General features: G+C 39.1%; 2 protein-coding genes and 3 pseudogenes across 2 annotated transcripts; 4 read left to right on the top strand and 1 right to left on the bottom strand.

Annotated features, from left to right (window-relative positions):
* Positions 1 to 24,874: 24,874 nt before the first annotated feature.
* Positions 24,875 to 31,481, top strand: LOC140694404 (tectonic-like complex member MKS1). The gene is made up of 5 exons (XM_072957666.1): positions 24,875 to 25,006; positions 26,772 to 26,842; positions 28,901 to 28,998; positions 29,183 to 29,311; positions 31,169 to 31,481. Exons 3-5 carry the CDS (start codon positions 28,913 to 28,915, stop codon positions 31,317 to 31,319), a joined length of 366 nt encoding a protein of 121 aa, XP_072813767.1. The 5' UTR covers positions 24,875 to 25,006; positions 26,772 to 26,842; positions 28,901 to 28,912; the 3' UTR covers positions 31,320 to 31,481.
* Positions 31,482 to 35,721: 4,240 nt separating this feature from the next.
* On the top strand, positions 35,722 to 36,677 carry LOC140694515 (olfactory receptor 8K1-like; annotated as a pseudogene).
* Positions 36,678 to 52,630: 15,953 nt separating this feature from the next.
* LOC140694550 (olfactory receptor 8U9-like) lies at positions 52,631 to 53,591 on the top strand (annotated as a pseudogene).
* Positions 53,592 to 58,198: 4,607 nt separating this feature from the next.
* On the top strand, positions 58,199 to 59,194 carry LOC140694368 (olfactory receptor 5AL1-like). The gene has a single exon (XM_072957632.1). The coding sequence runs from the start codon at positions 58,199 to 58,201 to the stop codon at positions 59,192 to 59,194; it is 996 nt and encodes a 331-aa protein (XP_072813733.1).
* Positions 59,195 to 62,497: 3,303 nt separating this feature from the next.
* On the bottom strand, positions 62,498 to 63,449 carry LOC102535390 (olfactory receptor 8U3-like; annotated as a pseudogene).
* Positions 63,450 to 72,089: the final 8,640 nt, after the last annotated feature.

Raw genomic sequence — 72,089 nt, 5'->3', positions numbered from 1 at the left:
GTGTGTGTGTGTGTGTGTGTGTGTAACTTACTCAGCCTGAGGACATTTCAGAAACCCTGATCTGCCCCTCCTCCCATCAGCAGATTTCCGTGGAAACTTCTGCTCTTCTGTAAAAGAGGGGTTTTGGCAACTGGATTCCCTTTAGTTCTTAGATTCTATGGAATAACTGATATCCAGCACGTGTTGGGTGTGATAGGGTGTGTGTGTGTGTAAAGCAGACTGGGCAAAGACCATTGTGAAAACTTCTTTTTGCTTTAGTTCTCTCTCTCTCTTCCCCACCAGCGAAGAGAGTGAGGGAGTCACAGCACACCGTGAGTCATGGTCCATCCATGGACACCTTCCACCCAGACTTTATTCTTTCAGCCTTTTCCTCTTCATTGATCACCATGAGCACAATCCTTTCTGGACCAAGGCACCCACTCAGATGTGTTTTTTAAATGTCCTTGGATGCAAATGTATCCTTGAAAGACATACAGTATAAACGTGACCTTAAACCACACAAATCATTTTGTGCTGCAGACCCCGTTTTGTTTTTCCACTCAATGCTGTGTTTTCGAGATCTCTCCACATTGTTAAATTTTGCTTCTCACAGTGGCATCAAATGCAAACATACATTTTCATCAAGTGTACTTATCTGGTCACCTAGGGATGGGCACCTGGGTTTCTTCCAACCCCTCCTATCACAAATGGCACCACGCATCTTTCCATGCGGACCAGCATGAGCTTCTCTGAACAGAGTATATAAGTGCTTATCTTTCATAGAAGCCACAGATGCTCTCCAGGGTGAATGAACCTGATTCCTCTCCCAACAAGGACAGAGGGTACCCATTTCCTATTTTATAACCAGTTGAAGGAAGATGGACCATATGTGGACCATGCAGTAGCAGTGAGAGTGGTGAGAAAAAAGATTCTGGATGTGTTTTCAAAGTAGACCCTGGAGTTTCCTAATGGAGTCATTGTGGGATGTGAAAGGAAAAGGGAAGTTAAGGAGACTCCAAGGAACGGAAACTGAGTGCCTTGTATTGACGTCAACCAAGATGGGAAAGACTGGAGGACTAGACTGGGGAGTAAGAAGGAAAAGTCAGGAGCCGGTCTTGAGTATGCGGAGTTTAGGTGTTTAATTAGAGACCCACATGGAAGCAGGGAGCAGGCAACTGGACATCCAGTTTGAACTTCACGGGAGAGCTCTGTGCCAGAGATAGAGGTTTGGGAGTCATCAGCACACAGATGGTGCTCAAAACCGTAACGTCAGATGAAATCCCCCAGGGAGTGTGTGTGGCCATAGAGGGGGAAGGCACAAATCCTGAGTCCGAGCCTGTGCATGTTCTAAATGGATGAGGCTGGGAACAGGAGAAGAAACAGCAAAGGAGCACCCAAAGGGATAGAAGAAAACCAATGGAGCATGCCGTCCTGCAAGACAGAAGATCTACCAAGGAGGGGGAGGAATACATTTGTTAAATCCACCTGGAAGGCTCACCCCCCACAAGAGCATGATTGACAGCTGGACTTGCTAGGCGGGCGTCGGTGACCTAAGGAGGGGAGTTGCGAGGTGAAGAAAGCATCGATCTTGGGTTGGGTGTGAGTAAAAGTGAGAGTGAATACAGATCACATTTTTGAAGAATTTTGCTTTTATAGAGAAGTCTATAGGGACAGAGAGATCACAGGTTTTTGTTTGTTTTTTATGATAGGAGAACTCATAACCTGTTGATGTTGGAATTGGTCCAGGAATGGGAAAAATTGGTGATGTAGGAGGGAGGAGAGAATGGCTGGGCAATACCTTGGAGACCCCAGTGCACAGATGGGGAGCTTGACCTCGGAGAGAGTGAGCAGTTCATCTGTGGTAACAGGTAGGATGGCAGAGTACTTCCTCACAGACTTCTCGGAACGTGGGTAGAAGCAGTTAATGCAAATTTATTAACTTCAAGGCTGAGAGTGAGGAAGGGACATTTGTTGGGGCTTTAGGAGGGAGGGGAAAGTGTGAAACAGTCAACTAGGTGACCCTGAACTTCTGAGGCTCCCCTTTGCAGAAAAGAGCTGTTCTTGAGAGTTTGAACTCACAAGAAAGAGTGTGAGTTTTTCCTTTGCTTGGAGAAATCTGATTATAATTTAAATTTCCTTAATGGTTATCTGCGTACTCAGTTTTCCTGTTACTTCTGAGCCTTTATAACATTTTATAATTTTTCCCAGAAATATATCCTTTCAATTAGTTTTAAAATGCGTTATAATTGTTATTAAGATTCTTTTCATTTTTTAAATCAGTAAGATCTGTTCTTTCCTTTTTCTTTCAATATTATTTTAAAATTTTCTTTGGCCAAAGTTTGTCTTTTTACTAACATTTCAGAGAAGCAAATTTTGCTATTATTCCTGTTGTCAGACTTGTTCTTTTTTTTTTTTTTGATCTTGTACATTTTTGTATTTTTCTTCCCATTTGTCTTTGCTTACTCTTTTTTTTTTCTAGATTTCTGCTTTGGATGTTGATTTCTCTGCTTTGTTTTTTGCTTTTTTTCCCCCTAGTTTCTAATAAATGTGGTCCCTCCTGAGCGTGTTAGCAGCTGCCCACAAAATTTGGGATGTGGTGCCCTGACTGCTCCTTAGTTCCAAGTATTTCTTTTTTAACACAAGGGTTATTTAATATATTTCTGTTTATTTCTTAACATACAGAATTTTTAAATTATTCTTTTGCATGGAGTCACAGTTCTACTGGGTTATGGATGGAGAACCCTTCCGTGTTGTCATTTTCTCCCTGGGCGAATCTGCCCTGCGTGTTCTCGGCCTCATCCTTCCAGCGTCTCTACCAAGGGACATGCTGTCTTGTTGACATCGAGCAAAACTCACCCTTGTAAAGGTCGGAAGTCCCAAATGTGTCCGCATCTGCAGGGCTGGGCCCTCCAGGAGGCTCCAGGGCAGGGCTGCCGGCTTCCGGAGGCTGCTGTGTTCTGACTCCTGGCGCCTCCCCCCTCTCCCCAGCCTGGGGTGGGCGGTCGGCTGTCTTCCACGTTGCATCCCTGAGACGCTGAATCTCCTGGCTCCCTCCTTCCTTGTGAGGACCCTCGTGGTCCCACTGAGCCCAAGCAGATGACCCAGGATCGTCTCCCCATCTTAAGATCCTGGGCCAGGCACAGGGCACGAGTCCCTCCTGCCTAGTAAGGGGACGTATCCACAGGTTCTGGGGACCTGGGCTGTTCTGTTCTGGGGAGTGGGGAGGAGGGCATGGTTCCGCCCGCCACCGGCGAGTGCAGAGGCAGAAGCTGTAACCACCAGGTCCCCGGGAGCCACAGTGAGCGGAATCTGACAGACAGGGCCCACCGGGGGCGCGAGTCTTCTCAGCGTCCTAGAGAAACAACACAACAGCAACACAAACAGCAACAACTCCAAAGCTTCCGGAGCAGCAGCACCGAGAGGAGGAGCCTGGGCGGGGCTCGGGGACGCGGGGCAGCGGCCCGCGCAGGCGCAGTGAGCCGCCCGCGCCCGCGTGTGGACAAGCGCCGAGCGCAGCGCTGGGAAAGGTCACCTGTGAACATTCAGGGACTGATTATACTCGAGAAGGAACTGAACAGGCCGTGCTGGAAAAAAGTCGTTGCTTCATATTGCCAGGCGCTTTCCGCCCCAGCGGAGCTCAAAACTCCTTTGCCTTTTCCTCTTCTGCTGTGCTTCGGCCTGAGTCTGGGCTGGCGGGAAAGGCGTCCGGCCGCGGGGCACCCGGCCCCGGCCCCCGCGGCGGCCCGGACGTGCGTCTCAGAGAATCCTGGGCCGGCCGGGCCGGGCTGCTGGCCCCCGAGAGCTGGAGCCCAGGCGGGTGTGAGGGGCGTCCCAGCCCGCCCAGGGAACGCGGTCAGGACGGAACCCGCGTGGTCCCCAGAGGCTCGCGTGCACCCGGGGAGCACATCCCTGGGTGCGGGACTCTCGCCGCGACGTCCCCTGGTACCTCTCAGGCTCCTTCTTCTGGGCGGGTCAGAGTCCTCCAAGTCTGTTTCTTGTCAAAACAGCCCCGGGCGCCCTCTCTCCAGGAGCCTCCTCAGTTCTACAAACTATTCTCCCTCTTCTGTCACGTGGTTTGCAAAAGAGCCTGGAAAAATTTTTTTCAATTTTATCTAGTTATAAATTGCCTGTTTTGGGGAGACGCAAATGGCTGCTGAAAGTGATTGAGTAAATAAAATGCAAAAGGGGTACCGACCTACAACAAATGCTAACAGGCCCTTCAGGAATGCAGCTGGGATGTTAGCTTTAAGTGAGAAAATTACGTTATGGGATAAAAACATCCCAAAGCAAAACAGGAGGGGGAAAAAAAGAGATTTTGAGCGAGATTCTGGAGTGACGCACTTAGCATTATCAGTAATGATAAAATAATAGTGTGTGTGAACTCTCCTCTGAGAACTCCTCTTCTTTTCCGTTACAGTTTATTACAGGATGTTGAATACGGTTCCCTGTGCTGTGCGGCAGGGCCTTGATGTTAACCTCATCTGCATGTGGTAGTTTGTATCTGCAAATGCCAGGCTCCCAGTTTATCCCTCCCCTGAGAACTCGCTATGTACTATGTCATTTGATGGTAATAACCTGTGCGTAGAGGTGGATTATTTCCATCTACACGAGATGAAATGGGAGCACAGAGATGCTGAATAACTTTTCCAAGGGCACGCTTGTTAATAAGTGATTGATTTCAGAACATACATTGACACTTCAATGTCCTCTGTCTTCGCATGGCTTAAACAGCGAATCGCACTTAGAAATGGAAACTTCCTGGGAATTTTGAAGCTGGCATAATGTCTTTTTTCTCCTCACCAATAGGAACAGGTTGGAGGAACTTGAAATATTTGCACGACTGACTTCTTGGTACCCTTTACAGACTAAGTCTCTGAAAGCATTTTCAGTCATTATAAGAAAATTACTTATAATGTCACTTTTGCCTTTACTGTTCAGTGCAGTTTCTCTTTGATTCAGAGGAACGCTTTACAAGACTCAGGTCAGATTTTCCTTGTACTCACTGGGAGATGTATTAGTGTCTTAGGACTACTGCCACAAAGTGACACAAATTGGGTGGTTTATATTGAATAAAGTTCCCTGTGTTATACAATAGAAACTTGTGGTTTATCTATTTTATATATAGTAGCTAGCATCTGCAAATCTCAAACTCCTACTTTATCCCTCCCTACCCACTTCTGCATAACCCCTGTAAGTTTGTTTTCTATGTTTGTGAGTCTGTTTCTGTTTTGTAAATAAGTTCATTTGTGTATTTTTTTTTAGATTCCACATATGAGTGACATCATATGATATTTTTCTTTCTTTTTCTGACTTACTTCACTTAGAATGATGATCTCCAGTTCCATCCAGGCTGCTGCAAAAGACATTATTTTATTCTTTTTTATGGCTGAATAGTATTCTATTGTATAAACATACCACAGCTTCTTTTTCTGTTGATGGACATTTAGGTAGTTTCCATGTCTTGGCTATTGTAAACAGTGCTGCTATGAACATTGGGGTGCAGGTGTCTTTTTGAATTAGAGTTCCCTCTGGATATATGGCCAAGGGTGGTGGGATTGCTAGATCATATGGTAAGTCTACTTTTAGTCTTTTAAGGAATCTCCATACTGTTTTCCACAGTGGCTGCACAAACTGCATTCCCACCAACACTGTAGGAGGCTTCCCTTTTCTCCACACCCCCTCCAGCATTTATCATTTGTAGTCTTTTTTTTTTTTTTTTTTTTTTTTTTTTTTAGTGGTTGAGTGTTATAATGAATCAAAAGTGATCTTTTTAATGATGGCCATTCTGCTGGTGTGAGGTGATACCACATTGAAGTTTTAAATTGCATTTCTCTGATAATTAGTGATATGGAGCCAGGCCAGGAATCATTAAATGACACAAAGCTAACACTTGATAGCAGCATGGTGACTCTTTGCCTTATTTACAAAAAGGCCGGTGTGGACATCACATTCTACATCATAATGGCAGGATAGCGAAGGTGACAACCAGACCCTCTGTCACACCTCTGTGGACGCATACAGAAACAGACCAGGGTCACAGGGTGTCATGGTGCCAGATGCTGGACATGAAGCCAAGCGTCCCCCCTCCTGGCTGCTCTCTCCTCCCCACCACAGTGTGGTCCAGGTTGACGACCTGGTGGAATGAAGCTCAGTTGCCTTAATTTGGCTGCTCAGCCTGGTTACTGCCTATCTGTCCCACAAGACAACCTCCTCATGCAGGGAAATCCAACACGAACCTCAACCATCCTGGGCTCTGCTCCCTGTCAACAAGCCAGGAGTCATCCTTGAGGTGGCATGTGTCCACCTGGAATGTGGGTGACAGGTCGATCCCACCCACCCCATGCCCAGTCTTTTCACCTCCCACCGCTGAGTCACTGTCACGCTCGCCTCCCCACAGTGTCACCTCTGTTCTCCCAGCGTGAATCATCGCAACTCGATTCAAGCATCTCTCTTTCACACAAGCTCCATCCTGCATCCATGTGGCTTCAGGGTTGTTACAATGGCTGCCAGTCAGTGGAACACACCTACAGTGACCAAATTGTCCCCAAATCCCCCTCAGGGAAAAAAGCATGGTACCCCTCAGGCCAACTTCCATGGCTCCCCACTTGAGTCCCCAAAACATTTCTAATTCCTGTGGTACAATGAGCGTAGAAGACTTTCACCTCCTTGTCCTCTTTAAAAGCATCTTCACTCATCTCTGCCTTAACTTTCCTTCTCTGTGTGAGGATGAGTAGGCACTGGACAGAAATACCGCCGGCTGCAGACCATGGTGAGAGACGTGCAGGGCAACAACAGCCAAAACCAAAAGCCTCGCATCTGATTTTCAAGCAGTCTTGGAGCTGGTTGATATTTGGAACGTCTATGACATCTTATTTCCGGGTTATATTCGCTTTTTCAAATGTATGATTTCTCTCTTTTCACGTGTACCTTGAAACACCTTAACCGAATAATATTCACGCCGCTCCCTCTCCTTCCTCCTCCCTCCTCGCCGTCCTGCCTCCTTTGCGTGTTCCCAGGTAGGAGTTCTGCATTTCTCTGTTTTTAGATCCAGTGGCTCATGATTGGAGTTTACTTTTTTGTCTACATAAAATCTGAGAGTATTTTACCTTTTAATAATATATTTCAAACCACTCCCATTAATTTTGGGGGAGGTAATTAGGTTAATGTACTTTATTTATTTTCTGATGGAAGTACTGGGGATTGAACGCAGGACCATGTGCATGCTAAGCACATGCTCTACCATTGAGCTATTCCCCTCACTCCTCCCATTAATTTTTATAAAAGGAATAACACCAACGTGTCAATTATCTTGTTCTCTGTTCCCTTCCCGAATGTCTCCGTGCTGTTTATTCACGTTCTCCCCACCCCTGCGTTGTCCTGCGTAGTGGAATTCTTTCACCTCCATCAACGTGACACACTCCTTCACACCCTCTGCCTGCCATGCTCCCCTCCCGCGTCTTCCATCGCCACCTCGGCTTGGCGAACACTTACTCAATATGAAGTCTCATCTCAAATGATTCTGCCCTGGAAGAGCCTCCTTCGCCCTCTGCCCTCTTCGCCCTCTGCCCTCTGGCAACCTGCATCTCCCGGTCTTATATGATTACATGTTCTGTCGAGCTGCTTTGCAAGAGTGAAAACTCCGTAAGGTTAGAGATGATTCTGCAACCGAGCACACAGCATGGTTCCTGGGACAAAGTGACTCAATAAATATTTGTAATAGCTGAATGCGTAGTTAGTGAGTTAGAGAGCCCAGCTAGCCAACAGATTTTTGAAGATTCCAGGGAAGAGTGGCCGCATCTGCTGAGGGAGCCTCCGCTTTGTTTGTCCTCGGCTCCCTGTTGTGCCCGAAATCAGCTGGTGGTCAGCTTCCCCTCCCATCTCAGGCCGGCCCCCGGCAGTGCCGGCCAGCTATTTCAGGGCTTCATCTTTGCAGCTGTGGGACAGGCTGGGAGCTCTGTCAGCGTCTCCAAACCCTTATGTACTGGCTCTGAGTTCAGCAGTGTGGGTTCCCCTCTGGCCCCCAATTTCTCATGCACCAGGTGAAGAGGGACAGGCGATGACCCCCCTGGACCCACCTCCCTGAGCTGTCGGGGAATCTGCAGCTTTGGTTTCCCACTCAAATCAAGCCACACCGTCTGAGGGCTCTCCACCTGGACCACACGGCTTTGGCTTTTCCCAGAACTGCATTGATGGACATTTTCAGAACCACCCTCCTAAAACTTATTATTCAAGCTATTTATTGTGCAAACCCCCATAATGTCACACATGCCACTTTGGAGGACCCATAAGAGAAATTCCACTTGCATGTAAATATCAGAAGATGCGCCCCACCAGCCTGGGCATTTGCTTTTTGACGTTCATTCTTATCACACTGCGAACCACGTGCTCACCAGTGACCTGGCTGCTAGGAATCTTGCAGCAAAATGCGCTTTCCCACCCCCCACCTAGATGGCCTTGTTACTTCTCACCGATTCCCCACGTGCAAACTGTGCTCTCCTCCCTCCTTAATAAAAATAGCAAATAACCTTCTCATGGGTCATCGAGGCTCAGGAGGAAATTTCACATCTTTGACAAACACAATAATGCCCTAAGGGTGTTATTACCACACTCACTTTTTCACAGGAGAAAATGGAAATTCAAATGGGAAGAGCATGGGTCTGAGATGTTGTTTAACTTGTCCAAGGTCTTGCAGGTGGCACGGGGCGATCCAGTACCCGGATGGACAGCATTGTCTCCAGACTTGGGTAGGACCAGGCTCAGATTGCAGCTCCTGTATCTTCTCTGTATGGCAGTCTCCATGGCCTCTTTTCCTGCATTCCATTATATTAAATATGGATCATGTGTGAATCTGCTTTAGGGGGTGCTAGGAAGTTAAATGAGATGATAAATGTAGAAGGCGAGCTTTAAGCTTCTAAGACAACATAAGCTCTCACTAGACCTTTATTTAAGAGACTAATATATTCACTGGATTTGAATCTAGGACTTTGGGTTCCAGATCTCAGTTTCTCTTCTCATTAAGCCATGTTCTCAGTCCAGAGATGGTGGAGAGAGATTTGGGAGCCAGGTGGAGAAGGCCTGAAGGCGAGTGACAAGGTGTGAAGCCAGAAGCCACTTCGGTTGAACCCATCTGCATCCACGGACTGAGCAGTGCTTTTTGTGACTTGTCCTGAGAGCAGCAGCTAAAACACATTCTCATGGAGATACTGCCTTCCTTCTGGGGGGAACCGCCTTCAGTTCGGTATCACAGAAGCAAACGGGACAATTAACATGCAGACAGATGATGCCAAGTTGTGGAAAAGTGTAGACCTGAGTCTCACTGTCTACGTAGCACACATCAGTCCAGCAAGAAAGGTCTGAAAAGGTTTCATAACAGCCTGAACCTTCAAGGGAGAGTGGAATAGACCAGCCTAGACCAGACCAGCCCAGTCCAGTCCACAGTTACCCAGGAGCAAGACTTACTGACTTTGAGAAAGTATGTCTGAGATGGCAGCGCAGCTTCTTGTGTCAGCAGCCAGTGGTGCTGTGTCTTAAGTACCAAGTCTTAAGAAACTTTTTGTTGCTGTTTTTGCAACATAGTCAGTGTAACTGTGACAGTCCCAGCACTGGCGTGATCACATTCTTAAGCTGCATGTGAGCAGAATGGAAAGGCTTTCGCCCATCAGTGACATCCGCCCGGAGCCCAGACTGGGGGAAATGTCAGAACATGTGTCACCATCTTTGGCCTGGAGATTACATTTTCCCACCATCGTCTCGCCAACTGAGTCACCTCAGTAACTAGACAGAGAAGCGTGTCCTTCCTCTGCGCCCTCCCATAGACAGCAGAGCGCAGCACAGTAGAAGTCCCGGATCAGCGAGACCACACTGCATTTCTGGATGTCGTTTGATCACTGCAGCTTTTCTAATAACTCACGGACCTGAGCTCTGCAAAACCACACTCACTGGAAAGAAAACATTTGTTTCAGGAGGCTTAAAGGTAGGGGTAAAACAATTGGTATTCATTTAAAACATAATGTCATCTATAATTAATGGGAAAACTCTGGTCAGTAGAGCTTGAAACTACAATATACATTGGAAGCTGGATTTCTAGTTTCCGAGATGAGAAAGACATTCACCCTTAAGCTTTTATTTTGTTTTGTTTTGTTTTTTCATGGAAAAAAAATGATTTCCAGTGATGCAACATTTGGTATCTTTTTAGTATGTTTTTGACGAGTACTGTGTGCTCTCACGTTGTAGAGCAAGGCTCCTCTGCTTTTAAACCGTGGCCCTGAAACTGCAGGTGTCAACTTGGAAACCACGAATTCTTCTGATGCCTGCCCTCCGAGCCAACATTTGAACTCCTGACATAGTTTTTTAAAAGAAGGTTTAAAAAAAGACAATTTAAAGGCTTTTTTTCTATCTTGATATACATTCAAAAAATAAAGGCTTCCATTTTGTAAGACAATGTTGAGAAAAAAGCTGTGACTCATTGTAATATTATTGAAATCTACTCCTCAATAAATGTCCATCTAAATGCGCGACGCACAACCATGCAGAATGACGCCTGCACCCTCCTGAGAGAGTCACGCCCCCACAGAAGTCTCACTGAGCCTATGGACAGGGAACTGTCCCAGGGAACACGGCGGGGGCCATTGCCTCATTCATTTCATCAGTCTGGATTTCAAAACCTTGTCAGTTTTCCCGTATGTAAGGGGTCTTCATGCTTCAGTCTCATTCATTTACAGAATCAGACCTAGAAAAGCACCCTGAATAATTCCAACACAATTAAGACTTAAAAACAATACAAGTACACTGATGAACTTGTTTACCAAACAGAAGCAGACTTGTGGACATAGTCAACAGACTTACGGTTACCGGGGGAAAGAGGGTGGGAAGGGGTAAACTGGGAGTTCGAGATTTGGAAACATTAACCACTATATATAAAATGGGTAAAAAAACAAACAAATTTCTTCTGACCAGCACAGGGGACTACACTCAACGTCTTACTGTAACCTACAAAGAAAACGAATATGACAATGAATGTATGTGTGCATATGCGTGACTGAAACATGATGCTGGACACCAGAAAGTGACACACTGTAACCGACTATACTTCAATTAAAATATATATATATATATATATATATATATATATATATATATATATATATGTACAAATATCAGCACTAAATGTTCAGAAGGACAGGGATTCAGAAAATTCCCCAGAAGAGGTTGGCGCTTGTGTTGAGGTTGACAGGGAGGTAAAACTGTAACAGACACAGATGAGAAGAGAAAAGGCCCTCCAGGTGGGCAAGGTGGTTGGAAGAAAAGTACGAAGAGGAGATGACCTAAGATAATCAGCCAAGTGTCCTTTATTCACCCGACATGGAGTCCAAATCATGGCGTCCATCAGCGACGGCAGTAATGCAATTTGAGACTGAGTCGCAGGGGCTCTTGAAAGGCTCACAAAAAAGGCTGAAATTTACCACTGACATCACCAATCTATAGCTTTTGTTTGTTTGTTTGTTTTTGAGCTGGAAATGTTCTGATTAAAGCTGTGATTGGTAACAGTGATTTGATAGAGGTGAGAACTCTGGAGGAAGCATGAGCTGCTGGAAACAAGATGAAGATCCGAGAGCCCTGGGTCAGGGAACCCTTTAAAACACTGCAGACTTTTCCCTATAGTTCGGTGGTCGCATCATATCACACCAGTCTCAAGAACACCATGTGTCATTCTGTGACTAATTTCCCCCAACTTTCTGTGTGACCTGGACCCATGATCTCTCTGAAGCCTCAGTTCCCAACAGGATGGATGAGAGATCTATGGTACCTTCTAGCCCTAAGAGTTTATGATTCTATGACTCAGTTTTCAGACTCAGAAATGCCTCCTTATCCAACAAAGGGATTCAATCACATTCTCCCTTACACAAAATGGGGATGACCTGCCAGGGTGGCAGCCAGAGCTGGCAACAGAAAATGCCTGATGAAGACAAGTCCAAATCCAGTACCAAGCTTTCTGAGAAGTCTTTAGGAAATTTCATCATCAACTGCACAGAAACCAGGAAAGATTAAAATTAATGACTCTTACCTGCCAAGGGCCTTGGCCTCCTGTGGCAGCCAGGTGTGTTTCTCTGCTTGAAGGAGTTGGTTTTTATACCGTCTATCATAATTTATTTCTGGGAGAGGCCCAGAAGGAAAGATTTTGAGGGGCTGATGTGGCTTGGAGGAGACGCTTAGGTTCAGCGGGAAACACCCTGTGACTCTAAGGCAGACGCATGAGGAAACTGCAGAATGGCAGGGACTGGTTGATACAGTATCACTGACTCTGGGTGAAGCAAAATCCTCTTCTTCCCATGTTCCAGGTCAAATACGGAGTCCTGCTGCAGTCATGGAAGGCAAACCTTCAATCTCTGAGCAGGCTTGTCCCTTTTATGCCCTTAATGGGATCTGAATAGCTCTCAAAATTAGGAACAATTAAATAAATGGCTCTCTTCTCCATTCATTTATTCACTATCCTTTGATTCCTCCCTTACCTTTCACCCAATCCATTGTGGAAGCCAACAGAGATTTAAAATGATTTCTATTTTTTAATTTTTATTTTTTGAGCGAGGTAATTAAGTTTATATGTTTATTTATTTAAATGGAGGTACTGAGTGTTGGACCCAGGACCTCGCGCATGCCAAGCACACACTCTATCGCTGTGCTATTACCCTGCCCCCTAAAATGATTTTTATGTTGACTTTTTCTGGCCCAAGTTTTAAAATACTGCCCTTTCTTGGCCACCAGAGAAGTGAGAAGAGCCCTGGACTTGTCCCCACCTCTGTCCCTGTGTGGCTGTGGACAAGTCATTCACCTTCTGGTGCCTGATACACTTTAGTTGCAAAATTGATGGCTGGTTTAGATGATTACTAACGTGCTATGACTTCATACCTTCTATGGGGCAATCATTAAAAAACACCAATATCTGGGAATTTAATAATTTAAAGCCCAAGTATAATGTTATATACCATCAAGTTCATTAAATCCATACAGGAAGGAAACAGGAAGGTTCAATGAAAATGAAATTTCATAAAAGTGTATTTTACAGACTGACAACACATTAGCCTTTTTATGAAATTATACTTTGGGGTGAAGATACTCTGGAGGACTATCAGAAACTCATCATCCAAAAACCAACCCCCTGAATTTACCTTCCAAAAAGTGATATTCCTTTGCTCTGGCTGATGGAATGGAGTTAGAAGCTGCTTCTCTTGTGGTGAATCCAGGCAAATGAGCTGGGCATCTCGAAAGAAGGCAGCTGTCCAGGAAAGGTAGTGAGAGACTTCAGGCTCTTCTTGTTTTCTTTGAAAGACATTTCTGCTTCTCAGCCAAGTTTTTCTTTGTCTGATCCTTCCCTGAACTTTGAAGCACGTGTCTCAAGGCTCTCGCCTCTGGGTTTCGAGACTTATGATTTAATGAAGGTGTGTCTTTAGATGGATTTTGACCTAGTTGGTTCTGAATGATTTCAAAATGAAACTTCCTTCTGGAAGAGCATATAGGATAACGCTGTCTTCCTGTGTGCAATATATAGTGAGCTACTGGAGTCAAGGTAAGAGCAAAATGCAGATCTGACTGTCCCTGGGTGTTGATCGTGTTATGAGATGATATGATGTCTTAGGTTCGATCTTTTTGGAATGGGCAGGGGTGGGGCAGTGTCAGCTCCAGACGAGGGTGGTCCTTCCTTTGTTCTGGGCATGAGGCATACCTGGAGGCAGTCACAGTGGATGTGTAACTGTCCTGTGGCTAATCTGTATTTTCAGAGCTTTGCTGACATGTAATGATGTGTTCCTGGACTTACTCAATCTAGTTAACTCTGTTTAGCATAGTTAGATGTCTCCCCATTAGAAAATGGCAAATTGGCCCATAAGAAATGGAGATTGGAAGACAGGAAGTCCAGTAGAAGGCTAAGAAGGCCAACAGCTTCTCATGTATGGGGGCAGAGATTCCAAGAGATTTTAGTAACAGCAGCAGAAGTGGCAGGAAATACCCAGTGAAGATCACGGGCACATGGTAGTGTGCGCACACACCACACATTTTCCAGGAATTCGGTTTATAGATGAGGCTGACCTTGGACATGGTTGGTTCTCCTCTTCTACTTTAAGAGGTAGAATTCTGCGTGCTGTACATACACTGCATGCTGATTAAAGGGACATCCATGGTCAGTGACAAAGTGATCTCTCTGTATGAGGTGACTTAAGTTCTTACACTGGCCTTCTCGCCATCTCCACCATTTTGGATGATACCTTCCTTGGAAACCCAGCTGGTCCCTTCCTCAGCTGTCTGTTTTCACCCATCTTCTGCTGGCTTGGCTGTCAATCACAGCTGGACAGCTTATTTTTTTCTTTCCTGGCTAAAATGCATTTCCTCTTGTTGGTTCTCAGAACACCAAACTAATGGACTTCTTGTCCCCCAATGGTTACCCTCTCTGAGACTCACCCACTTTTCACCCCAGGAAAGGGAGGAACCCAGGTGCTCTGGTGTAAGACATCCTGGCCTTAGGAGAGGCGTGGAGATGGCAAAGGTTCTCTGAATGGTGACCCTGGCAGCCAGAGGCCCTTGGAAAGGATGGGAACACTGCCAGGCAGCCCCTTTCAGAGTGAAGAGGGATTTATGGAAGAGAAAAATGTCTGGGATGGTTTGTGTATCTCCCTCAGCAGACAGAAAGAGGCCCCACTGTCTTCTCTAACTATTTTTTAGTGGGAGGATTCATTAGATGCTTGGTGGCTTCTGAAATTGCCGTAACACAAGGGTTCTGAGTGGCAAACTCAGTATCAATGAGTTTCTCCAATTAGCCACAGAATGTTGGACCCAACTCTAGTAGAGTTGGCAGAGGGGGTTCCCAAGAACTTCTCTGCTGGAGTGGGCAGAATGCTGTTCCTTCCTTTTCTCCATTAATCAAAAATCCTCTTTTTGGTCAAGGCCATTCTCCTATTTCCCATTGGTATTCTGTCTCCCTGTCCTTTCATTTCTCCCTCATAGGTATTCATTGAGCACCTGATATTATGTGCTTCTGGTCTTTTTCCTCTCCTTATTCCCAATCTTCCTCCTTCTCAATTAACATACAGATGATGAGGTTGGAAACCAGCGAGTTATCCCAAGTGCTTCTACTCTTCTTTTTTCTCTTCCTCTTCCATCCTCCCATCTCCCATCTCAGTCACCAATTCCTGTCCACTTGTCCTTCATAAATCTTTTGCATCTGTCCTCTTCTAGCCTTCCCTACATTCTGGTTCTGCTCTGACTCACCACAGTTTTGCTTCAAGACCACATCCTTCTCAGTGGCCTCCCTGCCACCAATCCTCTCCACCCCTTCCTTTGCTCCAGGGCTCTCTGCTACCTGCAGGACAAAATCTCAAGCTTTAGCCATGGTTCTATCTTGCCTACCCCTCTATCTCTCCCAGTCCATCACACATCACTCCTCTGCCCAAGCTCTTCGTTCCACCCAAACTAACCCATTAACATTTTTCCCCAACATGCCCCGCACATTCCTGCTCTGCCTCTTTTTCTCTGCCATCCTCCATTCCTGGCTTGCTCTCTCCCTTCTTGTCCGAGCCCAATATCTAGCTCAAGCCCTATCTTCTTCATGAAGCCTCCCCTATCTGCCGAGCCCCAGGGAGCATCGTATATTGCTTCTCTATCTCTCTCCTTTGCTTTTCCTATTTATTATCTCTTTATGCCTCTTTCCTGTTGCCCAGATTAGCTCCTAAACTCCTCAAGAGCTCTAAATTATACTGGGCAATCAGTAATATTTATTTTGATGATAAAGATGATGACCTTGGTGCAAACGTGACCTTGGCTTAACTTCATCATTCAAGCCTAAGTTCTTGACCGTCAGCTCTAAAACTTGTTTCTGGAAACCATTTCTGACTTGACTGAAATACTGTGGCTGTTCAAAGTGTAGCTAGAGGGTATGGTTTCTGAATTTTTCTCTTCTCTCTTTCATCTTCCCCAGGGTACAGCCCCACTGTCCATCCTGAGCTGTACAAAAACAGACAGGCCAGGACATGGTGAGGAGCATCTGGATCTTGGTCCTTTCACAGTTGGGTGAAAACAGCAGCTCAAGTCTGTTTTTCAGCCTGAAGGGGGAACTTCAACGCCTGTTTCCCAGATGGCGGAAGAAGCTTTCGGAAGCAACAGAACCCACGCACCCTAGTCTTGTAAGGTTCCATCCTTAGGTCTGTTTGCCAGAAGCAGGCTGGAGTTCTGCATGGACGTCGCTGAGAAGACACCCCGCTCCACTGCTGGCTAGCCCAGCACGAGTAGGTGGTGCTCACTGGGTGCCAGGGAGCACCCTCTGGGACTTACGCTAAATGGCAGATCTCACTGCTTCTTCCCGGGGCTCCACCCAGATGATCTGGGGCGGGGGTGCAGCTCTGGGAGACTGTGATGGAGGCTGGATGGGGTGAGGTGCTGTAACAGAAGCCCTTCTGCTCTACTGGGAGCCCGGGGAGGGCAAAGCGGTTATTTGCCTCTCACTCTTCTCACAGCGCTAAGAAGGGGGCAGAGGCCAGGGGAGGGGAGAGAAAGAGGCTTTACTGTCCTGCTTTCTTGTTCTTCCCTTTGGAAATACAGGGCTTTCAAGACTCTATAGAATGTCCCTCTACTCTGCAAACAGTAGGGCATGGGTAACGCTTTTTAACTATGGCTTCTGCTAGGCCTTTAACAAAAGAGGAGTATGACCAGGTACTCCAGGAGGAAACAGACTCTGCAGCTTCTTCGATAGCTCATACCTTTTAAAATAAAATTTTTATTTAAGAACAGTTTTAGATTTACAGTATTATTGCAAAAGTAGTACAGAGAGTTCCCATATACCCAGTCTCAGTTTCCACTGTTGTTAACCTTCTACATCACCGTGGTACATTCGTCACAATTAATGAACCGATATTGTTACGTTATTATCAGCTCAGATTCGACATCTCACATTTTAACTTAGGAAAGTCACACTTCTGTGTGCTCCTCCAGAACTCATCTGTGTCTGTTTTATGATGTAAAAATTTAAATTTACTTAACATCAAGCTAAAATGGACACCCCCAGGGACCATGAGCCGTGCTTAGCCTGTGCTCTGGGTTCTCTGAGTTACTCCGGCTATCCCGGGGAGGCATCCAGCCAGCTTAGGTAGCATGTGCTGTGGAGAGTGAGCCTGGAGTGAGGTCAGAAGATCTATCTCCCTGGGTCCCGACAACTCTGCTCAGTAGATGTGTGACCCCAGGCAGTCACTCCGTCTCTGAACCTCGCCTTCCTCCTCTGGCCATTGGGAACAATAGTGCCAGCCTGTATCACGAGGCGCTGTGACAGCCAACTGCCACCATGGATGCAGACACGGAAAGCATGATTCATGGGTAAGCGATGAATATGGAGATGAGTTCTTAGTCATGAATTTCCCCCCTGAATCCCAGCCCAGTGCCTGGGGCACTGCTACTCCTGATAATTTAATTCAGTCTAGGACAATTTAAATAATAATAATAGTGAGCAGCTACTTCAGCATAAACTTGTTCTTGAGGCATGCTGTCTTTTCGCTGCCTCATCTGAATCCCCAGTTACTGAGGAGGCCAGAAGCTAAACCTAAGACCCACGTCCTCTCTGCTGGGTTGCATTTCACAGGCTCGGGGGTAGTGGGGAGGAATGGAAAGTTTCCTTTCTTTTCTTTTCTTTTTTGGCTTCTGCTGCTGGACTTCCGGTTGGTCCTGGTGACGATGAGGGTCCCTCCCACCATGGGCTGCTTCTGATGAGGAGAAAGAAAGAGTTCATAGGGACTGTAGGCTCTACCCTATCTCCCCAGCAAAGCTAGGCAGCTCTCGTTTTTCCATCTGGGGGTGGTGTGGATGTGCAAAACACTGTCTCCAGCCTAAGGACAGCAGCTGCCCACACAGGATTTCTTCTCTTGAACTCGGCCACTCAGGCTAGATGCTGCCACTTCTCAGAAGTCCCCATGGGCCTGGCTACTGCCCAGGGGTGATGCCTGTCTCCCGGAACATAGCCTAGCGGGGTTTCCTAGCCTCACATCCTAAAACCAGCCTGCAGTGCTGACAGTTACTCACGTTTTCTCTTTTCCCTTCTGGTTGCAAACTCTAGGAGGCTCACCTTAATCCAAGTACCTGGGCCCCCTGAGTCAATGACCTCACTCTTAGCTTCCCCTGGCCAAAGCCTAGAATTTCCCCTCTGAATCCCAGCCCAGTGCCTGGGGCACTGCTACTCCTGATAATTTAATTCAGTCCAGGACAATTCAAATAATTCTGCATTGAGCAATCGTTTGGGTGCCCCGAAGACACAAAGATAAATCGAGCCTGGTTCTTCCTCTTAATAAGCTCACTGATCAGTGGGGCAGAAAAATATAGAAAAAGGTAATTGTTCACTTATTGAGCAAGTGTCTATCATGTACGTGCCAGGCACTGATGTTCTGAGATGTCTTGGGACTCAAGATAGATCTGACTTCTGCCTCTGTGGAGCTTAGAGTTGACAATAATTTTTTTAAATAACATTTTTAATTGTATGACTGCAAAGTGTGAGAGTGTAACCTGTCTTTGATTCAGCCTTCCTGGAACTTATAAAATCTACAAAAATAAAATAGAAGCCTACAGTCTCAGATTAGGGATCTGCGAATTTTTGGCTCATCGCTGCATCTGGAGCAAGAGATCATGGCTCCAACAAGTTTAGCTCTGATCATTCCCCTTTGTGGGATATTTTCAGTGTTCACATAACCCTGGATTTCCTTTGCTATTTTTGTCTTTTAAAATTCTCCAAGAAATCTAATGTAGAAGTTCCTCTTCTTAATACAATTAAGCTGTATCACCATGGGCTGATGGGCTAAAAGAAGTTGCTGACAATCCTACACCCTGAAATTTCCCCATCCTCCTAATGCAACAGCATGCGTTGTACAAGAACCCTCTTTCAGGACACATCAGTTTAACTCCTTGCTATGCAGAGTGTGGTCCATGGGTCAGCAGTGTTCGCATCACCTGGGAGCCTGTCAGAAGTGCAGACTCAGTTCCCTCCCTAGACCTACTGATCGGAATCCTCATTTGAACAAGATCCCCAGGCGATTTTTTGCATATTAAACTTCAAGAGGCAGACAAGCCAATTATTTCACGACCACCTAAAGAGGATTGCTAACCTTCCAAGCCAGGATCAAGCCCTATCTCTCCAGGTCGGCCCATTCCATCAAGTTTCAGATCTGTTCATTACAGCATTCCTACTTACTGGCACCAAATGCTGCAACACTTAGCATGCATTTGCTGGGTCCAAGTCACCAAAAACTCAACTCAAATTGGCTTAGCTACTAGGGAAATGTTCAAGGTGGATGCGGGATACGATAATGGGTGGTCATTATCCTATGTTTCCATATTTTTGTTGTCATTTTTGTTATTTTTCTTTTGTAAAAAATTGTGGTAAAATACACACAACATAAAATTTACCATCTTAACAATTTTAAGTTCAGTACTAAGTATATTCACATTGTTGTGCAGTCAATCTCTGTTCCACATTTTTGATCATCTGAAATATAAAAATGGTAGTATCTACAAATCCCAGATTCCCAATTTATCCCTCCCCACCTCCTTTCCCCCTCTGATAACCATAAGTTTGTCTTTGAATATAGACTTTTAAAAGATCATCGCTAATTTGGGAAAAGTCAATGGATTTTAATGAGATTAAACTTGAAATAATCTTAGAGTTGGCAGAAAGTCCTGCCATTTATTAGAATGTATTGAAGAGATTAATTTCTTTATATTTCCAGGAGAATACCAAGAGGAGAAACATGGAAGGTAAATTTTTAAGTCCCTGTGTTTCCAAAAATTGAAACCTCTTCTTAAAGGGGGAGAGGCCATAGGAACCAACGTTCTCAGAGTTCTGCCATTTAGAACACTCCTGTTGCTCCACGTCTTGACATGCCACTGAAGACCTGCGCTAACTTGTTGGGACGCACTGTAGAGAAAATGGGGCTGCCCACGATAAAGCAATTAATTGTCAAAAGCTGAGCATGTTTCTTAAGAAAAGGCATTTGAGATCTGGCTAGGACTTACAAATGAACTGTTTCAGAGGCTGAGATTCTGGGTCCTGCTGACCTATTTTATTCTCCTCTGATTCGGGTAATGTCCATGTGGTAATAATACCTGCGCAGTCCCACCTGTTCTGCCTGTTGACACACTGCCTGGAAGGGGCTGGGGAAAGGTGAGGATGCGCACTCTCTTGGTGCCCTGAATAAGCTGGCCCGTAAGTAACACTCCCACACCAGACTTTTCTGGGATTAACCTCTCCAAAGCATACTTGTAGCAGATATTGTTAGTGCCCTGCCCAGGTTCCCTTGACCAGATGCTGAACATAACAGCTCATCCCGGACTGCCCTTGGCTGATGGAAGCTATCTAGCCCAACAGTATGAGTTCCCATGAGGTTCCATTCCATTTCTTCCAGGAAATCAATCATTTCTCCAAGGAGCCCTGATTCCTTCTGATGGAGAATGATATTTAGAAACCAAGTCTGGGTACTGGGAATGCTCATTTCTGCTGAAGAGTAACTGCTTCTGGACTCTGTCAGTGGGCAGAGCTAGGTACCGTGTGGATGGGTAGTACTCATACATACTTAAAATTCATATTTCATGTCTGACTCTGTCTTTATACATATCTTTTAAAATACCCAGGGGTTTTATTGCTAACTCTGATTAGGCACCACAGGGTTCATTCTTACCTTTACTTCCTTTCCTTGCTTGTAATTTCTTTCTCAGACAGTCAGAAACATGGCTCTTGTTATGTCCAGTAGTTTATTATTTGTTCAACCCTAGTATACATAGAAAATGGTTTCAGAATTGAAACTCATACCCCTTTGAGAAAGAAATTTGCCAACTTGAGTAGGGCGTTTGTGGACAGTTTTTTGTCTTTAGCCTTCAGTTTCCATTAAAACACTGCTTTCCAGAGTTATTTCGGTTGGCTCCTTTCTTTCCCACTCCCTTCAGTGTGGTTATGTAAGTATTTTGTAACACAGTTACAGTTGGATTCCGTTGTCATAGCCTGCATTCCAATTTGAGTCCTTCTCATAACTTGGTTAATAGTTTAAATGTTACATACAGTGACATCCACTCATTGTGACCCACAATTCTGTAGATTTTTAATAAATGCCTAGTTCCATACAGGATAGCTCCCTTACCTCCTAAATTCTCTTATTCTGCCTCTTTATAGTCAAACCCTATTCCCAGATCCAACCCCAGGTGACCACTGATCTGTGTTCCATCTTTATAGTTTTCCTTTTTTCTAGAACATCATATAAAAGAAACCACATGGTATGTAGCCTTCTGTGTCCAGCTGCTTTCTTCCGCTTGGCATAATGATTTTTGAGATTCATCCTAGTGGTTTTCTGTAGCAGTATTTACCTCATTTTTATTGTGGAGTAGTATCCCATTGAATAGATATTATACAATTGTCGATATCATACAATTTGTTTAAATATTTACATGTTGGTGGACGTTTGCACTCCTTCCCATCTTTACTAGTATGAATAAATTGCTATGCATATTTACATCTGGGTCTTTGTATGGACATGTGTCGTTACTGCTCTTGAGTAAATAATTAAGAGTGGGAGTGCTAGATCTTAAGGTAGGTAAATGTTTCACTTTCTAAGAAATGTCCATTTTTCCAAAGCAGCTGTACTATTTTGTATTCTGACCAGCAATTTCACGAGTCCGAGTTGCTTCACATCTTCACCAGCATCTGGTATTGTCTACCATTAAATTTTAGCATTCTAAGAGGTATAATAGGTGTGTAGTGGTATCTTATTATGGTTTTAATATGCATTTCATTGATAACTAATGATGTTGAACATCTTTTCACAGACTTATTGCCAATCATGTACCTTTGGTGAAATGCCTGTTCAAATCTTTTGACCATTTAAAAGTAAGATTGTTTGTTTGATGATTACCAAGTTGTAAAGGTACTTTTTTTTTTTCCTGGATATAAGTCCTTTATCAGATATACGTTTTGTAAAGTTTTTTTCCAGTCTGTTTCTTGTCTTTTTCTTAACAAGTGTTCTCTAAGAATAAAAGTTTTTCATTTTGATGAAGAGTAATTTATTAATTTTTTCTTTGATATTTTGTATATTTTGAGTCCTATCTAAAAAAATATTTACCTAACTCAGAGCAAATATTTTCTCTTGTATTTTTGTCTGGTAGTTTTGTAACTGTATTTCTTACTTTTAGCTCTATGATCCATTTTGCTTTAACTTACTAAATTGTGTAAGGTAAAGAATTAAATTTTTTTGTTTTTGTATTTTACAAATGGATATAAAGTTCTACCATATTTGTTGAGAATATTATCCTTTCTCCATTGAATTATTTTTAGAATTCTGTCAAAGATCGATTGTATATATTTTGGACTCTCTGTCTCATTGATCTATATGTCTATTTTTATGCCAATAGAACAATTTAGTGATTATTATATTTTTGTATTGTCTAGAAATTAAATATAAGTCCTCAACTTTGTTTTTCTTTGTCACTTTTTTTTTTTTGGCTATCTAAGTCTTTTGCATTTCCATGTAAACTTTAGAATCAGCTTGTCAATTCCACAAAAAAACCTGGTGGATCCCTCATACCATACACAAAAATAAACTCAAAATGGCTTAAAGACTTAAACATAAGACAAGACACTATAAACTTCCTAGAAGAAAACACAGGCAAAATATTTTCTGACATAAATCTCAGCAATGTTCTTCTAGGGCAGTCTACCCAGGCAATAGAAATAAAAGCAAAAATAAACAAATGGACTTAAACATAAGCTTTTGCACAGCAAAGGAAATCATAAGCAAAACAAAAAGACAACCTACAGAATGGGAGAAAATATGTGCAAATGATATGACTGACAAGGGCCTAATTTCCAGAATATACAAACAACTCATATAACTCAATAACAAAAAAACAAACAACCCAGTTCAAAAATGGGCAGAAGACCTAAACAAGCAATTCTCGAGTGAAGACATACAAACGGACAACAGACACATGAAAAAATGCTCAATATCACTAATTATCAAAGAAATGCAAATCAAAACTACAATGAGATATCACCTCACACCAGTCAGAATGGCCATCATTCAAAAGTCCACAAACAATAAATGCTGGAGAGGCTGTGGAGAAAAGGGAACCCTTTACACTGTTGGTAGGAATGTAGTTTGGTGCAACTATTATGGAAAACAGTATGGAGATTCCTCCAAAAACTAAAAATAGATTTACCATATGACCCAGCAATCCCACTCCTGGGCATATATCCAGAAAGAAGTCTAATTTGAAAAGATACGTGCACCCCAGTGTTCATAGTAGCACTGAATACAATAGCCAAGATATGGAAATAAACTAAATGTCCATTAACAGATGACTGGATAAAGAAGTCATGGTATATTTATACGATGGAATTCTACTCAGCCATAAAAAAGAATAAAATAATGTCACTTGCCGCAACATGGATGGACCTGGAGATTGTCATTCTAAGTGAAGTAAGCCAGAAAGAGAAAGAAAAATACCATATGATACCACTCTATGTGGAATCTAAAAAGAAAAGAAAAAAAGAAGACACAAATGAACTTATCTACAAAACAGAAACAGACTCACAGACATAATAAATAAACTATGGTTAGCAAGGGGGAAAGGGGGTGAGAAGAGATAAATTGGGAGTTTGAGATTTACAAATACTAACTACTATATATAAAATAGATAAACAAGTTTCTTCTGTATAGCATAGGAAACTATATTCAGTATCTTGCAGTAACCTATAATGAAAATGAATACATGTATGTATATGTATGACTGAAATATTATGCTGTACATCAGAAATTGATACATTGTAAACTGACTATAAAAAAAGATAAAATCTTAAAAAAAAAACCAAACCCAAACCAAACCAAACCAAAAGAACACAATACTTACTTAAAGGGTTTCTAGGAGGACTGGGGACAATGGAAACAGAGTGCCCAGGCTGTAGAAGATCTTAAATAAATAGGGTTATTGTTATGGTGAGTCCTTGGTGTTAAACAACAGTAGCATTGTTGCTTAGGGCTCCCAACGCCATATAATCAAACTGACATTATATTCTTGAGTTCAGGGGACAATTGCTTACTCTGTTGGAGGAGCAGTAAATGTCAAAGGCTGGTAACTGTTGACATCCCCAAGGTGCCAGAGAGCCAGACTCGAGGTTACAGTGTGTCCTGCCTTTGACAGGCCAATGAAGCACGTCTTCGGAATGGCATTTTGTTGGCTATTCCTGAGGTGGCTTAGGTGGCCATCTAAGGTGGCTTAAAAATCCGGAAATAACACACGCAGGGGAAAAACCAGTGCAATAATAACACATTTTCCTTCCTTACTGTTAGCTTCCTTGTTTTTTCTTTCTCTGATTCAGTGAATGCCAACACAAGGATTATTAAATCTCCTGACATTTTCGTTTTCTTCCAAGAATGTATCTTCATGTCTGAGTAATTGTCATCACCTCCCCTGGTGAGGGGGGAAGAATGGGTACATTCTGTGAGTCACGTCCACTGATTTACAGGCCAAAGTTTCCCAGCATTCAGTGGAAGGCTGAGTCGTGTGGCAGACAAACTAGTAGCTGAGAACTCAGGACACTTGGGTTTGGTCTCCATCACCATTTCTGTCTGAATCTCTGTAAAAGGGGCCGATGGTTCTGCTTTAGTTTCCTCGTTTGGAAAGTGCATCAAGCCTGGCCTTGGGTATAAGCGCGCTTCGTTCGCACACGTTCTAAGCGGTGACCCCAAAAGGACCCCGGCTTGAGCGCACAACGGGGCTCCGCCCGGGTGGCGCCCGCGCTGGGCAGGCGGCTGCGGCGGCGCGTGGGGAACCGCGAGTTGCGCGCGCAGCGCCTCCGCCGCCTCCCGAACCCCCGCCCCCGTTGCCAGGGGGACTGGGGCGACGCGCTTTCCGGCCCCGGCGCGGCGCGGCGCGGCGCGGCTGTCATGGCGGAGGCCGCCTGGAGCACAGACACCGGAGAGGCCGTGTATCGCTCCCGGGACCCCGTGCGCAACCTCCGCCTCCGGTAGTCGCGTTGCCTCAGAGCTCCGTGCTTTTATGCTCTCAGATAATTGGAACCTGAACTACAGTTCTCGGTTGTTCAGGGCCCCTACTTCCGTTTGCAGTCCTGACCTCTGCCCGGTCTCCCCGCGTCTCCCTCACCACCCGGAACCCTCTTCAACTCACAGCTTCCAGACCCACCCTTTCAGGACCTTTCCTTTCCCACATTCCTCGGAGCCCTGTGTCCCCAGTGTACTTCCTCATCCTTACTCTTCTTAGGACCCCGTGCCCCACTCACCTCCCTCTCTGTTGCCTTAGCCCTCCCCTCTACTGTGTTTTGTTTCCCCCGTTTTTGCTCTGTGTTTATCTCCTGGTTGTGTGTCTTGTAACGGGTATTTGGGGCTTCGCTTTCCCTGGCAGAGTCCACCTGCAAAGAATCACATCAAGCAACTACCTCCATTACCAGCCTGCTGCCCAGGCCGGAAAGGACCTCATAGACTTGGCCACTTTAAGCCTCCCCCAACCGCCAGTGGGTGTATGGTGGTGATGTGGCCCCTTGGGGATCTGGGGAAGGGCCTAGGGTGAGGTTACCTCTTAAGACAAAGTAGACCCAGGTCTGTAGTCTGGGGAAAGGCATAAAGAGGTTGAGTTTCTTGTCCAAGGTCACATGGCTGGTAAGCGTTGAAGCCAGGATTTGATCCCAGGCAGTTTAAACTACATTATGTTGCATAAAAATTGAATAAGCGTAATTCCTGCCATCAAGATACTGATCTGAATTGTGGTCAAATGTAGTGAAATAGCAAATACCATACTTTAGATATGTTATAAATTTGCCTGTCAACCTAAATACCATTTGTGGCATTTTTTTTTCTAAGAAAGAATGCTCCAGGCTTGAAATATACTTACAAACCCTTTTCAAAACAATTTACAAATGGGGGTCTGCTTGGGAAATGTATATATGAACATCATTTTTACTCTTGCAGTTTTCCTTATCTGGGAAGCCAGAAAAGTGAGCAAGAGAGGACATTGTGTTTGTGTTAGGTCACTGCTCTCTCTGCTTTTGTTGTCTGTTCAAAAATATTTCTGAGCAAGAGTGTGAGCTGGTGGGTTGTGAAGCATGTATCTTTGAAAAAGGCATACCCAGCCAGGAGTATATGTATTAGATTTGGTTCTTTAAAAAAAATCTGTTCTTTGCAGGGAGGGTAGAGCCCATGCTTAGCATGTATGAGATCCTGGGTTTGACTCCCAGTACCTCCATTAAAAAAAAAAAAAAAGAAAATGGGCGAAGGATATGAATGTACAATCTGAAAAGAATAAATACTAACTGCAGACAAGATTTAAAATAAAAGTTATTCGACTTTCCTTTTCTTTACTAATACTTAGTCTCTTAAGGTTACAGTGTTTGATTCTAGATATATGGTTTCAGGAATAGTAAAGATAAAAACACCACAGTTTTTTTTCTAGCAAATATTGACAGTTGGGATTGAGGAAGAGCCATTCAGCCTATTTCTAAATTTCAGTGCCTCACACTGAGTTAGAATAAATAATTCCTGGAAGGCATGACTTCCATTTATCCAGATTAGTGATTAAGACTTCTTAGGTCCTAATCTTGGCTTCTACACATATCTACAGCATCTCTAGAGTGAGTCTAGGGTGAGTGCTTAATAAACCAGTGAGTTCCAACAGGTTTTGTGGCAAATGTAAGAGCAGGGACTTTGGTTATAACCAACTACAGAGCAAGAAGTGGTGCTGGTTTGGCTCAAACAATTGACTCTCTGTTGTCTTTGGAGGTGGACACCGCCCAGATGAAGATGAAGAGGAGGAGGCTGTGATTGGGTGGCAAGAGAAGCTCTTTAGCCAGGTGAGCCAGTGCCACTTGTCTGCTCAGTCTACCTCCACCTGGTCCACCTCCCACCTGGCTGGTAGCTGGGAAAGATTCTTGATCCATATCACCAAACTGATTTCCAGAAGGTTGTAGCAGTTGTATACTTACCACTGCTGTATTCACGGGGTCAGTGTAACATCATGCCTGCCACTACCCAGTTTTGTGATCCTGGCTAAGGCACTTTCCACCTCTGGGCCACAGAAAGAATTACTGTTTTGCTATGTCAATTCTGTAACAGTAGAGTTGAATTAGACTATCACTCTGGTTCCTTTTAGCTCTAATCTCCTTTGGATCCCCTGTCCTCCATTAGTTTAGACAAATGAGAGTTGGTTGTGAAAACGTGTTGGATTGCATCATCTCTAGAGAGCTGATTTGACCAGTTACAGGAAAAAAATTTGACCTATTCTTAGTAGATCTCTGTTTCCTTGTGACCTCAGTTTGAAGTAGATCTGTATCAAAATGAAGCAGCCTGCCAGAGTCCTTTGGATCATCAGTACCGTCAAGAGATTCTGAAGCTGGAGGATTCGGATGGCAGGAAGAACCGACGAATCTTTACTTACACTGACTCTGACAGATTCACCAACTTGGAGGAGATATTGTTCTTTTCCCAAGTCCCATAGCTCCCTTCACCTTTGCCTTCCCTAGCTTTCTGGCCCCACTGTCTGTTAAGACAGAAGCCTGTTCAGGGGAGATGGAGAGCCTGTCTAGGAGCCACGGTGTGCCACTGGCAGCCAGGCCAGAGTAGGTGGGCACAGTCCACAGGTGCTGTGGCTGCAGCTCCCTGCTCCACCTGCTGGAGGGACTGGGGGAGCCAGCAGTGTCTCTATTTTTATTTTATTTTATTTTTAATTTTTCGCCACAATTCAGCAGCTGCTTCTCAAAACCCACAAGACCGAAACAGACAAAGATTGTGTTTGTACAAAGCACAGTTGGGCCAAGAAACTCATCTCAGAAAGGGACTTTTCCCCTCTGTTTAAGGCAAGTTTGAGGCTCTGAGTCACGAGAGACCATTTGGCAGGGAGATGGTGGCAGGTCTCCTGCCAAACTCAGCCTTTTGTGTATGGCTGACTGCCGGAGGTACATGGCATCGTGGTGAGATGAGCTTGCAGTGGGGACTTCCCTGTCAAGCCACTTGCCCAAAAGGGTCCTGGAGATCATTTAAAGTGTCCATAGAAATGTGTCAGTATCTCTAATGCTAGACTTGCAGACTGTAAATTGGGAGAAACAGCCACTGGGCTTTTCCTCCATGCATCGTGAGATCAGACAGGTGGGTGGAGTCTAGAACCATATAGATCAAATTCAACATGGATTCAGCCAAAACTGAATATATATGAGTTTTAAGAGGAATTCAGTACAACACAGGGAATGGCTTATGTCCTCATTTTGCCTGTGACAACATGCCCTCGGGGACTTCAGTTTTACCTTTTCTTCAGTCACTGCATGATGTATTCTTTTTAGTGAGATTTCAAACTCCTTGAGGGAGAGTAGAGCATGTATTTTCTGATTTTTGTCTGTGACCTTGTAGATTTCTGCAAGGATCAGGTGTTAGGTGAACGTTTTTGAAAGGTTGATGCTTTTATTAGGAAAGCTGTGGGTTGGTAGATATAAAGTTTGGGTTGTCTGTTTTGGTAAAGAAAATTACAGTGAAGTGTTCATTACTCATGTGCAGATTCTCTACAGAACACTTGTATTACATGTGGCATCTTCCAGCTACCTAGTGAATGTCAACGTCTAGCAGGCAGACTCACCCAACTTTTTGGTGGTATGTGCTTAGAGACTGCAGGCTCATTTTAATATTAGCACAAATAAATTCATTTCTGAAGGATAGGATGCTGCTGAAATCTTAGGGCAAACCAAGGCTTGGTTGGACTCTCCTTTGGGTTGTCCCCTCCATTAACATGTGTAACTGTGAGGTGGCTGTGCCTCTTAGGGTCAGGTCTCGGGTGAGGTTTCAGAAGGAGGACTTCCCTCCAGGTGCTTGGTCCCATGTGGCCCTGACCAGATGGCTTACACAGGGCTGCCCTGTTTTCCCAGCACTGTCAGAAAATGACCACCGCAGCCAGTGAGATGCCATCCTTCCTGGTCGAGCGAATGGCAAATGTCAGGCGGCGCCGGCAAGACAGGCGAGGGATGTGAGTACCAGTGTGGATGGCGGCTGGGGGGCCTTTGTGGTCCTTCCAGGCCAGTGTTCTGTCTGCCTGCTGACTCAAGTGTCCCATTCTGCGGAGGCCCCCACCCTGGTGTGCTCCCCTATGTTCCTCCTTCAGGCTCTTCTTGGGGGGCCAGGGGAGTGACCCTTCCTGTGGTGTCTCCCAGGGAGGGTGGCATCCTTAAGTCACGAATCATCACCTGGGAGCCCTCAGAAGAGTTTGTGAGGAATAATCATGTCATCAACACCCCTCTTCAGACGATGTACATCATGGCAGACCTGGGGCCCTATGGAAAGTGAGTGCAGCCCCTCGTGGCCCGGCTCAGACCCTCATCCTTCCTCCTTTCCCTACCCGCCACCCCCCGTTGTAGTCATCCCAGGTATGTGGGAGGGAGGGACTGTTTTCTTCTTTTTTCTCTTTGGAAGAAAGTATTTTGCCATGACAGTTCTCACTACAGCCTCTGTCCTCTCTGACGTGGGCATGTTATATAAATTTTATTTGATTTTCTCCTGTTAATCTGTCTCACAGCAATTTAATTCTTAGACCAGCCAAAAGAACTTAGAAGGGTAGAGGAAAATTTCTTCCTCCCTGACAGCTCTGATGAAATAAAAATTTATATTCTACGGTAAGCCAAAGAACTTTAACCATAAAAATTGTCCTCTGCCCTTTAACTTCTTCTCCCCTCTGCTATGCATTGTGTGTCTGCATTATGCACCAAACCCCCCATCAGCAGAAATACCCATCAGCTCAACCACAAAGAGGTACATTCTGTCAATAAGATAACTCCTTAGGAGACAGCTTTCCTTTTTAATCTTGTAAGGGACCACAATGACCCATGACCCACTACTCACCTTCTATGGGTAGAGCTGGATTGTGTAAACTGTCAATAATACGTCACTTAATGCACAGCCCTCTGTTTCAAAAACTTATGTAACTATGTTTTGACCTTTAATATGTGGACAGTTCTCAGAGCTTTCTGAGAGGCTGTTCCTGGATTATAATCCTCAATTTCATTAGAATAAAATCCTCCATTTCTTTCTTAGTTTGACTGATTAATTTTTCTTCAACAATGCCCAGAACTTTCACCTGATAGGAAGGAATTCCTGCCTTGGTCCATTTGGACTGGGCAGGCTAGAGCTGAGCATTCTATTATGTTGTAGTAATTCTGTCCTGCATTTTGCCTGATTGAGCATGTTGAACTCCACTGACTCCTCCAACTGAAAATCATGCTTGCAGAATTCCAGGTTTTCATGGAGAAGAAACTGAATGTGAAAGGAAGGGAATCCAGGTGGATTAAGATAAAGCAGGTTCATTATCTTCAACCAGAGTGGTTCCACTTAGTTTTACTGACTTCCTACATAAATTTTATAAAATGCAGTGGATGACATTATCACTGAAATATTTTAAAATTCCAGTATTATGCTCTTTATATAGACTTTTGTAAAATCTGAGAGCACTACAAAAATTCTCAGACAAAAATGGAAGTGTATGAAAGAAAAATCGGGATACGATTGTGTAGATGAAATGAAGTCTAACATTTCTCTGTTAACACCAGTATGGATTTTTCTAAATCAATGGACATGTTCCAAATATTTCTGACTCTTTAGAGTCTCATATGTCATAACTGAGCATGTGTTTCATTTGACTACCCTTTCTTGGGAAGTAAAAGATTCTGTCATTTATTTTAGTATCAAAATCAGATGTGGAAATTATTTTTCTATGTCCTATTACTAAGAAAACATCCATTCTGTCTTTGTTCAGGGGACACTAAATGAAACTAATAACAACCCCGCTAATTTTTCCCAGAAAAGCTAACAGGACTAAATGGGCCAGCAGAATCTATCATCATTGACTGAATTCATTCTGATGGGAGTCACAATGCAGCCTGAACTGCTGGTCCCCCTTTTTGGGGTCTTCCTCATCATCTACACAGTCAGTGTTGGGCAATCTGGGCATGATTATCTTGACCCAAGTGGACTCTCATCTACACACACCTATGTGTTTTTTTAATCAAACATCTGGTTTTCATTGATCTTGGTAATTCTACTGTCATTTGTCCCAAGATGCTGGTAAGTTTTATTGTGGATCAAAATACCATATCCTATTATGCATGTGTCACACAGTTGGCTTTCTTTCTTATGTTCTTTATCAGTGATTTTTTTATCCTGTCACCCATGGCCTATGACTGCTATTTGGCCATCTGTCACCCTCTGTGCTACAGTGTCATCATGTTCCGGAGACTTCGTCATGTGCTGGTGGACATCCTACTATACTACGTACTGATTCTGATACACATACTTTGAATGCATTCTGCAGAGGGCAGGAAAAAAGTTTTCCCTAAATGTGGTTCACATCTGACAGTGGTGGTTGTGTTCTATGGGTCTCTGCTCTTTATGTACATGGAGCCTAACTCCGCTTATTCCTTCCATACTGATAAAATGGCTTCCATGTTTTACACTTTAGTGATCCCGATGCTTAACCCCTTCATCTACAGCTTAAGGAACAAAGAAGTAAAAAACACCTTTTATAGAATCTTTAAGAATCAATGCAAACTTTGTATCTAATATCCAATATAGAATATTGTTTTAATAAACTATGATAAAGGCAAATGTTACTTGATAATATTTCTAACAATTATAATTGCATTCTTTTTGGCTCCAGAGCAAAGGATAATTAAAATGCAGAGACAAATGCATTGTTTTGCTTATATTCAGCCAAATGAATCTTCATATTTTAGATCTCAATTAAATGTCACTCATTCCCCAACATCCCAACAATCCATGCTGTTGATTCAATGTTTCCTTTAATGATTCCACAGAATTCCCCATCTCTGCCAACAGAAACAATTATTAAACTCTATGTCAGCAAATTGTGTTTGTTTCTGTCAGTTTTTTTTTCTTTACGGCAGGTATCTTTTCAATCATGTTTTCATTGTATTTTCTGCACAAAACATCAGTGTAAACAGTAATCCTCTTAAAGAAAGCAGATAATTGGATCATGATTTTGTTTTAATTCATTCTACTAGTCTCTGCTTTTGGAGACTTTAATCCATTTACACTTAAAGTAACAATATTACAAGGTTTCTTTGAGTTTCTTACTGAACATTAATTTTGGCATGTCTACAGTGAAAGTCTACAAATCTATTAAAAAAATAATCACAGAATTATAAGCTGAATAATTCCAGAGATGAAAAAGCCCAGGAAGAGATTAGAGTTACAAAAAGCCAGAAAGCAGAATCTTTGTTCAGCACCTGGGCATCCAGTATAGAGGATCTCAGAGGTAAAATCTACTTTAGGCTTCTATTCATACAATTTGAAAACAAGTCCTAAACAGAGCCACCAAATCCCTGTTTAAAATGTTTAACATTCTTTTAAGAAGACAGAAAAAATACAATGCTTATTAACATAAAAATTCACAATATTTAGCATTCAATCCCAAATACTAGACATATGTGAAAGCAGGAACATGTGATCTCACCCAGGAGATGATTAAAATAGATTCTTAAATGACAGTGATGATAGAATTATTGGGCAAGGACTTTAAATTTATTATAAATATGTTCAACATACTGAATAAATTAATTAAAACACTAAACTTTTGAGGAGGCAAAAAAAAGTTTAAAAATAACCTAATGGGAATTCAGAAGATGAAAATAGAGTACTAGATATAAACTAATATTTGCTGAATAAGAGTAACAGCAAATTCTACAGTGAAAAATAAACAATAACTTCTCTTAAACACATCACAATAGAGGTTACCTAAAATAAAGCCAGAGAGAAATAAAAATACTGAATAAATACCATGAAAATAGTCTTAGTGATCTGTAGAAAAATAACAAGCTACATATTGTACATTTAAGTGTAGATCCAAGAGGGAAGAAGACATTACATGGTGCAGCAAAACCACTGGAAGAACGTTGGACAGAATTTAAAAAAAAGAAACCCTATAACCCAAGGTATAAGAAGCTAAAATAATTCTAAGCAGGATAAACAGAAAGGAAATTATACCGGATCACATCACATAAAATATCTGAAAACCAATGATAAAGAGAAATCCTTAGAATTCAACCTGTAATTGTCAACCTATAGGTTGACATAAGGATTATATTTCCATCAAAAATATTCTTGGTTAATGGACACTGTATTATCAAATATTGTATAATCTTTTTCTACAAAGTCATTTGTTCATTTGCTCGTGCATTTTGTGTGCATGTGTGTGAGATGCACCTAATATGCATATTAATTGTGTAACTGAGATACTGACAAAATTATACCTATGTTATTCAGTGTTTAGTGATGTATAATTTATTTCATTAGACCCAGGCATGAAATATTTTTTATTTTTCCTAATAGAACATTTAGAGAATAATTAATGCGTATACAAGACACCCACCCTCAGGTAATTATGTACTTTTTTTTTTATCCTTGAACCAGATCAAAACTTTAACAAAATGAGTCTCAAGGGGATAGAAAAACACTTAAAAACATTCTGCAACAGACAATGAGGATTAAAACAGTAGAAAGTAAAAGCAGATTCTTCAGTAAGGTGAGTAGAAACACTGGACTTCAACAATTTCTCGGGACATACAGCTTAAACTCAATCATCACCGTAGACCTTGAAGGGTGTTAAATTCTACAAAACTGTTTCTCCCCTTGCAATGTACTTTCCGGTCATCAGTAGAACTCATGTGCAGGACAGATCTGTTATATCATCTCTGATACTCTGTTCTGTGCATTTAGATCATCTCAGTTTTTAAAATAAACTTAATGCTTCAGTTATCTATCTTAACAAGAATCTTTTTCTATCCTAATTCAATTGGTGTCCCTCCTGTCCCACTTTCCCTTCCTCTGTACTTAGGGTGACCTTAACAAAGCAGAAGAATGTCTCTGTGTTTATGAGGATATATTCTGAAGACAGAATAACTTTTATTAATACCATTTATTACCTGAGTAACATTAGTTATTTCACTTCCTATGCCCCAGTTTCCTTGACACTTAGATGGATTATGCTAATACAGTTGACGTTCAAACAACATGGGTTTGAACTGCACAATCCACTTACATGCAAATTTGTTTTCAGTATGTATGCTACTATGTTTATCAGTGATGGTTTGTTGAATTTGCAGATGCAGAATCCCCTGTGGATGTGGAAGGTGGCCTTTAAGGTTTAAGCATTTGCAGATGTTGGTATCTACAGCAGGTCCTGGAATCAATCCCCTGTGAAAACAGACAGCTGACTTTACAGTTTATTTCCTAGAGTGATTGTGTGGATCATATGATTTAATATATGTGAAGTGCTCAGTTAAATGCCTGGCATTTAATGAGTTCTATATCAGTGCTTGATATTCATTTGTATTCTTCTTTCCAGTGGATCTCTTTACATAAATTTCCATAATCCATCAGCATTAGTAAATAATAAGAGTGGAGAGCCCTCTTTATGCATAAGAGGTATGTGTGATTGGAAGACCCTTCAAGGTGACTCAATAGTCAGAAACAACTGATGTGGCAAATGAGGACAAAGATACTAATAACAAAACACTGAAACTAAAATACTACAACATTGGAGCTTGTGTTGGGAAAACAAGCTGGGCTAGAGTCAGTGAGAAGTACTGAAATCTGTACTCAGTACTCAGAGGATTTTCTGATCACCGTCTAACTTGTCAATCCAAACGTTTAGAAAGTCTTTTTGTGTCTTGCAACTTTAAAGAGATATGATGATTGTTAATAATATAAGATTTATGGTTTGGGTGTAGATTTTTTCTTTTACAAATTACATGGAAATTTTTAAAACCTGAAATATAATAAGTCACTTGATATAGTTCAAAAGACTTGGGTTAAAAGAAGTAGGCCATAGTAGCCGTCTCAAAAAATATCTTCAAATTGTCTTGCCCCCTTATAACATGCTTTACCAAAGCTTTAATGAATCTGTGTTTCACATTGGTCTCAGCAGATTGGTAGTGATTCTATCAACTAGGAATGCCTGTGGGCACTCAAGTGCCCCTTACTATTTGTAGTGAGCCCCCACAGACATTTCCCCAACCAGAGCTAGTGTGTGGTGGCTGGACCAGCCCTTGTGAATTTTATTACAATTGCAGGATGCACCTAAGCAACAATTTTCAGGGAACTTTTGAAAAACAAGATTTATTGCCCACATTCTGGAGGGTACATGGCATACTCAGGGCCAGGCAGAGAGGCTGAGGAGAGAGGAAGAGAGAGAGAGAATATCATGAGTTCTGGCTTGATTGTGGTCAAGGGCGGGCACCTAGATTCACTTTTTAATGGTGTATTTAAAACACAAGTAGGAATTAAAATGCAGGAAGGAAAAAAGCAGGGTCAATCAAGCAGTCAGTTACCTACAACATCTAGGGTTTTCTAAAAGAGAAGTTAACAGACAGGGCAGGCTGGCTACCTGATTGTGTAGCTGGACATATATTTATTTGAGGTGGATGTCTTTGAAATGGACTGACTCAGCAATCAAAAGCTTAATGTCAGGAACTTACATTACAATAAAAAATGCTAATCATTAGGCTCTTTCACTGCAGTGTGAATGTAGATGTGTACAGTTTTGACCTGATGGGAAGAGGAATCTTTATTTACAATTTGAGACAAAGAAAAATGACTGAATCTCATGCATCATGTATGAAATTCTCTTAGAAGATAGCATCTCAAATATAATCAATATTGATTTTACACACAGGTTACCAGGATGAACCATATGGAGAAACATAACCATACTGCAGTATTCAAAGTGACAGGATTTATTCTCCTGGGGCTCACTGACAGCCCAGGGCTGCAGGTGCCTCTTTTTGGAATCTTCCTAGTCATATGCTTGGTCACAGTGATGGGCAATCTGGGCATGGTTATATTGACCCATTTGGACTCCAAGCTACATACTCCCATGTACTTTTTCCTTAGACATTTGTCAACTACTGATCTTGGTTACTCCACTGGCCCCAAAATAATGGTCAACTTTGTGGTGCACAAAAATACAATTTCCTACTATTCGTGTGCCACCCAGCTAGCCTTCTTTGAGGTTTTCATCATCACTGAACTGTTCATCCTATCAGCAATGGCCTATGATCACTACATCGCCATCTGCAAGCCTCTTCTCTACAGGGTCATCCTGGCAGAGAAAGTGTGTTGGGGGCTGGTACTTACTCCCTATCTCTATGGCACATTTGTGTCACTATTTCTCACCATTAAGTTATTTCAGTTGTCCTTCTGTGACTCTAACATCATCAGTTACTTTTACTGTGACTGCTCTGCTCTGACACACATGAGTTACAATTGATCATTTTGATCTTTTCAGAGTGCAATTCGCTCTCTTCCCTCTTGGTTGTTCTTGTGTCTTACATGTTTATTCTTGTGACCATTCTCAGAATGAACTCAATGGAATGGAAGACACCAAGCCTTATCCACTTCCAGCTCCCATCTGACAGTGGTGGTCGTGTTCTGTGGGTCATTATTGTTTATTTACCTGCAAACCAAATCCAGCCATGCTTTTGCTATTGATAAAATGGCCTCTGTGTTTTACACCCTAGTGATTCCTATGCTGAATCCATTGATCTATAGCCTGAGGAACAAAGAAGTAAAAGATGCTCTGAAGAGAACTTTAACCAATCAATGCAAAATTCCCCATTAATATCTTAATATTCAGTTACAAAAGTAGGTCCGACAATTGTTATTTAATATTCTATCACTCTGATTATAGCATCAAAAAGTGGGAATGTTTTATGAGATTGTTTTTCTCTTTTTCTGAATAAAACATTTTCTCTTTAAACTCCTTGTACTCTTTTCCACTTCAATTGAATAAATATTGTAGCCAGATAATTTTCAAGGTCATAATGGAACTTAAATTCTTTTAGACATAAGGCAGATTATGCCAAATTCTTGCTCAAATTTTGACTTGCAGAGGTGAAGGAAAAAGCCTTAAATAGTCAACATGGACTACCATTAACCAGAAAATTAGTAATGTGTATGTTATAGCAGTCACTGTAAGTTAAATAAAATTAGACCATGAAAAGTGCGTAGGTCAGACAAGAGGCAAGAAAGTAACAAAATCTCTGATTACAACACAACATGAACAAGCTGCTTCAAGAATCTGAGCTGAAGAAGAAACAAAGCGTGAACTTCAGAATGGAATTTTCAATCTGATTGCATTCAAATGTTTTAATGTCAAGGATGGAATGAGCATTTGGGAATTTTTTTTTAATTAAGAACCATGAGAAAAATTTTGGCTAACTCTGGGTCTCCCATAGACCATCACACTATAGCTAACTTTGGTTTATAGCCTCCCAACAAACAAGTTAAAATTCGCAAACACAAGAAAATTAAGTTTTCTGGTCATTTACTAAAATGACATCAATCTTTTGAAAATCTTTAGCAGTGATAACTAAGATTAGAGATGACTGGCACACTCTGGTGTTAATTGCACTTTTGTCACATCTATTTTGTCTTCTTCATGGGTTTGTATATACACAGAGCCAATATTTTGAATGGACTCTGCTAACAACACTTTATTCCGATTGTGTACTTACTCAACAAATAAACGGATTCCATACATCTTAGTGTTCTCTTTGTTGTTTGAGGTGGTCTTTTTAAAGTTTTTAAAATATATACACTACCCCAGTCATTCTTGCTTCAATCTATGTCAGCATTTAAAGAGAAAATTGTGGGGAAGTAAATCAAAATATGAACTAGGGTCTCTTTATCCCAGATCTATGCAATTTGTTAATTTTGTCCCTTTTTTAATATACTGTGGTTTACTTTATTGAGAGTTCATCTTAAGTGTTTTCACCACAAAAGAAATAAAGAATTATCTATGTGAGGTAAAGGATATGTTAATTAGCTAATTATAATAATCACATTACCTTTATATACATATATCAGAATATCATATTGCACACTGGAAATACATACAAATTTTATTTATCAATTATAATCTCTATAAAGCTGGAAAATATTTTAAAATTTAAATAGAAAAGATATAAAACATAAATTAAGCAAAAGAAAAGAAATACAAAATTGCAGTCTCCAAAAATATCAATTTTGTTTACCATGGTAGTTTTCAATCCTGTCCCTAAGCGTATTTACTGTTATAAATAAATTTTATTTTCTAGAGTAATATTTTATATTATACTGCAAATACTTTTTTGGTCACATTTATTTCTTTACCAAATTACAGCATTTCCATTACTTTATACAATATACAAATACAGTTAATTAATATTAATAGCATTCTGCAGTATCATTCATACAGAAAGAACTTTTAAAAAACCCTAATACATTATATTCTCTACAACTTACTTTTCTAACTTGAGAATTCATCATTGGTATTTTTCTTGGCCAATAAAGATTAATTTTTGTTTTTTCATTTTTAACACCAGCATACAACAGTGGAGTCCAGATTAATTACTTTATATTTGACCATTCTTTAACTGATGGACACTTGGTTGTTTGCAAGTTTTTATTTCTTTTGCCACTACTAAAAATGTTGTAATAAATAGCTTTGTGCTTATAACATGATATATGATTGCTTTTTATTTCTAAAATAAATTCATAAGGGTTCTTCCACATTCTATGTGTTGCTGGGTAAATGGTTTACAAATTTGCATAATAATTTGAATAAAAAAAAGCACTAAGGAAAAGTATTATGCACTGTGATTGTTCTTCCATGATTTAAAAAAAAATTCAAGAAGGGATACTAATATTTACTAACATATCGTTTTCATTGTGTGATGATAAAATTGCAAAGTGGTGATAATAGGTGAGTAACAGCAGCTATTATATATTGTAGATACAATGTGAATGGTTCTAAAATGTTCCCTTCTTTTTAAACTTCACTAAGGTCATAGTCTTAATTACCACAAAGCACATATTTCATCATAATTATAATGATGAATAGCTTAGAAATAATGCTTCCAACGTATGTAAAAGTCCCTTCATATCTGTCCACTCACACCTCTTCCTCAGGTAAAACTTCTCATGTTCTTATGTTTATATTCACCACATATGTAATTAATGGCTTGATGCAGCAAAAGCTTTTAGTTAGGAAATTGGAATATATTTATATTAATTTTTAAATGGCAATAATTTAAGGCCCTACTGACTCAATTGCATTCACTCAACCCCTAGTTATTTCTAAAAGTCCTTGTGATTGGTTTCCTGACTCTGGAATGATTTCCTCAATTCCTATCTAATTATTCCTCTATTAAGACAGCAAAGTATACTCTTTCTTGAAGGAACTTTCTCAAACACTTCAAGTTTCCCACATGTAACAGGAAATCATTCTGACTTCAAGGTGTTGGGAAGAGATGTCTCCAAAAGGAAAAATTATCTCTTTTTAATATTTTATCCTCACCCTCTGAGTGACTCATCCCTTAAGTTAACTCTACAGTATTTAGACCAAAGTATACCTTTCAATGAGACTTAATTTTAAGTTCAAAATCAATTTTAATATTAAAATAATTTAATAACTGCTACTAAAGGTGACCACTCTTGAAGTGAGCAGGCAAATCTGGACCTACACTCAAGGCATAAAGTCAAGGTTGGTCATGTCTGGCTTTTATGTCTGTTTCCATTTAGCAGAGAGAAGACCCAGAACAGCTGAAACAATTTCAAAGAAGAACAAAGTGAAAGAACTTACATGGCCGATTTCAAGACTATAAATTTATAATAATCAAAGTAGAGAAATATATGATAGAAATAGATACAGAGAGGAATGGAACAGAGTTTAGAGTCCAAAAGATGTGCACATGTGTGTATTCAATTGATTATCAGCCAAGAAACAAAAGTAAGTCAATGGGCTCCAAGATACACACAAATGTCCTTTATAAGTTAATGACTAAAAGACAATCTAAAAAGATGGAGGAAGAGACCTGAAAAAAACACTTCACAGAAGAGATATGAATGGTAAGTAAACACATTCAAAAAGGTTGATAGACTGGGATTTCAAAATTGTAGAATAGATAAACAAGATTACACTGTATAGCACAGGGAAATATACACAAAATGTTATGATAAATCACAGAGAAAAAAATGTGACAATGAGTGTATATGTCCATGAATGACTGAAAAATTGTACTGAACACTGGAATTTGACACAACATTGTAAAATGATTATAAATCAATAAATAATGTTAAAAAAAAACAAAAAGATTTAACATCCTTAGTCATCAGAGAAATGAAATTACAATAACACTGAAATACTATTTCTCCACCAACTAGTGTGGGTAAAGTGAAAAATACTAGATTATCAAGTACAAAGTACCATATTGGTAACTAGGTTCAGCTTCTAGTTTAATAAACTGCCAAACCATATACATATGTCCAGCATTCCTCCATACTAAGAATACTTGTGAAGATTTTTATAGATTCTAATAATTTGTATTACTTCTGCAGAGCAGATTTCAAGGAGCCATTTTCTGCCCACTGGAGATGTGCATGTTTTCAAGTGTTTTGAAACCTAGAGCAAGGTGCCCAGAATAAGTACGTCCCTCAGGTCATGATGCCTTATCACTTTTAGGCCAGGCAAAGCCCCTCTCTTTTATTATTTATTTTTCATTCCAATTTGTTCTGGGCTAAATTTTGTCCCACCAGAATTCATATGTTGAAGACTAAGTATCTCAGAATGTAAGTGTATTTGGGGTCAAGGCCTTTAAAGGAGTAATTAGTTCACATGGGTTGTCAACGTGAGCCCTAATCCAATAATGATTGATCATTTATCTGCAAGCCAGGGAGAGAGGCCTCACAGAAGAACCCAAATGTGCTATCCTCTTGATCCGGGACTTCTAGACTCCAGAACTGAGGAAATATATTTCTGTTGTTTAAGCCACCAAGTCTGTGGTGTTTGGTTATGGCAGTCCAAGAAAACGAATACATTTCCCATCTTTATTTCTTTATTCAGTCCCCACTACCTCCATGAGGTAACCATCCCAGTGTATTCAAGGTGAATCTGTTTTCTTGTGTTCTTGAAAAGTATAAACCACTGTTCCATGTGCATGCATGTATACCCTATATAAATGGCATTTCACTGTATACTTCAACTTCCAGCTTTAAATTTAAGGCCTGCAGGGGAAAATCTTATAACAAAAAAATAAATATTGTTGCAAAGAGAATTTAAGCACCAAAGAAGAGAATTTCTTCAGGCCAGTTTTCTTCCTACACTATTCTGTAAGTCTTTAAGCACACAAGAATATGTATCTAAAACAGTTAGTCTTTAAAAAATATATTTGTGTGACTGGAAATTTATAGACATGACACAAAGGCTTTATTTTTAAAGATTGTTTTGATTCCTCTCTAGGAGTCATCTTCTGCCTTTGCTCACCTGAAATATAATCATAAAGAAAATATTAAAATAATATTTTTATCACTGAGGATTGTTTTTCGGAGGACACATCCTCCTTTTCTGGGGGGGGTGGGGGGAGTGGTAATTAGGTTTTTTAATTTAATTTAATGGAGGTGCTGGGGAATGAACCCTGGACCTCTTGCACACTAAGCATGTGCTCTACCACTGAGCTCTACCCTCTCCCCACATCTTCCTTTTAACATCCACTCTATCCAATTTCTTAAAATAATTACTGTACGGATCTTGTGTCTTTGAAGTAAAAGTGGGAAAAAACCCACTAGAGATAGTGGCGTAATATAAATATAATTTATAGATGGAGTTTGTTACAATTTCACCGTTAGCCCAATGGTCTCTCGCTTTTCAATACTGCAATTTTTGCAATAACAAATCTCTGATTGCAAATGAGTTACCTCTACAAATACACTTCAATCTGATATATGGAGTTGAGGTCCCTTCAGTAATGTAGGTCAGCCTGCCACAAAATAAGACTGCAGGGGTGTCTGGCTGAACTCCTACAGGGAGATCTTGTTAAGGAGCCAATCCCAAAAGACATCTTCCCAAAGGATGCAGAAGACAATTTGTGGATGCTAGAGTCTCCTGTGCTTCAGAGTTGGGCTCTCAGTGGTTTATGAGGCCCCATCAACCTTCACTGCCACAGAAATTTTAAGAAGCTAAAGCAGATTTTCTATTAGAGGTGGGAAGAAAATATTTATTTTATTTCTGTAGAAATAACATTTAAAAGATCCAAAACTATACCTTAAACTGAGCCAATTCACTTTCATTTTGGAAGACAATGGGCATTATGAATGATTAAGTAATATGCTACTTAAAGTAAAGCTTATTTCCAAGATTTATAACATTTTTGGAGACAACACATCATTAAATATCATCCAGCTATTTATGTTTCAAAATTAGAATTGGCGTCCTTAGGTCTTCTGTATTTAAATAAATTATATCACTACTGAAACAATAGATTTTTGCTATTATTTATATCACAGTTTTATTTCTGTAATATTATTTAAAATGAAAAAATGTGTATTTCACAAAAATAACCTGTGAAAGAAAACTGGGTACACAATTGCCCAAAATTTACATGATGTTCCTTTTTGAGAATATAACTATATATCACAAATTTTCTCACCAGGTTTCCTAAAGCAACTGCTTAAATTGTTCTAAAAATTTTGCTCATAATTTCTATCCCTTTCCAATCATTTAATTCATTATTTTCATAATAGAAATAGTTATTGTTTTAAAATGGAAAGCTGATCATATTTTTCACTTACCTTAAAATTTACCAATGCCTTGCATTTCACTTAGAATAAAATTCAAATATTTATTGTGACCCACATCATCTGATTCTACTAATTCTGCATTTCCTCATTATTATTCCAGTCACACTGGCATCCATTAAATTTCTCCTGAAAAGCAAACAAGCAAGAAAAAACTCCAAAACTTAGTTACTTTTTACCCTAGAGCAGCATCTTCAAGAAATACATTCGTGCCTGGAATCCTGGAATGTTCGCCCTGTGGTTTATTCAATAGTAGGTTCCTTTCTGTCCTTTAGGTTTCAGTTCAAATGTCACCTTTCAGAAAGGCCTTCTCTCAATATCCTGTTTGAAATATTTCTCCCAGGTTATTCTTATGCATCTTTGTGTATAATTTACTGACACTGCTTCCTACAGTCTACAGTTATCTTGTCCCTATGTTTTGTTACAGCTCTTTGTCTCTTTCTTATTATTGGAATTGTAGATCCAGAGGTGAGGGACAAGTAATTTAACTGAATCTTGAACATCCCTTGTCATGAGTAGGAAAGAAATGAATAAAGGTATGATTCAAAGAAATTAAGGGGAAGAATGATGTTTGGATTCAGAAGCAAATGAATAAAAAATGCTCAGTAATGTTAGGAGTTATTGTTGTATTTATGGCTTCAATTCTTTTATATTGTTGCTTCATTCCCTTTCCTCACTGGAGAACAGTTTTCCTTTTTTAAAAATTGTATTCTTTTTCAAGAGAGAAAATATTTCAAAAAGTCTGACAGTTCAGGCATTTATGATATATATCTTTTTTCAAACCTATTTCTTGAGGTTTGATGAATGTGATTGACCTACAAAATGCTGTACCTCTTTAATGTACACAACTTGATGAATTTCTTGGCCACCTGAAGTCAAGTCTCATATACACATTCCTTTGCTTATTAAAATTGCCACCAACCAATCTGGGGTGACCTGCCTCTTTCTTTGGTCTCTCCTTTCCCTTCTTATATAGGTGGTTTTAGATTTCACCCAAGAAGCTCTCAAGTTTGCAAACCAATACCAAGTTTTCTTCATGCTGCTTGTCAAGTACTGCACTCTGAAAACTACTACCTCAAAAGACCTCTTTAACATATTTGTATGCAGCTCCTGGTGCATTTCCCCTCTTAAGAGGCAATGCCTACATCTCTTTGTTGGAGAACTGCTTCAGGTTACCTGAAGTGGTAATGCCTGCATGCCAGGCAGAAGTTACTGGAAATTTATATCCCATGGGAGACAGCCCTTTGTCAATGACTGACACATGTGCAGAAGTATACAGTGGACCCTTGAACAATGCAGGTTTAAACTACATGGGTTCACTTACACATGGATATTTTCCAATAGTAAATACAGCAGTACTACAAGGTCTGTGGTTGGTTGAACTGGGGAATGCAGAGGAACTGCTGATAAGGAGGACTGACTCTAAGTTATGCACAGATTAACTCATGCATTTATGGTTTAGGAGTTGTATAGGGTCAGCTATAAATACTCAGTCTCCTTTGCTCACTCAGAGGAATTCTGAGGTTTAACTTACAATTTTCCCAGAAATATTCCATGGAATCTGACCAAAATTTCTATCGTGGGATGTTGACACTACACCATTCCTTGGCTTACTTCTTTTTTTAGGTCCCACCTCTCATCCCAATAACTATTTTGGGTGCAATTCCTAATAAATCACAGTTACACAAATCATTGACTCAGTGTCTCCTTTTGAGTGAACTCAACTTGGTATTATAATTTCTATACACTACATTATTTGTGTAATTTTCCAGCAAGCCATGTCATTTTGACAATAAACATATTTTGAAACATTAAAATTGTTTGGCATTTATCAACATTTCTTAGCCTGCTGAATCTTACTTGAGTACTTTCAGCACCTCTTCCTACCACAAAATTGGCTTAAAAGTTTAAAACACAAAACTTGGAAAAAAGTCTGAAGAATTCTTTAGAATATCTAATCAGACCTAGTTTGTTCTTAATCACAAAATTCTGGATCCTTTTTCTGAGGGAGAATGAAGACAAATGAATAGATGTGGATGTTGGGTGGTATGGACTTGACTTAACGATAGAACCACTAGCTGAATTACTATTGGAAATTTACTGTTTCCCTTTTAAGGTGTGCATTTTCTCATCAGTAGAATAATGGGATTGTGTTAGGTATATGGCTTTAATTTTTTACAGAATTATTTTGCTCAAAAATGAATTCTTAATGTTAATAACAATAAACAATAAAAGCTACATTTACTCTGGTAGAATGAGGTGATAGACACAAATCTCTGTCCAGTTGCTGTTCTTAACACATTTTCTACAAAACTGACTTCAGATGACTCAGAAACCACTTGAGTCATCACCAGAAAACCAGCTTATTTTTAAAGCACTGTCTGAAAATGGTGGGATTCAATATGACCTATGATCCCATGCTGTTCAGTAATTTTCTGGTTTTCAACTTCTCATAAGCATCCTAGGAATTCTACTTTGCCAAGGGAAATCCCTCTCACTAGGTGTTACTCCTGAACCATGACTAAATCTCCTCCATTCCTTATAACATTCATGTCCATTTTTATCAGCAATTGTAAGTTTTATTAAGTGCAGTATCACTCATGAGGATCTAAAGTCCACTATGGACTGAAAATTGTAAAATCTAAGATTAAAAAAATAAATTTTGTCTCTTGGAAAATTTGAGATCTGGACAGCCAACACTGGTTAGAAAATGTTATTCTTTTCAAACTCTTAAGGATAAATTTTCTTTAATAATGCTGCTAGGGAAAACATGAAATTGTGAAAATTGCTGTGAAGTTCTGATTAAAAATATGTTATTGAAATGAGGTTAATTTTAAAGACATGTTTGGGGATCTAAGGTTTCTATGATCCCCATTTGTCATAATTTTTGTCATAATTTATTCCCAATACAAAGAAGTTTCTAAATAACTATATTAACACATTTAGTTTATTTATAGAGGCTCAATTCCCAGGTTCTTACCAATCACTCTCTGGTGACAACTCAAAAAGGAATGTGAAATAAATGAGTCCCAATGGTACTTTCTCACTGGAGATGCAATGAAAACTTCTTTCAGCTTTTCCTGGGCTTTCAAATGAAGATCTGCTGCGTGGGGGGTTAGGGAGACTCCCAAACTTTCTTTATACAAGTGAAAAAGACAATGTTGAGGAATGTTTCCCAGGGAAGAATTGAAGAGAACACTATGCACATATACATATCCACATCCATATTCATGTATTATGCATGTGTGTGTGTGTGTGTATATACATGTATATGTGTATATATATGTATATAAGTATATATATTTATACATAAGGATAAATCTGAATTTATTCTGATATCACTCCTACCCTAATCCAGGGCCACAGTATTCACTCTAGCTTCAATTGCATACTTATCTGTAAAGTTCCTCTCCAACAGTGAGAAACCTGGTCCACTTAAAAGATGTTTAATTATTTGTTCAAACTTAACACATATGTACAGTAATTCAAGAATTAACTTGAACTCTCCCACGAAAGAAATTTACAAACTAGAATGTAAAGTTTGTATTCAGTTTCTTTTGCCTATAGTTTTACACTTTCTAATAAAAACACAATTTTCCAAATTATTTAGGTCAGTAAATCCCCCAACTTGAGTGTAGCTATGTCATACATCGATAACAGAATTAAATACATTTGCCATAGTGTGGCCGGCATTCTGCCAGCCACTGGTATTGGCTAACAATCTAGTTAACTTTTTATTAATTTGCATTTTAAATTTGCCCCTGCAGTATTCAGTTCTATGAATTTTATGATAAAAATGCATAGAGTCAGGTAACTTAGGTAACATGCAGAACGGTTACTTCATCTTAAAAACTCCCTGAATGTATTTCCCAGTCAAGAACTGTCCCCTCCCCAAAGCTTTGATCAACTGAATTGGACTCTTTCTCCTAAAGTTTAAGAAATGAGAAAATAAAACATTCTCTGGGAAGAGCCTTTGATGATATATAAAAAAACGCATGTTGAAATAACATTATAAAAACACAATCCTAACAATTTGTGGTTAATAACTCCACTATGTTGTCATTCAAATTCAAACTAATTTATTTGTATGCATGACTTTATATAGAAGATTTTTAGTTAATTTTCCAACATCCCTATACCAAATACAAACCATGCCATTTTATAACAAGACATAAACAAAACCAGGGCTTTTTTCCATCTATATTAAGTATGTTTGCCCATTTAAAACAACATTAATTACTGTGTATTCACAGAATAATTACTTATCTTAAGCATATTTCATGCTAGTACACATATCCTGATTTACACTGACAAATTGCTATCATGCCAAGCTGTGCAATGTAAGGATTTGCTGCTTCTTCCTGTTCAGTGAACTGCTTGTGTTAATGCATCATGTACAGTGTCACACACTAACACAACGACCCTCCCACAGCCATTATATTGAAGCCCAGTGCCACATAGAAAACTACACAGTAAATTGTATATTCAAAGTCAGTATATGAAGCAGATAAGTCCCCTGCTGTTTCCTCACAAACCATATTCACTACCGTTTGCTTATCCATCATCAAATCCACAATCCCTAGGGATGCAAACTTCCCCTTGCTTTGGACCCTAGAGTTTGCATCAAATGCCTTACTGATCCTCTCACTTATGTGTTTAATTCACTACATATAAGTTAATTTGTGTTTTTCACCTTCTCTCTATTTGAAATTTCTCAGAGATATATCTGAAGTATCTAGTGTACCTTCAATTAAATGCTGGACCTCCTCAATTACTAAGACAACAGAAAATGTACTATATTGGAAAAAGAAAAATAATTCCATAATTCCTTTCCTCCCCCTCACCCCACCAACCCAATAAAACCCTTTTCAGTACTGAGGATTATTTTATTTCTTTAAAGATGCTGTTTTTGTTAGTTTGAACTGCCATAACAAAATACTATTTTAAAAAACTGGGAGGCTTTTACCAACAGAAATTTATTTTCTCATGGCTCAGGAGGCAGAAAGTCGAAGATCAAAATTCTGGACAATCTGGTTATTTGTAGACGCTCTCTTCCTGGATTGCAGATGGCTGCTACCTGACTGTGTGATCATGTGACCTCTTCTGTGTGAGTGCATGTGGTGGGGGTGGGGGGATAGGAGGGGAGTGTAGAATGAGCGAGAGAGAGAGAGAGGGAATACTAGTGTTTTTCCTTATAAGGGCACTAATTCCATCATGAGGGTCCCATTCTCATGACCTCATCTAACCCTAACCTCCTCTGGGAGGTACTCAAAGGCCCATCTGCAAACACCATCACAGTGGAGGGGAGGGCTTCAACCTGTGAATTTCAGGAGGATACAGTTGAGTTCATAGCAGATGCATTGTTTCTTAATATGTTTTAAAATAATATTCTTTCTGAACACCCTTGCTATGGACACAGATTGGCTAAGAAATCAATCTGGAAGACTGCTGTTTAGATGGGGTCACCAAGGAAATTAAGGAATAAAGGACAGAGATAACCTGAAAGAGGAAATTAATATTTCATAAGCATTTCAAAGAGTAAGCCAAAGAGGGTCTTGTCTCAACATGTTCAGAAATAGATCCTTGGAAGAGTTAGATATTTAGTTCTTTGAAAGATATGCTGTTGGAAAGATTCTTATCTTTTATAAGGATAGATTTAAATCCTGTTTTTGAGCAAAAACATTATGAACAATTATGACAGCAATCAGTAAATGATAGCAGCTCAAAAATGAGGAGATGCTAGGGCGGTTCCTCAAACAGGAGAGCAATGCTGATTGATCTCCAGCAGGCTGTGGGCTCCCTCTGGGGTGTGGTCTGTAACTTTCCTGATGATCTTACATCAGACCCTCAGTAAGATTCCTTGGGGTAGGTCATTGATAAAACCCTGCAGTTCACTGCTGCACAAACCCACTCGGAGAAGAAATAGGAATACCTTCTACCCAGGTAGTTTTAAAGATTGTTTTTAAAAATTGTGACAAAAATCTGAATTTTTAAAATCAACTAGAATAGAATAGATTTTAAAATAAAACTTTTTGGGTGACATTTTAGAAATGAGGGCAAAGAGTGTTTCTTCTAATTTTATTTCAGCTGTATAAGTAGGTGTTATTATATGATATACATTTTATTAGTTTGGAGTAAAAATTTGAGATCTCTAAAATAGAATCTATTCAATCATTTGGACAAGTCAGGCACTTAATTGATTATATTGTAAACTATGTCTAAACTGTTTTCATTTTTGCAAAAGTTAGTCATTTTACCCAGAATGAGAGGTGAGCACCTTATAATTGTCATCACTACATCCCTTAATATATTTGAAATAACTAAAGAACATTAATTATGAGCAGGAGAAATAAATTGAAATTTTATTACCAAAATTAACCTTTAATTCCCCATTGCCAAGCATCTAGAAGGGGCTACATCAGGAAATGAATCAAAAAGTCATGGTTTCTACCCATGGAGTCTACAGTCTCTCCAAAAAACAAATATGGAATCAGATGGAAACCACAAATGATGTGCAAATAATTTATCCATAAAATGTTTCCAGAATGCAAAAATGAAAACTGATAGGTAACAGAGCATGGGAATTGGAATTTAGGGAGATCTTTACAGGAATGATGGGATTTTGATAGACCTTGAAGGATAAATAGGAGTTTTTCCTCCAACCCTTCATTCTCCACTCACCTGGTAGACATGAGCACAGGAAAAAGAACATATGAAGCAGGGATGCATGTACAGTCTTCTTATTGTAACCGAGGACCACAAAACAATTATTCTAATTAGATCAATGTGTGTTGGCTGTGGCAGAAGAGAAAAGATGTAAATGGAAGTTTAAGACAAAATATCATGGGTTAGATGCTAAAAGATCATATATAATATACTTTCAAATACATTTGCATTCATTTGCATGTGCCACCTTTAAGATAAGATAAAATGGCATATTGAAGTTCTTATAGCTGCTGAACAGGGGAGTCTTAGCTGGTATTATGGGCCTTGTAAGCCAAATTCCTAATCAAACAGTTGCTTGATTATTTCAAAATGGAATTTATATATTGTGGGACCACTAACTAAGCTTTTAAATACTCCCATGACCTACTCATCTCACGTAATGATCAATAGCATCAGAGATTGTCCTCTTCCCATAGAAAGTTGTAGACACTTGCACAAAGACACAGCTAAAAATTATTTTTGATTTTGATGTCCATGCTTTATGAAGAACATCTATCTTCTCCTGATGTATCCTTACATCTGTTTCCTGACATAAGAAAATGTATCAGGTAGGCTATATATTCCTTTGTTAATTTATTCTTTGTTGAGACTATATTTGAAGAGCTAAAAATAAAAATGAGACACTCTTCTATGTCTTTAATTTAACATATATATTGCATATAAATCTTTAAATACAGATGTCTGCATCCAACAGATAAGGACTGTCTGGGTCTTGTTGTGTAATTTTCATGTTCTAGTATCTTACACTGAACAATAAGTACTGCCTACCTCGCTACTAGTGAATTTTAAAAGTGATTACTCTGACTTCACCCTACATCTACATTTTACTAGATCAGGGCAACAATTTTAACATAATATTTTCTATTTTAAAATCTATTCATGTAGGCAATGTGCAGACACATTATTTTATCTTAATGTTTGTATTTTTTAGATATAAAATAGCACCATTTACAGATTGAGAAACTGAGGGACAAAGGAATTTTTGACATGCTAAAATTACTGTGACTAGAGGGTGATGGAGCCATTTAAATATAGGTCTCCCAGTTTTATTCTTGGTTCTTTCCACTGTATCCCACTTGGTACACATATCAATGAAATGATACTTTTCAATAGTTACCTGTCATTTGAAAAGCAAGTGTTCATTACAGAAATTCCATAGTATTTCCTTCTCATAAATACAACAGTATAAGTGAGTTTAAATGGAAATTTTACATTTATTTTCCAAGAAGGAGTGTGCCTCTGTTGTTTCTTTCAGTAAACAAACCAAGAAGCCTGAGTAATTTCACTAAGAAACACACTCACTAGTACATAACATCACAATGATTCAAACTCTAGTCTCATATTTTTTAATGGTATGCCCTTCTGCTGTTTGATATAAAAGATCATTATCAACATGATAAAATAAATGCTTCTAATGTAGCATGAGTAGAAAGAATCAGAATGCATTGGCTGATGATTCTGCAAGTCTAATTTCTAACATGTGCAGAGCAATATATGTTTTCTTAAAACTGTTTTTAAATTTTTTGTGGAGAAAGAGAGATAAATATGATATGAGACATTATGGGATATACTTACAAGAAAATGTATTGCAATAAACAAAACTCATTTATAATTATCTTATTCTGTCTTAAATTGAAGCTTATATTGATTTTTATATTTCAATTATGAACAACAGACAAAAAGGATAGGTAAAATTAATGAAGATAATTCATTTCAAATGTCAACTTAAAAAAGAGAGAGAAACCGAGGTAAGCATAATTCATACAAAATGGGTTGGTTTGGGAATAGTTTGAGCTGTAATTTGGGAAACATAAAACTCTAGCAAGCTACAAACAAATCCATTGAGGGTTTAGGGTAAGCTGTATTTATGGAGTGGGTATAAACAAGGGGGAGTTCAATCAGAGTCAGTTAAAACAAGCATATCTGGGTGCATTCTACAAAATCTTAAATTAAAAAAAAACAAAACAGAGACCATCCTTGATATGTTCATGGAAAACTTCTACCAGTTACTATTCACTCACTTTGCTCTGGCTGTTTCTGAGTTTTTCACAAGTCCAAGCAGCAAGTTTATGGGCTCAAGGATGTGGAGAGATTCTTGGATAAATTTTGGTGTTCGGTACATCAGGCATTTACAAGATATCAGCCTGTCACTCCCCACCAGTCCTTACCTTCTGTTTGCCCTTGGGCATATGTGTGAGATTTTCCACTTTCTATCCTCCAGTTTCATTTTAGATTGAAATTCTTTCACAAAAATAGTACAGTAAAAACATGAAACTTAATATAAAAACAATCCAAATCTGTATGTTTTCAGTTTGGAGCCATGTACATTGATATAATTTTATTAGAAAGTAAATATCACTTTTATTTTAACTAAGCAAAATGTTTTCAAAATTTGAAGGTTTTCATTGAATTTGAATAGTTCAGTTGATGTTTTACATAGAAAGATGTCTGTGAAACATTGTATTAACAAACGCTTGGCGAAATCTAGGCAATGCACCAACAGAATAAATCCAGAGTATTGAGAATTTAATAGTGGGTGGGTTGCTGCTTCAGAAAAATACAAGTTTGAATCCCAGCTGTGCTAGAGACTGGCTGTCTGAGCATACTCCTGGTGCATAATCTTTCAGAGTTCTTTCTCCATCTGTAGAATGGGCATATAAGAAACAAAGTAAATAAACAGCCTGCAAAGCATGCTATAGCATCTTTCATAAAGTTATGTATTTCCAGCATTTGCATTAACACAATTATGAAGAATCTGTAGTAATGTATGGTGACTTCTTTGCAATAAGTAATGGTATACAACAGATGAATATAGCATTGAAGCAATGTTGAGTTTGTATCACATGGGCAAGTCTGTCTGGGTAATATCACTGCAGAAGATTCAATTTCCTTTATGTTCTCAATGTTAGGATTCTTTTTTGAAAAAAACAATAGTTCAAAATTTTGAAAAATTGATGGTAAAATTCAAATAATATAAAGTCAAGAGCTTTGAAAAGAGAGCCAGTGTGGACTGAATCATATCCCACGGCTCTTAACTTTAAATACAATTGACTTTGGGAAAGAAATGTGCCTTTGCTACTAAAGATTTCTTTTTGATCTTTGTCCCACCCCCAGGCTTCAAGGATGCTAATAATTTTAATATTAGCATTTTCCTGCTAACAATTAAATGGCTTTAAAGGGTATTACAATTTAAATTTTATTTGATTAAGCTAGATTTATTTTCTCCTCTCTTCATCCAGACATATTGAAGATGCATGACCCAGATCAACCGCACACAGGTGACAGAGTTCATTCTCGTGTGCCTCACGGATTGTCAGGAGGTGAAGATGCACCTCTTTGTGCTGTTCTTATCCATCTACCTCTTCACAGTAGTAGGCAACCTGGGTCTGATCCTGGTCATTAGAATGGATGCAAGACTCAACACACCAATGTACTTCTTTCTTAGCAACCTGACTTTTGTTGATTTCTGTTATGCTTCTGTCATCACACCCAAGATGCTTGGGAACTTCTTGTACCAACAGAACATGATCTCCTTCAATGCATGTGCTGCTCAATTAGGCTGTTTCCTGGCTTGCATGACAGCTGAGTGTTTGCTCCTGGCTTCCATGGCCTATGACCTCTACGTGGCCATTTGTAACACTCTCCTCTAAACAGTTGTGATGTCTCCAAGAATCTGCATCCAGCTTGTGGCTGCCCCCTACAGCTACAGCTTCCTGATCACCCTGTTCCATACCATCCTCACCTTTCGCCTCTCCTATTGCCACTCCAACATCCATAACCATTTCTACTGTGATGACATGCCTCTCCTCAGGCTGACGTACTCAGACTCTCACACCAAGCAGCTGTGGATCTTTGTTTGTGCTGGTATCAAGTTCATTTCCTCCCTTCTGGTTGTCTTTGTCTCCTACTTGTACATCATCTCTGCCATCCTGAGGATGTGCTCAGCTGAGGGGAGATGCAAGGCTTTCTCCATGTGTAGCTCCCACATGCTGGCAGTCACCATATTCTACGGGTCTCTCATCTTCATATACTTACAGCCAAGCTCTCACCATTCCCTGGACACAGACAAGATGGCCTCTGTCTTCTACATGGTGATCATTCCCATGCTGAACCCTTTAATCTACAGCCTTAGGAACAAGGAGGTGAAGGATGCCTTGAAAAAAAGTGATCATCGGTAGAAACCAGGCTTTTATGTTCATGAAGTTAAGAAAGTGACTTGAATAAATAAAAAGGGAATTTCCTTCGCTTTTTTCTCTTAAAAAAATTAGAATGCCTCCTCCTAATATGAGATTTCTATGAATCTGTTCACTGTACAATAAAATTTTCTATAGATTTTTTACTTAGAATGAGATTTCAGACATAAGAGTAACCATAAGAAGTTATGCCCATTCTCTTACTTTTCAAATGAAAATGCATTTAAAATAATTAATTATCTGGTCTATAGGAATTTATGCCAATTTTCCTGTTTCTCAAATGAAGAATTGCATGAAAAGCTATTATATGTTTATATAACTAGTATAGGACAAAAGTTCAGCCTCTCCACCCGTCCAACATTCCCAGTTCAGAATTCTTCAGCTGTATTAACAATACCCCATGTGAAAACCAAAGATGCATAGCACAAATATTTTTTCCTGATGTGCTAGTTTCTACAAAAAATACAACATTATAAATTTGTTCCATTTGATATATTTAACAAATTCTCTTTATTCAAGAGAACAATATTATATCCTAACCTTTTCAATTTCACTGATTTAACATGACCTAAAGTCTGGTTTGGTCTCTAAAGACTGATTCTCAAGTGAATTGCTCTTTTTTTTAAAGCCTATGAGACCTCATTATATTTTTTCCAACTGTTTAAAATTTAATAATAATAATAATGTAATTCAAGATAGAATCCCAGAGGTATCATGCATTCTAAATAAACACACTCAGAATAATTGAAACATTATAGATCATCTTGCCAGCAGCAAGGATTATATGCAGTTATACTGGGCAGACCTTGGGTAAGTTGGTCATTGCTGGGAAAGGAATAGCTCCTTAGAACACAATGAACCCATTAGGCAATGCATCCTCATGAGAAGAACATGCACCTTGTAGTCCAAGGATGGCGATGTACAAGGTGTGGGTTCTCACGAGGTTAGTTACCAATTAAATAAGGACAATGCTACAGAATTTGGAGACTTTTAAACTCTTAAACAACATGCAAAAGGTAATAATAAATGGCAGGTGCATGCCTATCTTTTCCCTTCCTTCTCTGAGTCTGAAGACCTCAGTTCTTGTCCCAACTCTACTAATAAACTTGAGGGAGCAATTTATAAATGGGGGTTATCCTACATAACTGGTAACTGTGATATGGACAGGTAGATACACAGATGGAGAGGCAGAGATAGAGATGAGCATGTATGCATTTCAAATAAGTGTAATAATTTCATAATTTTCAGTTACACAGAAAAAGATTTTGAGTTTGCAACTCATGCATACCATTTTAATACATATGTGTATTAATATATATATGCCATTTGAATGCTTAATGACAAAAACTAGAAAGCTGCTACTAACAGCTAGAGGGGGAAATTTAATACATATACTCATTGCTCATAGAACACAGGGCTAGCTTAATCCATAGTTCTCAAACATTAATTTTTTCATTGTTTATTTAAACACATTTGCCTACTATTGGACCATTTCATTTGCTCCCAGTTTTCTCACAAAGCACCTGCAGCAGGTTTTGAATCTGTCTTCTAGATACTGGCCGCCTGCCATTACTGTCCTTGACCTCCTGTCTTGGCAGGCTGGAGCAACCACTGCATCACAGCTCCTCTAGGAAAGGGCCTAGATTGCTTGGCATCTAAAAGCCTGCTGGGTCTGACATTTCCTGGGTCAAAAAAAGATCTCTGGCAATTTTTTTCAGTTCTGTGTACCTTAGTTTCTTCATCAGTAAGAAGGTGAAAATAATATCAACTGCTAATTTTATTGTCATAAGATCAAAAAAGACATTGGATAAAAACATTTAAGAGTAAAAGATTTTTGAATTAATAGTTTTCAGATTTCCTACTACTTATTTGAATATGATAAACATTTAGAAATCTATCTACAGTAAAATTTAAGAATTTCAGGTTAACACTGAAGATATGCTACAAAACTATTAATATAAAAGAAAAAATTTGTCATGATTTTTCCCTGAAATATGATTTTGTTAATTGATTTTGTCCTTTTTGAGAAAGACTGCTTTCAATTAGCCAAGTAGTTCAAATTTCTTAACCTATGAATCTACCTAAGAAACATATCACAATGAGACATTTCCCCCCAAGAGATGAGATTATGAAGTTCATTTTAGTGGTAAATAATTCAGAATACTTCAAACATTCATATGGGCACTAGATAAGTACAAGTTATAGCAATAACAATATGAAAACTTAAGTTGTCACTATTCATACACATGGAATGCAAGATGGAAATATACATAAGACACTGACATCAAGTGTGTGGACAGAGAGCACAGCACAGACCATGAAGACTGATTAAGAGGAATAGGAAGGAAGGAAGGACCACAGTATCACCTCACAGATAGAACAACAGGTAACATTTGACACATACAATATGAGCATTTTTCTGTTTGCATACATATCCCTAGGTCATTACATGTGATGTGATATGCAGGAATTATTTATCACTGTATAACCTGTTTAGCATGCTGCTTTTAAAACTTGATTATATCATGAACGCTTTTCAATATCAATAAATGTAGACCTATTTCAGCTTTTAAAGTTACCATTTACTATTTTACTGAAGAGCCATGTAAGATCTAAACAACTATTAGAATATATCTAGACAATTTCCTTTTTTGGAGTAAGTAAACAGAACAATTCAGGCACTTGCATACTTTCATGACTTTCCTAAGTTCCTAGAGTTAAAGTCATTATAGCAAGTGGCAGGGCTATTTTAAACAGTTTTGATGCTTACTCTTACACTGCCCTCCAGAAAGATGAAAGCAATTACGCCTCTATTGGATGTGTAAGCCCATGCCACGTTCCCATGCCTTTACCAACAGTGGGTATCATCTATCATTTAATTTGATCAGTCTGATGGAAACCTTATTATTGGCTAGTCATTTCATGTTTAATTAAATTTTCTCCTTTGTAACTAGTAAGTATGTTGGGAAAAGACACTCATTATATATATATATTAATATAGTGTAGGGAGAGACATCATTAATTTAAAGTGCTGGTCTAGCATACAGTATAATCACATGTATATGTATCCTCTACCAAAATTATTTTGTATTATTTTACTTATAATACCACTGACTTTCATTTAACTATACCAGTGCAGTGAGTAAAAATTTGAAGTGTTATAAATGAGGTGAAAGAAAGGGCAGAAAATTATGGTCATTAAAAAAATTAATTTTAGGTATTTAGCGTTTGATCTATTGCCATTTAAATCATTTTTTCAAATAGAGCCATGGGAGTGAGACTTGCAAGTGGAATGATGGCAGTGTCCCTGATCCCAAGGTCAAGAATCTAAGACGATATATTGTTATTTTTTTTAATTGAAGTGTAGTTGATTTAAAACACTGTGTTAATTTCTGTTGTGCAGCATAGTGATTCAGTCATATATATATGTGTGTGTGTGTATATATATATACATATTATTTTTCAGATTCTTTTCCATCATAGTTTATTACAAGATTTTGAATATTTCCCTGTGCTATACAGTAGGACCTTGTTTTATCTGTTTTATACATAGTAGTTAGTATCTTCTAACTCCAAACTCCTAATTTATCTCTCCACTCTCCTTCCCATCCCCATAACCACGTTTGTTTTCTATGTCTATGAGTCTGTCTCTGTTTTGCAAATAAGTTCATTTGCCTCATTTTTTAAGATTCCACATATAAGTCGTATCATATGCTATTTGTCTTTCTCTGACTTGCTTCATTTAATGTGATAATCTCTAGGTCCATCCATGTTGTTTTGAATGACATTATTTCATTCTTTTTAATGGCTGAGTAGTATTCCATTGTATATACGTATACCACATTTTCTTTATCCAGTCATCTGTCAATGGACATTTAGTTTGCTTCCATGTCTTGACTTGGCCCTTGTAAATAATGCTGCTTTGAACACTGGGGTGCATGCATACCTTTGAACTTGAGTTTTCTTCGCATATATGCCCAGGGGTGGGATTGTTCGATCATATGGTAAGCCTATTTTTAGTTTTTTAAGAAATCTGTATACTGTTTTCCATAGTGGCTTCACCAATCTACATTCCCACCAACAGTGTCCACAGTCTCTCCAACATTTATCATTTGTGGACACTGTAATGATGGCCATTCTGACAGATGTGAGGTAATACCTTATTAGAGTTTTCTTTTGCATTTCTCTGATGATTAAAGATATTGAGCATTTTTTCACAGGCCTATTAGCCATCTGTATGTCTACATTGCAGAAATGTCTGTTTAGGTCTTCTGCCCATTTTTTGATTGGGTTGTTTCTTTTATTGTTGTTGCATGAGCTGTTTTTACATTCTGGAAGTTAAGCCCTTGTCAGTCACATTCTTTGCAAATATTGTCTTTTCTTTGTGTTTGAGGTTTCTTTTTCTGTGAAAAAGCTTATAAGTTTAATTAGGTCCCACTTGTTGATTTTTGCTTTTATTTCCATTGCCAGAGCTAATGTGAAGATTCTCCTCGGAACACATCCATCATAAGATCATGTTGGGTCAGAACCAGCTTCTAATATCTGCTTGATTATTGCCAAGGGAGACAGGAATAAACAGAATATGTACTCTGGGGGGTTTTATTGTAAAAATATTTAAAAATCTGTACCATGCCAAAAAGCAATTATTCAACAGTGTCTGACTTTATCCCCTTGGGACTTACAGATAATCCAGAGCTTCAAGCCATTTTCTTTGGTGTATTCCTAGTAATCTGTTTAGCTAGTGTTGTGGGTAATCTTGGTTTGATTGTGCTAATACAAGTCAGTCCTCAGCTTCACATACCCATGTATTTTTTTCTCAGCCATCTGGATTTTGTTGATTTTTCTTTTACATCCTCTGTCAACCCCAACACCTTGGTGAATTTCCTATGTGATTTTAAAAGCATAACATTTTATTCATGCACCCTTCAGGTGTGCTGTTTCATCACATTTGTAGTTTGTGAGCAGTATTTGCTCTCAATCGTGGCATATGATAGGTATGTGGCCATTTGCAGCCCTTTACTCTATGTCATTCTCATGCCTAAAAAACTCTGTAACGGAATCATCACTAGCACGTATGTTTATGGGTTCAGTGTGGGTCTTGTACAGACAGTGGCAACATTCCAGTTGTCTTTTTGTGGCTCCAATATGGTCAATCACTTCTACTGTGATGATGTGCTCCTGGTTGCTCTGGCCTGTTCTGACACTCAGGTCAAAGAGCTGATGTTGTTAGTCATCGCTGGGTTCAATACTCTCTGCTCTCTACTGGTCATGATCATTTCCTATGTCTTCATCCTCCTTGCCATCCTGAGGATCCATTCTGCTGAAGGAAGACAGAAAGCCTTTTCCACCTGTGCTTCCCACCTGACCTCCATCACCATATTTTATGGGACAATCATTTTAATGTACCTACTGCCCAAGTCAAGCCATTCTCTGAACACAGATAAGTTTGCTTCGGTGTTTTATGTGGTGGTGGTTCCCACATTGAACCCATTGATCTATAGCTTGAGGAATCAGGAAGTAAAAAGTGCACTGAAAAGAATTACAGAGAAGTTGTTTGGCTGTCAAGTAACAGAAAAATCATTGGACAGGGAGGCATCAGAAGACAAGGAATTGTGGCTTATTTAGAGTCACCATGCTGATAAATGAACCAACTTTGTCACTTCCAGTGCTCAGATCCACTCAGAATATGTCTCACCCACTGTTTCATTCTTAGTGATTTCCACGTGAAACACATTTTGTAAATTTTGAGTTACTGAATTATAAAAGGGAAGAGAAAAAAAAGAGAGAGACAGAGAGAGATCTTAATCCTGTTTGACCACAAAATCCTCTTCCTCATTAAAGAAGCAGTATTGGAAAAGAGAGGCTTTATCTGAATTCTGTGTCATCTATTGAGAAATCTGCATTGTACTGAAATGGTAAATCAACATCTGGTATCTTATGTTTCAAGCGTGCTGTGCAGGTAATCTTGAAAGCATGTTGATGCTTAAGAGCAGGGATATTTGGTTTTAACATTCTAGACACCCTTCCTAGCATTCCACTTCCTGCAACTCAGCTACAAGGGTAGCCTGACATTGAACACTTGGTGACACTTATGCTGTGTCAGTTTAGTTCATTGGAGCCATTTCACACCATTTTAAATCATAACCTGTTCTATATAAGTGTGTGATTAGGAACGTGGATCTTCATTCACACAGTTTGGCTAACAATTTTAGCTTTTCCAAGTAATAGCTGTTATCTTGGGTAAATTATTTCACAGTTCTGTTTCTTAGTTTCTTCATCAGCAAAAGGAGGTAATAATTCCCTTTGTCTTGGACTAATTGTGAAGGTTAAATAAGCCTACAAATATAAAAGGCATCACACAGCTCCTAGCAAAGAGCAAGCACTTCACATATGTTGACTCACACCAAAAGAGCAATATTAATTATTTAAAGCATTGTTATTGTGTCAATGATCTCTTTTATTTGGTTTCAGGTAGTAGTCTTTTTTTTTTTTCAGAAACAGTTGACAATATTATATGCTTTATTTTAGAATCAACAAAATGAAAATATAAAAGCTAACAAGTTATTTTATTGTAATCTTTAAAGCAATTTAATTATTTTTAATTTCTTTTTGTGTGTGTTTATAAACATATTTTTAATGTATTTTTATTGAAGTACAGTCAGCTTACAATGTGTCAATTTCTGGTGTACAACACTACACTTCAGTCATATATGAACATACACATATTTGTTTTCATATTCTATTTCACCATAAGTTACTACAAGATATTGTATGTAGTTCCCTGTGTTATACAGTATAAACTTGTTGTTTATCTATTTATGAACATATTTTAAACTGAATTTTTGAGTCCTTCATTTCTGCTATTAAAATAAGCGTATTTTTTTCTTGAAAAAATATTAAGCTGCTTTTGTTACATTTAGTAAAATTGCCTTAATAAATTATGCATTTATTTAGTTTCAAACTTTTCAAAGTAAAAATAAAGCTACCATCTACTGAATGTCTTTCTGTGTGTCTGGTGCTGAATGAAATGCTTTAAATGGACAGTCTCAGTTAATTATTTATAACAACCTACTGAGATAGATATTTTAAAAATAAAGAGATCCAAAACAATTTATGTAATTTATTAGTGAACATGTAGCTAAAAACTAGGGAAAAAACACAAGATTTGTGTTTAATTTTGTTAAATCTCAGTTTTCACAAAATAAGTGAAGAGATGATGCAGGTGGAGAGCCTCTGCCACATCCATGGTCACCTTTTCCCTTTACTTTCTTCTCCAGAGTCCAGTACAACATGAAGGGCCCATTTGTAGTGCCAGATTCAGGCTCACATACCTTTCAACTTATTTCTAATTGAAAGATTAACTTAAACCTAGTTTTTGGATGACATCTTGTGAATCGCCCATTTTTTCTTAGTTTTTAAAATTGTGTAAAGATGTGGAAACATCGATTCAATTAGTGTTTAAACATTGCTGTTATAAATACTATGAAGGAAAAAGATAAAATGAAATTCCAGAAAACTGGTGTTCCTCAGTGAGGCATTAAGATTCTGTAGGTCTGAACTTCTTTACCTCTAAGAGAGTCTGGCTTTGCTGCGCCTGTGGGCCTTGTATGTGATATGTGATAGGATGTGTGTGGATAGCTGTCTATATACATATACACTCACAAGACACAGTATGGTAAATAGAAGTACCATGTTTCTCTGTCAAAACTGTTTTAAAACGTTGAGAATTCATTCAAGTGACAAGATTTGAAAAGCACCTCATGGCAGCATAAATGAGTTATTGACAAATTAGTCTCAGAAGAAGAAGTAATCTCCTTGTACTGCAGACTTCAAACAGCATTTTATATAGTGACTGTAACTGTAAGCATCTCCTTCTAAAATGGTAAAATAATAAGATAATACTAAGTGACTAATTTAACTATTTGTATGAAGTGTCAAAATAATTAAAGCATGTCAAATCACTAATATTTTCATATCATGATCCTATAAGGGTGATTGAATAAATGATATTATAAACAAAGGTTATTTCTATTTGAACAATATGCAAATGCATCAATTATTTATTTTAAAACACAGTTTCTTATAAACCATGTTCTTCCACTTATATTTTAAAAAATCCAATAATGACATTTTTAAGTCCAGATAATCTATAATACTCATAGTGGTTAAGAAAACAAAATTCAGAAAGGCTTGCATTTGCATTTAGAATTTTCATATTACTAATTATGTAACCTTACAGAATTTATGAAACCCAGAGGTGAAATCTTACCCAACTCTGAGATTTGTTTTATTGTAATAAGTAACACTACTTGATTCAGTGCCCAGCAGGTAATAGAAACCTAATCAGGCTTTTCCTTCTTACTTAAAGAAGTAAATTTTTGAGAGCTCAATGAATTATTTTTTAGTTATACATAACAAACACTTATATAGCAAACAATTACATAGCATTTATTATCACAGGATATTGCTATAAGTGTTTTATAAATATTAATCTGTTTAGTCTTTAAAACCAAACAATGAGTTGGGTCTTATTTATTTTCCAAAAATGGAAAGAGAGTCACAGAGTTCAGATTCATTGCCCAAAGCTGCACAGTCAAAAAAGGAAGAAGACACAATTCAAATTTAGGCAGTCTTCGTTCCAGAGTCCTCAGTTCTAACAAAGACACAGTGATGCCCTTGCTTGGGATACATGTATGTATATTTGAGACCATGTTTGTGTTTCTATTCAAACATAATTTCACTGCTCTCTAAAGGCTATGGTGGCCTGAACAGGACTTGGAATCAAACTGACTTTCCAGAATTGGCCAGGGACCTGGTAGATAATATCAAAGCCACATTTCCAGTTGATTGGGAAAGAATTACAAGAAATGTCAGAAAGAGAAAACTTGATTCATTTACCTTCTTGTATTTAATAAGCTATTATTACTATTATTTTCTTAATTTTAACATCTTTACAGTTTCACAGCCTTTCTCCAAGGCTTTCTTGAAAGGTGTCTCTCACTTCTTTGTTTCTTAGGCTGTAGATTAAGGGGTTCAACATGGGGATCACCACCATGTAGAATACCATGTTGTCTGTGTCCAGGGAGTGGCTGGATCTGGGCTGTAGGTACATGAATATCAGCGTGCCATAAAAGTCAATGACAGCCACCACGTGGGAGCCACAGGTAGAAATGGCCTTGTGTCACCCCTGGGTAGAGTGAATCTTCAGGATGGCAGCAGTGATAAAGATGTAGGAGGTGAGGACAATGGAAGAGGAGCAGATCATATCAAAGCCAGCAAAGGCAAAGATCAGAACTTCCCTCATGTGTGTGTCTGAGCAGAACAGAGCCAAGAGAGGGAGGTCATCACAGTAGAAATGATTAATAGCATTGGGGCCATAGTAAGTTAGGTGGAAGGTGATAATGGTATGGAAGAGGGTGACCAGAAAGCTGTATATGTATGGAACCACCACTAGTTGAATGCAGACCCTCTGACATCAGTGTGGAGTAATGCAGAGGTCTACAGATGGCCACATAGCGATCATAGGCCACGGAGGCTAAAAGGAAACACTCCGTGATCATGAAGGTGAGAAAAAAGCACAGTTGTATTGCACAAGCATGGAAAGAAATCATATTGTGTTCCACAATAAAATTCACCATCATCTTGGGAGTGATAGCAGAGGAGTAACAAAGGTCAACAAAGGCCAAGTGACTGAGGAAGTAGTACATCGTTGTCTGGAGCCAAGCATCCATCCTGATCAAGGATATCAAGCCAAGGTTGCCCAGCACTGTGACCAGGTAAATGACTGAAAACCCACAAAGCATGGGGCCTGAAGCTCCAGCCAGTCTGTAATTCCACTGAGAATGAATTCAGTGACATGGGTGGCATTATCTTCAGCCATTGAGTTTGATGAAGGCTTCAGATTTTGCTATAAGGTGAAGAGCAAGAATGGTATTTTTTATGGCCTGTGCCAGTGTTGGGGGAGGTGATCACTAGCATCTTCTAGCCTTGAATTTTGTTACCTTGTGGGCAAAAAGTACACCTTAGCTCTCCAACGACATGCCATTCTTGCCCCAGGGAAAGAGATCTTCACTCTCAGAATACAACTCTTAAGCATTATTTTGTTTTGTGATTTTAGAAACTACAGAAGAATGTTGGTTAAACTTAAATATTATCTGAAAGAAAGCACTTGAGACAGCTACCAGTAATATTTCAGTGGTTTTGGTGCCCCTAAGTTTTCTATGCACATATAAATACGGCAGCACAGCATAAAAATACATAATTTATAAATAAAAGCAAATTTATATTGCCCAGTTTTTCATTTTTGTGCACGTTCCAACAGTTTTAAAAATTTTCAGAGTGATCTGTGACTGACTCACTTTCTTGCATCCCTTCCCTTACAGAGTAAGGACTGGATGATGTAGAAGCTAAAAGGAAATTAACAAGAAGTCTGGGAAAACATGCAAATTTATCTGCATAAAAATTAAGGAGACATGTTTTGCTTTCCAATTCAAAATTAACCACACTTTGAAGTTTGTTGCCCAAAGAGTTAACGTTAAGTTTTTTATTAGATAACTTATTCTAAACTTCATGTAGATAAACCCCTTTCCCCATAAATATGTGTCAATATATTTCAAGGGCTTGTGATACCCAAAGACTTGTTCTAGTAGATTTCATTTTTAGCAACATATCCTAAAGAACAGCCAGTTGTAATCAAACTTCTATGGAAACATATACAGGTGGGTAGAGTTCTTGATGAACACTTCTGAAAAATTGCAATTATTTTTATTTATGCCAACTCAGAAAAAAAAAAGGACTAATCTCATTAAGCCCAATGTTAGTCTATTTGAAATTTATTTTTGCCCCAGCTTTATTTTCCCATCACGTGGAACCATAATATATTAACAAAGAAAGGAGCCTTGAAACATCATCACGTCGAACTCCTTCATATTTTAATTTTATTTATTGCTACTATAAGTATTTATCTGTTGCTGCTGAGGACTGCCCTTATCAGATACTCTAATTTGTGCAATACATGAATTAACTTACGATTGTCTTTTACTGAGAGTATGATGAAATTCTATCCCATCATCCCTGATTAACAATTGAAAAAACCAGGCTTAAAGCTATGGTCCCAGAGATCACATGGTATAGTATGGGGGTGATCAGATTTGTCTGACTGCAAAGCCCATATTCCTAAACATCAAACTATGCTGCCCAGTGTGCAACCATCCTGGCAGATATATCCATTTGTCTATAGTATGAACCTAACGTTTCAAGCTTAGAGAAGACATAACACCTGTAATTTCTTAAAGATTGCTAAGCTTTCCATGTACTTTGCCAAGGTAAAACTGCAGAAGCCTGAGCGTCTAAAAAGTTATTATGTCATTCTGTCCCTCCTGCTAAATAACTGTTTCTCTCACGAGTACTCTGAATTAAGGGTTCTCTTACAGGGCTTGCACATACTCAATGTGTTCTCACAAAGTCTTTTATATCAATTCCAGCTGTGAAGACATGGTTTGACTGCTAGTTGAGAATAATGAAAAGGCTACCACACAATGGAAAATTTAAGCAGACCACCCTTGCTGAAAAATGGGGTCAGAGGAAGAGGTTGATTTATATTTATCATAATATTTTACTTAAAATAACAAAGGCCACCTGTGCATTAGTTTCTTTTGTTTTCTGATTTATGTAATTTCAGGATTTTTCGTGGTTGCAACATACATGTCAAATCAGCTGAGTGAGAAAATAAATGCACCAACGAGAACATTAGCTATGGTAGGCACTTACTATTAAGGGGGATATTTAAGCAGCAAATGAAGCAAACAAAAATGAAGTTTATATATAATGGAGTTGCATGTTAAGCTGGAGTTTGTATTCTAAATTTAAAATACTTAAAAGTTACATAGAAACAGTTACCTATGAAAACCTTTAAAAGGCTTATAGACTGCAGCATTTATGATTTTGCACCTACTCGATGACTTTTTAGATTATTTTATTAATTCCTCTATTTTTAAAAGTAATGTTTCTTCATAGCCTCCAGTTAGTTTCTGCAGATTGCTCTGGAGCAGTTACCACCCCAAAGCCTCACCATTTATTCAGTCATTTCCACACTCTGTCGATTTTGAGGGACATCCTTAAAGTATTGACACCTTTGATGTCAAAGTATTTTTAATGAGCATGATGTTTCTTGCTCATTGTATCTTTCCATAAATGAGTTTTGCCTCAAATTTTATGGCACACTGAAACCACCTATAAAGTTGTCAAGATCCTAATATCCAGGCACCCCTCTGCCAATTTAATCAAAACATCTGGGTAACATTCAGGTTTCAGTGTATTTAAAGCTACCTGGTCAGTTCTAATGATAGCCATGTTTGAGAATCAGTAGTCAAAAGAACAAACTCAGCAGCTGTGTGAACAAAAAATACTGCAAACCATGTCAGTAAACAGAGAATGCTGAAGCCATCGAGTCATCAGTGACTGCCACCACCCCCCAGTGGGGATAGGCCTGCAGCCCAGCCTCTGTAGCCACTCACAATGGTGCCCTCTGAGCAGACTCAGAATAAGAAAGGAGAGGATACTGGCCCTAGATAGCTAGGTGCTTGTCAAAGGAATGAATTCAGTGAGCCCAAATGTTTGCTTCCTCCCATACATAGAAAAGCACTAAATTCTTTAACCTGAGATGCCTGGTTTTCTTTAGTTAACAGCCAATCTTTTAAGGTTCCAACTCCCTGGTCTTTGTTGTAAAGCTCCTATATAGCCTAGCCCCTCCCCTACCTCTTCAGAGCGGTCCCTCAGGGCTGCATCCTCAGAATTGTCCGCCAAATAAAACATAACCCTCAACTTTTAGGTTGTGCATTTATTTCAGTCCACAGTTTGAATGGCAGGCATAACTCACACATACTTCCAAAGTTACTTGTTTCTCTTAGTTTTGTTTGCCCAACCTATGATTGAATGAGTTCATCATGACAGTCAAATTCAACTTAGAATATACCTATTTTTTTCATATGAAAAGACTCACCAAGGATTAGGAGGACAAGAGCAGTTTTAAGAAGATTAAATTTCAAATCCCAGTCTATCCCTTCTAGATAAACAAGGTTATACTGTATAGCACAGGGAAATATACACCAAAATATTACGATAGCTCACAGAGAAAAAAAATGTGACAATGAGTGTGTATATGTCCATGTATGACTGAAAAATTGTGCTGTACTGGAATTTGACACAACATTGTAAAATGATTATAAATCAATAAAAAAGTTAAAAAAAAGAAGATTAATTTTCAGAGCCTCTGCTTCCCATGCCTGTCTCTTTGTGAAAATGATTTGCCTGAGAGCACCTATGGTTTTGGTCCTTTTGTATCTTGCCTTTTCAAAGCCCAGACTTCTCCCAGTTTACAAATGAAAATATTTCTCACTCATCTGAAATCTTATATGATTCCTTGCTCCAAGGTATAAAACTATTCAGAGTTCTAAACAATTTAGGAAAACACTCCCATCTAATTAATAAGACAAATTTCAAACAAAAGTTAAATTTATGTTTAATGATTAATCATCAAAATTGGAAGTTTATAGGCAATTTTAATCAGTTTATTCTAAAATAACTTTAATTTTAATGCAAACAGAACTATTTTACTATTATAATACATAGAATCTATAGTAACTTATGGTTACAAGAATAAAATTCCAATCAGTGTGTGTATGTGTGTGAGTTTATCTGAATTTTAAAGAAGTAAAATAAGAAATAAGGTAAAATAACCAAAGAAATAGTTTCAGTAGTAAAAATAAATTACTTTTGCACAGAAATGGTTTGCACAAATAGTGTTTAACTATAAGACAGAAAAAGAAGGTCATTGAGAAACTTCCTCTTTCTTATTCTTTGCTCTATTAATCAAGAAATTTCCTAATTTGCTTACTACCTAGTGATACCATGTCCTGCCTGGTGTTCTATCAGGGTCTACAGCAGCTATTCCAAGCCAAGCATCCTTCATTCTACAGCTACATGGAGCTTGATCTCTGTACCAGAGCTTACCACCCAGCCCACAGAGGCATTGTTTACCACCAGTGCACTGCAGATGTGCAGCCCTGGTGACTTCTTCAACCATCAGATGCTCCCTCCATGTATCCCAAAACACATGCAAATAACATGACATGGCATGGGAAAAGGCTGGGATGCACTGGTTTGAGTCTTATTTTTTAGAGTGCAATTTGAGGCCAAAAACCTATTCTGAGAAGCAATATTAGAGAAATGAAATACCAAGTTCTATTTTACATTAAAAATAAGAGTAAGCATACGGTCTTGACAAAGATTTTACTTAAGAAGGAACTTTTTACCTTATGTTTGGTGTTTCCAAAGACCAAAAATGGACTTAGAAAGCACTGTTATCTACACTTAAGTATACAGCCATTCTTGGCCACTCATTCCCATGAGAAAACTTTACACAGGAAATCTCACTTACACTCATTTCTAATCCATCCACCTAGAAGAGGAAGTGTTCTCTTCTGTGGGTGCCACTGCAGAAGGGAGGGTACTTCTAATTGGTTAACTCAGTAAAAAGTCATTTAATGTGTCTGTGTCTGTGTCTGTGTCTGTGTCTGTGTCTGTGTGTGTAAACGAGAGAGAGAGAGAGAAAGACAGAGTGAAGGGAGGGAGAAAATTGAAGATTGATGTACTATTTTAAGTACAACCAGATATCCTTTGCAAAGAACTGAAAAGGAGAGGGTATGAAAGTAAGAAACGCAACTGGGATGTTAGAGGCATTATCTCTGAAAGCAGAATGGTTCAATTAAATACCACAGCTCACCAAGGAGAGATGTCTCTAATGGGAAGCCCACTTGTTGGTGGAGGGTTGGCAATTCACTCCATGTACAAACTCCATATGACTCACTGCTTAGCCAGATCCTGGCTCCCAGAGAGCTCATTCTGAAGTTGTTTGGGTGATTTATTAGTTCCTAGATCCCTCTGAATCTAAACTTGAACCTCTAGAGATACCTGAAAGTGGTAATATTCCCTTCCTTGTTTTTCTTGAAGTAAGATGAGTTGGACAAATTATATTGGGGATTAAAAAGTTACCTGTATCCTTGAAGGAACTATACTTCAAGTATACCAATCAATCTCCAGGAAAGTTAAAGAAGGCTATACTACAGGCTTAAAAAAAAAGAACAGTAAATTTTGGTTCGTTTGAAAAAGAAATTCAAATTATGTGAAAGGATAAGACTAGCATTAAGTTTTGGATAACTGAACTTATGAGAATATGGGCAACATCCATATTTGGTTTTTTAAGTCTCAATTTCCTCAACTGTAAAATCAAGTAAAAATGATGCATCTTTTACATTTTTGTGAATGTTAGATGAATTAATGTATGCAAATATCCCAGCAAACTCTATGATAAGTAGTTAGTATTCAAAAGGTATTTGCTTAAAAAGTAAGACAAATCAGAATAATAAATAAAATGAAGATACACCAAGAACTTACTTGAAAACCAGAGCTACTTCTACCAGTGTCAGAGTCTCTCTTGGTGAATCTACACAATAATCAAAATGCATTATTATTAATGGTGAAATCCAGCTTTTTCCACAATTTTCAAACTAGAAAACCATTTTCTAACCAATTTCAGAATATGTGTGTGTGTGTGTGTAAAACAACTACTCAGAGCAGTAGCCAAAATTCTTTTTTTTTTTTTCATTATTTTTTTAAGTGGGGCAGGGGAGGTAATTAGGGTTATTCATTTATTTATTTTTTTTAATGGAAGTAATGGGGATCAAATCTGGGACTTCATGCATACTAAGCATGTGCTCTACCACTGAGCTGTACCCACCCCCTCTAGTAGTCCAAATTCTTGAAGAAATCATGCAGTTGTTTCAGATTCTTGTACATGTTTGTTCTTTCCATCCAGCTTTTCCCTACACCCCTGAAACCATTCCTTTCTAGCCTGAGTCTCACATTATTAATAAATATAGTAAACATTTTTCCAGTCTTAGTTGGATCTCTTCTGAAAGTTGAAAATGTGTACATTATCTCACTTCCTGTCATTGATACCACAATTTCCTTGTTTTGTTTTTTTAATTGTATGAAGAACACTTAGCATGAGATCTCTGCTGCTAAGTTTTGAAGCACATAGCACAGTACTGTTAACTAGATACAGAGTGTTGCACACCAGGTTCTAGAGCTACTTGTCTTACAAACTGACACTTTCTTTTGACACTTTCTTTCCATTAAACAACTCTTATTCAACCCTCCTCCCAGTCCCTGGCAACCACCATCTGGCTCTGTTTCTATGACCGACTATTTCAGATACATCACAGGAGTAGAATAACACACCAGTTGTCCCTCTAGGGCTGGCCTATATCACCCATCATAATATCCCCCAGGTTCACCCGTGGTTTCACGCATGGCAAGATTTCCTTCTGTTTTAAGCCCAAGTGATATTTAATTCTATGTACCCATCACGTTTTCTTTATCCATCGATCCAATGATGGACATTTAGGTTGTTTTTATGTGTTGGCTATGGTGACTAGTACTGCAGTGAACATGGGAGTGAGATATCTAGATATCTATTCTAGATCCTGATTTCAATGATTTTATATATATAATGATATATTGATTATATATATATATAATCTGAAATTGGGACTGCTGAATCATACAGAAGTTCTATTTTCAATTTGTTGAGGAGCTTCTACATTGCTTTCTTAGTGACTGTACCATCGCTTCTTCTCCTAATTTTCCTCCTGCCACAGAACTTGGTATACTCTTTCTTCTCTCTTAGATAATGTCCCTACCTCCCATCCCTTTTGTCAACTCTTACTTGAGAATTCAAACTGAGCATCATTTTCTAAGGGGCGTTTTGCTGAAACCTGAACTACCTGGGGTTCTGTTATGTTTTCTCATCACTGTGCACCTCTACTTGAAAGGAATGACCACAGATTATGATTAAATGCCCTTTTGTCTAACTGTTTATTTAAGTCTCTCTCACAATAGACTGTCAGCTGTATGAGACAGGGTCTGTGTATGTTTTGCTGACTACTGATTCCCTGACTACTAACATGGTTTCTTACTGAAAAATAAATAAACAAAAAATTTGTCAAATAAGTAAACTCATATATAATTGAATACATAAACACTCTGAAAAGTAAGTTATAAGCATACAGAAAGACAACTTAGCACCAGATGTCAAGATTGTGTTCTAACCCTTGCTTTCAATTTTTTAAGTTCCCACAACTAATTACTTACATCACCCTCAATTGAAATATTTGAGATCAGCTAGTTTAATGTGATCATTTAAACAGATGAAAAAGTAAGGCTCCTCAATCTCATGTAATTACCTCTCTCCGTTTCCAGCTAGGAGTGAATAAAAGAACATCACAATCTTTAATAACCTTAGGGGGAGGGCATGGCTCAGTGGTAGAATGCTTGTTTAGCATGCACAAAGTTGTAGGTTCAAACCCCAGTACCTCCATTAAAAATATATAAATAAACCTAATTACCACCCCCCAGAAAAGAGCATAGTAATATTAGTAACATTAATATCCACAAACACTTACATAGAGTCATTCACATTGGGCCAGGCACTCTTGTAAGCAGTCTGTGTGTTAGTACACATAATGCTCACAAGAATTCTGTTATAAATACTATTACTATTTCTTTTTACAAGGGAAACACTGAAGTAAAGAGAGGACAGAGAGGTTGGGCACCTTGGTCAAAATCACACACCAAGTCACTGGAAGAACCTTGCTTGTGACAGACTCCAGGGACATAACCCTTCATTTACCCTTCTCCACACTGCTCTGCTCCAAAGCACAGTCATACCCACTGTATCTCCCACACATGCCCGGTAGCCAGATCTGGTTGGATGCAGCCAATAGAAAGGGATCTATCTGGTCTGGCACTAAAAGCTTAGCTGTAGCATTCTGCTGCAGAATATCAATGATTTCCCAAAACAAGAATATGAGAAAAGTTTACGTGGTAAAGGTGGTGAAGTGAGGCAAGGCAGGATCTCTCTATAATAATGGCAGAGCACAGGCAAAACCAGTAACACTGCCTAAACCACAAAACCGTCAGACACCCTGTCCATCTGGCCAACACAAGGGACTGCTGCTCTTTACCACCTAAAGCTTTCACCTTCCTCCAATTTATCCACTTTCTAAATAGGAACAATTAACATATGAACTCATTTGACATCATCCAGTTGAAAGTGTAACCATGCCTTCTTGAACCCGTTGTAAATGACCTCATAGGTTGAAATCTCTTAGAAAGCCCGGTCCCTAAGACTTCTTACTGAGATGTCCCTGTTTCCCGTGGTATGTGGGCTCCCTAGTTGAAGCAAGCAACAGCAACACAACTGTGATTAGAGGTTCCTGGTGGTCTGTGCCTGGAGAACATCAATTGATGAAATGGTGTAAAGTCTGAGATTTACTTCAAAATATCTTTGGGGGTTAATAGATTGGGCAAGAGGGCTGAATGAAACCTATCTGACCATCAGTGGACACGCTGAAGCTGGCAGCTTTTCCGGTGGGGGGGGAGTGGGGATTATTCTATCAAA

This window comes from Vicugna pacos, unplaced genomic scaffold (genome assembly GCF_048564905.1).
Source record: "Vicugna pacos unplaced genomic scaffold, VicPac4 scaffold_21, whole genome shotgun sequence".
NCBI classification, from domain to species: Eukaryota; Metazoa; Chordata; class Mammalia; order Artiodactyla; family Camelidae; genus Vicugna; species Vicugna pacos.
Note: the sequence above shows the minus strand (reverse complement) of the source record. Positions and strands in the feature narration are given on the sequence as shown.

Excerpts from the sequence above, each read along its gene's own strand:
- LOC140694404 (XM_072957666.1), top strand. The coding sequence starts at position 28,913 with ATGACCACCGCAGCCAGTGAGATGCCATCCTTCCTGGTCGAGCGAATG. Across the intron at positions 28,999-29,182 it reads CGGCAAGACAGGCGAGGGAT|GGAGGGTGGCATCCTTAAGT; the intron begins GTGAGTACCAGT and ends GGTGTCTCCCAG. Across the intron at positions 29,312-31,168 it reads GACCTGGGGCCCTATGGAAA|TGATTTTTTTATCCTGTCAC; the intron begins GTGAGTGCAGCC and ends GTTCTTTATCAG.
- LOC140694368 (XM_072957632.1), top strand. The coding sequence starts at position 58,199 with ATGCCAAAAAGCAATTATTCAACAGTGTCTGACTTTATCCCCTTGGGA.